General features: G+C 35.2%; 2 protein-coding genes across 3 annotated transcripts; both read left to right on the top strand.

The window, feature by feature from the left end:
* Nucleotides 1-15,457: 15,457 nt before the first annotated feature.
* On the top strand, nucleotides 15,458-22,923 carry LOC111901682 (phosphoglucomutase, chloroplastic). 2 transcript variants are annotated; one of them, XM_023897565.3, is made up of 22 exons: nucleotides 15,461-15,894; nucleotides 15,980-16,045; nucleotides 16,134-16,178; nucleotides 16,278-16,370; nucleotides 16,462-16,514; nucleotides 16,782-16,833; nucleotides 16,915-16,983; nucleotides 17,110-17,178; nucleotides 18,308-18,430; nucleotides 18,502-18,554; nucleotides 18,663-18,741; nucleotides 19,442-19,506; nucleotides 19,596-19,663; nucleotides 20,191-20,309; nucleotides 20,401-20,475; nucleotides 20,564-20,679; nucleotides 20,998-21,139; nucleotides 21,241-21,322; nucleotides 22,192-22,238; nucleotides 22,317-22,394; nucleotides 22,487-22,592; nucleotides 22,670-22,923. In XM_023897565.3, exons 1-22 carry the CDS (start codon nucleotides 15,673-15,675, stop codon nucleotides 22,735-22,737), a joined length of 1,890 nt encoding a protein of 629 aa, XP_023753333.1. In that variant the 5' UTR covers nucleotides 15,461-15,672; the 3' UTR covers nucleotides 22,738-22,923. The 2 variants fall into 2 exon arrangements, with proteins under 2 accessions (XP_042754546.1, XP_023753333.1); XM_042898612.2 differs by lacking the exons at nucleotides 22,487-22,592; nucleotides 22,670-22,923 and having other exon boundaries at nucleotides 15,458-15,894; nucleotides 22,309-22,394.
* A 22,994-nt stretch (nucleotides 22,924-45,917) lies between these two features.
* Nucleotides 45,918-48,013, top strand: LOC128129329 (uncharacterized). Its single transcript, XM_052767928.1, has 2 exons — nucleotides 45,918-46,945; nucleotides 47,251-48,013. The coding sequence occupies exons 1-2, from the start codon at nucleotides 45,997-45,999 to the stop codon at nucleotides 47,286-47,288; spliced, it is 987 nt and encodes a 328-aa protein (XP_052623888.1). The 5' UTR covers nucleotides 45,918-45,996; the 3' UTR covers nucleotides 47,289-48,013.
* Nucleotides 48,014-72,089: the final 24,076 nt, after the last annotated feature.

Here is a 72,089-nt window from a genome sequence, read left to right as displayed (position 1 = left end):
TATATAAACTTAGGAATGATAAGTAAATGGGACTAATTTGTAAGTTTAACTTATAAATAAGAGTGTTAGAAGCAAAATAGAAGGCTGCTAGGAGTTTACAGCTACCCCCAAGAGTTCACGGCTCAAGAAGATCTTGGTGTTCTTGGGTTTACGGCTCAATGTTCTTGATGAAATGAAGGAGATTAAAGGGTTTACGACCCAAGGATCTGGATGAATGAAGAACACTTGAAGATCCAAGCAAGATCCTAAGAAGATTCAAAGGATTGAAGGATGATAGTTGAGAGAGAAAAGGTGTTTACGGTTGGTGTTCTTGAGTGGGAAGGGTTTGTTTTCGGCTGGAAATGAAGAAGTGAGGAGGAGTTCACGGTCTAGCCCCTATATAGCGGTCAAAATTGATGGCACACCTTCGTTGGTTACCACACCGAGTGGATAAGACCGAGGTTTGAGGCTGCAAACCGTTTGCAGTCCGAGGGTTTACCTCTGAAGCAAGGGTTTGCGGTTTGGACAAGGTTCTCAGTTCCAAGTGTTTTCCTCCTTAAACACACAACACCTTTGAATACAAGGTTTATACACCTATAACCCATTAATCTAACTATATTAAGATAATCAAAGAAATAAGTTTGACCTTTATTTGATATGTTTGACTTTCGTTGACTAAGATTGACTTTTACAAGACTAAAATTACGGGTTGGCATAGTGTTTAACTTATCAGATCATAAGGTGTGACCTTACAATCTCCCCATATCTGATGATGTCAAAACTAATCTTCTTCAGTGGAGTCATCAAAAGAACCATTGTAGAATTTATCAACTTCTTTCAAGATTTTAGGCTTTACCCACATGAATTCATCAATTTTGAGTTCTTCAAATCTTTTTCTAAGATCAAGAGAAATCAACACATGATATCCTCTTTCAATTTCTATATGACTAAGTCCTTCCATGCGAAGATGAAATAAATGCTCAGTGGGTGCAGCAAGAAGATCATCAGTGCGTTGAAAACATATGTGATTTTGACTATCAAGATAAAAATACCATGATCTAGTGGAATGAACATGTGCTGAATAGGTTCAACACTCACTAGTATTTCGTTGTTGATGTAACGAGTGCTATATAGAAGAAGAAACTTATTTTTCTTGGACCTTCTGGGAGCGTCTGTTCTTCCTGAACTGGATGGTCTAGATGGACCAGTTGATGGCACAAGATTCAACTTCTTGACTTTGTTAAGCAAATGCTGAATTGCTAATTTCACCTCTTGAGCATGAATACCTTTATGTGTGTCAATAATTTCCTGAATTTTTATCCACTCGCTGTAGCCAAATTTGAAAAGCTCACAAGTGATTATAACTTTAATATATTCATACTCAGTCTTCTTTCTGACTAAGTGAAGCTTCAATGTCACGTTCCTTGGTTTAGTGCACCTTACCCTGACGATAGGGTCATTTTTGATCTATGAGCCAAAACATCTCCAAACTTCTTTATGTTGATCTTGTCATTCAGCTCTGAAATCTTGTGTTGTTTGTCTACATTATTGTTGAACAACTGAATATTCTTGTTTTGAACATTGGTGCTTTGAACATCAACACTTTCATCAGCGGAAGCAAGAGCATGAGAAAATTTAATGGACATAAGTTCTCCCTTTCTAGATTGAATAGCGACATTATTCTTTATCATAATTTCTCTAACTTCCTCAACAATTATATCCCATTCTTCAGCTAAAACATTCAGATCAACAATGAGCTTACTTTTCTTGGAAAGAGGGGGTGCTGAAGGATCACTAGCAGCAGAAGAGCTTCTAGCTTCAGCTTTATGGGCTCCCCACCTGAGAAGGAAGCCTTCCTTTTTCAAGGATTAAGCTAATAATCATTAAGCTCTATGTCACTATTAGTTCCCTGAGGAATTTCCCCCTTAAAGTATGAAACAGGGTAAACTACACTCAAAGGTACATCATGAGTAGCAACTTGTGGCATAAATCCCAGATCAAGAAACCCTTCATAGTCATCAGTCTCTAAGATAGGTTGATCATTTGTCGCATCCTCATCTGGGATGTTGCTCTCTTGTTTAGCCACAAGATTGTCTTTTTGACCCTTCCTGATTCAGACATTTTAGGCTGGGATGGAGTTGATGCGATCACCATCATTTGTTGATCAGGACTTTCTTGACTATTCTTCCCTTTTTGGCAACATCAAATTGGGGAGGAGATCCAGTAGATGGCGAAGGAGTAAGAGGAGGAGGATAAGATGGTGAAGGAGGTGGTGGATGAGGATTTGGTGATGGAGGTGGAGGTGTAGGAGGATTATCATCCGGAGAATTTGGTGGAGTGTCATCAATAACTATATTATCATCATCATCCAAGGTTATAATGTGTTTCATATCAGCCACATCCTTTTCTACTTTAGTCAGACTTTCTCCAAAGACTGAGTTAACTACATTAGTTGAGAGGACATAGTAGTTCGAAAGGATTCCACATCAATAGTAACCCTAGATTGACCATATCAAATGGTTCCGATGATGATTTGAGTACTAAAATCAACAGAGCATGAATATTAGAACTCACATACTTGTTTAGGGTAGAATGGCTCTGGGAAATCATAGAAAAGTATATCAAAGAGGGAAACTCTTGACATTGCTGACAAAATCTTCAATTCTCGAGTTCATGAACTGTTTTAGGATAACATCAGAGAATGGCACATTGTTTGCTTGAATAACAATAGGGGAATCATGGTTATGAGGACCTTTGATGACATTGACGTTAGGAGCAAACTCGTACAGAGGCTTTGACATGATGAGAGCTTTGAGGAAGGCAATGATTGATATATTCTTTTTCGACAAAAAGTCATTTTCTTGAATGAATTGCAAAGTAACCTATGAGAGAGAATTCTCCAAATTTATAAGAAATCTCTTTACCCTTGCATAATCATTAGTTAAGAAAAGACCACCGTAAAAATATCATGCTTCAAGATAATGATTCAAGTCTTGATAGTCATCCAAAAGTTACCATTAAGATAAGGAAGTTACATCAGTGAGACCTAACATCAACAACAATAATCATCAACGGAACCAATCAGCGTATCAGAGTTCCAACTTGTAATCCAGTAAGTTTGTGATGCCTTCTGATAGTATAGGTTTGAACTACCATTCGCCAACATAGTATTGCAAGATTTCATCAGTGTGTGGTTTCATACGCTGACTCATTAATCACTTTTATTAGAAGAAAAGGGAAAGAGTGGTATGATGCGTGTAATACATTCTGATATGAAATGTACCTATCGGAAAAGAGTGTCGAAGTTTTATCAGTATATGGCTAATATAATGAATCATTAACTTCTTAATAGAAGAACTGTTGGGAAAGAATGGGTACGCGTGAGTAATACATCATGGACAATGATATACCCATCGACACAATTTTTCAAATTCCCATCAGCTCGTGGCTTCATATGCTGGGTCATAAAATTCTCAAGAAGAATATATGGAGAGAATGGATTGACGCGTGTGATAAGTTGTGATATTTTAGCTTAACCATCAACATAGATTTTTCAAGCTCTTATCAGTGTATGGTATATTACGCTGAATCATAAAGCTTTAAAGAAGAATGTAAGGGCAAGAGGGGGTTGGTGTGTGTGATAGCCTATAGTACATAGACTAACCATCGACACAATGTTTCAAACTTTTATCAGCGTGTGATATATCACAGTGAATCGTAAAGTTTTTTAAGAATAAATTAAGGAAAGAATGGATTGTTTTAGTCACACTGTGGTGGAATCAACATGAATCATAAACGGTGTTAACTAATCAACAAGAAGTGGTTTAACTTTTGTATCATAGAGTCAAGTTGCAGTATAGAATATTAAATTTCACCATCAATTCATTTAATATGATACAAGACAAAATAATAAATAATATAAGAATACAACAAAAAGATTTAGTGAAACAAGGGAATATTCTAAAGGCGATATTTATGCAGCTTTTTCAGAAACATGATAAAACTTCATCCATCAAATCTTTTGAATTGAAAGGCCATAAATAACTTCCATTTTCCAAGATATCTACCCCTCAACACTGTCTTTAAAAGACTAAGCAAACAAGATCAAATATAAAAAGTTTAAACACGATTCATAGAGTCACCAACACAAAACTCGAAGGTTCCACTCCTTGTGATATGTGATAGAATAAAAGGGACCACTATCTTGTTGAAGAGGTCTTTGGATTTTAGAGGGAAAGTAATGTTGTCGTGATAACTTCTATTGAATTTAGACGTGCTATGTTACCTATCTTCACTTCATCCCATTTCAACAAAGATAGACTTTGTAAGAAGGAAGAGATATGTGCCCAAAAGAACAAATTTTGGCACAATTATCTACAATCTGGCCTCATCAATAAGATGCTTCATGTCAATCAGCGTGAGCATCAACGTCAGGGAGTGAATAATTGGTGTTGAAGAAAAGATGTAGAGCTAGCTTTAATCAGCTTTACTCTGAAGATGTTGCATCGAAGGGATGATACGTTGATCCTTTTCAAAGGAACAAATCAGTTCAGGTCACTATCGAGAGATAAGAACATGCATAAGCAATGTTAGTCATATAATGTACAATGTATACTTCTTTGGTAAAATAAAAGTTAAAAAGAATTTTTGGAGCAAAATGTCATAGCAAATTAAAATTTTAGCGACTTATGTTTAGAAGTCTTAAGGTAGTGAAGCAAAAAGTTAAAAACAAAAGTAGCATTGTCTTAACACATAAAATCAAAGCATATAAATGTTGTTGTCCCTGAGCGCAGTGAGCATAATTTTATTCTTGGAGTCAAGAACCTTTCCTTCATGGCAATCAAAAAGAACCTTAGAAACAACGTTACAAAGTTGACTAATGGAGATAAGATTGCTTTTTAGACCCTTGAGATAGAACACCTCCTTTAGCTTGAATGCCTTACACTCAAATGTTCCAACGCCCATGAAAACTTATTCATTGTTGTCCCCAAAAACCACAGTAGGACCATCTTTCTCTACAAAATCTGTTAAGAGGGACTTGAGGCCGATCATGTGTTTAGAGCATCCCAATGTCAAGAAACCAAGTATGTTCTAGATTTTGAATCAATCCTTGGACAACTTGAGAGGTATCAACATCACAGATGTTGAGATTACCATTATTGGAATCATTGATAAGAGCCATAAGACCCTTAACAGTCATCCCCTCATCTTCAGATGTCTCCTCTTCTTCCACCAACTATTCACGATCCTCTTGTTTTGCAATGAAAGCTTTTGGAAGAGAGACATTCTCATTCTTCATATGAGCCAACAACTTCTTGTACAACACTTCATAGTTCTTTGGACTTTGAGCTTCTTTCTTCTCTTTGTAGTCCTTGGAAAAATGGTCAGGGCTTCTATAGTTAAAACATTTACCTGATTTTCTTTTCTATGAAGTGGATCTCCTTGCTGAACTGCCTCCCATAAACTAAGTTCTTCTAACCCCATTTGATTTGCTTCCTTCATAACGTTTGACAATAAGCGCAGTGCTAGAAACAAGTTCATCAATGATTTTTTCACCACTCTCTTCACCTTGATCAGAGTCATCTGATTCACTAATGAGCTTCATTGCTTCCTTTCAAGAAACCAATTCTACATACTTTTCCTTGTTTGAGTCCTTCATGATATCTTTACGAAGAGCGTTGGTCTCTTCGTAATTTCACAGATTTCCAAACAAGGAGTTCAGATCCATGTCATTGATCTTCTTGCTATTCTTAAGGACATCAACATGATGTTCCCAGTTTTTCTCAAGAGAGTCTGGGAACTTCTTAACCAACTAAGAAGAATGCTTAACAGTTCCCATCCTACGTATATCATTTACCAAACAGTTAAACCTATTAAAGGTTTGGGTTAGTGACTCACCTTTTTGAGCGAAGAAATGCTCATATCTTCTATTGAGGTTGTTGATGGTAGAGGCTTGAACTACTACAGTTCCTTCATAAGCCAGTGTCAGCGTATCCATCATCTTTTGATCTGAATCACAATTCTGTTCAAGATGATACATGTGATAGGAAGAGAGTTTCCTATCGCCGCTCTAGCTTTTACATTGACACTAATTAGTTTATTGTCATCGCCGTCATTACTAGTCTTTGGTTTTTGCTTCAAATGACTAACGAGAGCATTGGTGACCATAGGTTGATACGTAGGAATATGAGGACCTTTTTCAATAATTTTAAGCATCTCATAGTCCATGGTTTCAAGAACAACCATGGCCTTAGTGTTCCACATAGCGAAGTTGTGCTCATCGAAGGGAGGAATGTTGTTAAGACCAAAGGATTTGGGATTGTAGGAAGTCGACATGATTACTTAAGTGTAATAAAAACTGCTCTAATACCAATTAAAATTTTTTATCGATCGGATACACTTCAAGTATAATAAACAAGAATGAATTAACTAAGTAAATAAAGAACATGAAATAAAGAAGACGGGGTATTCACCAAATTGTCTTTCACCAAGAAATGGTTTGTTTTCACCAAGAAAACGGGTTGTCACAAAGAAGGTCACCAAGACGTTCACATTAGGGTTTTACCCTAATGTTGAATATAAAATTGTACTAGTATATCCATTCAATCAAGGGATTGTATCTAATCTATACTAAGAACTGATCCTTACACCAAGACATCATATTTGCTATCTATTATATATATATATATATATATATATATATATATATATATATATATATATATATATATAAAATTACCTAATATACATATATTACACTATATTACTATCTATATGTTGATGCTGATAAGACTCGAGACGTTGGCGTTGGCGGTCATCGCATAGATTGTTTGACTCATCAGATCATAAGGTGTGACCTTACATTGTTGCTATTAAGGTGTATGACATTGATCTTTTATATGATGTATGTAACCTATTAATTGTTAATTTTTTTCCGCATTGTACAGTTTTGCTTCCTATAAAACCCATCAGAATATACATATTCAACATATGTATTCATATATCAATACACTTATTCATATATATATATATATATATATATATATATATATATATATATATATATATATATATATATATATATATAGAGAGAGAGAGAGAGAGAGATAACAATCTTGAGAGGAGGAGAGCATGAGTGTGAGAGGGAGAGCAAAATAGAAATATAGAGACCGAGACTGAGAGTGAGTGAGTGAGTGATACACACGCAAATAGAGAGAGAGATAGAGAGAGAGAGGAAAATAGTACCTTGAGGAAATTGATAGCAAGAGAGCGAGAGAAAGAGATCATGAGAGAGCATGAGCGAGAAACCGAGAGAAAGAGAGATTGCAAGAGAGGGGGAGAGCAAAAAAATAAGTGAGAGTGAGAGGGAGAACGTGAGAGAGCGAGCGCTAAAGTGAGAGTGAGTTAGCGAGAGATATAAAGAGAGGAAAAAAAGTATTTACAGGAAAATGATAGTGAGAGAGCGAGAGCAATAGAGTGGGGACTAGAAATTGACAAAGCTAGAAACTTTATGCATTATTTAAGTATATTCTAGGTTTAATTTGGTTAATTACAAAGATATTTGGTACTTAATTAGTATAAAATCTATTTTGTAGCCAAAGAATGACATTCTCAAGAAGAGAGACTAGAGATGTACAAAGTTGGAAACTTGGTGGGTGGAGCTCGCATAAAGGGGAAAAGAGAATAAGAAACTTGCATGAAGGAAGAAGCCACATCATAGAAGTCATAGGTCCAAGACGCAGACAATCAGAAGCTTCCAGGGAATCTGCGAAGACTTGGAAGACACACATGAAAATTATCTCCCATGGCGTGGATGTTTGTTTTCCACGACGTGGCGACCGATCTAAGGAAACTATATATTATATATTTTAGGTCGGAAATGAGAGAGTGCTTCAGTTTTATTTAGAGAGCCATGACTAATATCTTCTGAGAAACCCTTAGGAGGCAAAGATTCGATTGGTGATCAAGCATTAAAAGAAATCTACACAAAGAACATAAAAAATCATTCAGTTGCTAGTTTTTGACATGTCCACTCTAGTTTACTTTGTTTTCGATTGTGTTTCTAAGTTGATTATGGGCTAATACCCCCTTTACTTTCGTTTAGACTAGATGAACCCAAATACTATGAGTTAATTTCTACTTTATGGATTTATGAGTTGGTTTTAACTTGTGTTTGATAGATCATTATCATAGTATGTTAAAGCTCTTAACTTTTCTGCTTTCCCTTCAAGTTTTGTGTGGTTTTATGTGTGACAACCCGAAATTTATTCTGTCACGATATTCCATTTCCGTTAGTAAAACCGTTCGTATTTCAATTTTTCCGTTAACTTTCGATTTAAATTAATTAAAGTGGGACTTTTATAATGATCTTGTGAGTATCCAAACCCGTTAGAGACACATGAAAACATCCCAAATCATTATTTAGAAAATTTATAGTTTCGACCAAGTCGGGTTACAACAACTTAATCGGGTGCGACCAAAAGCCTCGTCTAACGTTGGTATCGGGTAGATTTCCACCGGGCCATAAACTCAACCCCTATATAAGGGATTGAGTGACCACATTTATAGTGTGAGAGGGAGAGCAAAATAGAAATATAGAGACCGAGACTGAGAGTGAGTGAGTGAGTGATACACACGCAAATAGAGAGAGAGATAGAGAGAGAGAGGAAAATAGTACCTTGAGGAAATTGATAGCAAGAGAGCGAGAGAAAGAGATCATGAGAGAGCATGAGCGAGAAACCGAGAGAAAGAGAGATTGCAAGAGAGGGGGAGAGCAAAAAAATAAGTGAGAGTGAGAGGGAGAACGTGAGAGAGCGAGCGCTAAAGTGAGAGTGAGTTAGCGAGAGATATAAAGAGAGGAAAAAAAGTATTTACAGGAAAATGATAGTGAGAGAGCGAGAGCAATAGAGTGGGGACTAGAAATTGACAAAGCTAGAAACTTTATGCATTATTTAAGTATATTCTAGGTTTAATTTGGTTAATTACAAAGATATTTGGTACTTAATTAGTATAAAATCTATTTTGTAGCCAAAGAATGACATTCTCAAGAAGAGAGACTAGAGATGTACAAAGTTGGAAACTTGGTGGGTGGAGCTCGCATAAAGGGGAAAAGAGAATAAGAAACTTGCATGAAGGAAGAAGCCACATCATAGAAGTCATAGGTCCAAGACGCAGACAATCAGAAGCTTCCAGGGAATCTGCGAAGACTTGGAAGACACACATGAAAATTATCTCCCATGGCGTGGATGTTTGTTTTCCACGACGTGGCGACCGATCTAAGGAAACTATATATTATATATTTTAGGTCGGAAATGAGAGAGTGCTTCAGTTTTATTTAGAGAGCCATGACTAATATCTTCTGAGAAACCCTTAGGAGGCAAAGATTCGATTGGTGATCAAGCATTAAAAGAAATCTACACAAAGAACATAAAAAATCATTCAGTTGCTAGTTTTTGACATGTCCACTCTAGTTTACTTTGTTTTCGATTGTGTTTCTAAGTTGATTATGGGCTAATACCCCCTTTACTTTCGTTTAGACTAGATGAACCCAAATACTATGAGTTAATTTCTACTTTATGGATTTATGAGTTGGTTTTAACTTGTGTTTGATAGATCATTATCATAGTATGTTAAAGCTCTTAACTTTTCTGCTTTCCCTTCAAGTTTTGTGTGGTTTTATGTGTGACAACCCGAAATTTATTCTGTCACGATATTCCATTTCCGTTAGTAAAACCGTTCGTATTTCAATTTTTCCGTTAACTTTCGATTTAAATTAATTAAAGTGGGACTTTTATAATGATCTTGTGAGTATCCAAACCCGTTAGAGACACATGAAAACATCCCAAATCATTATTTAGAAAATTTATAGTTTCGACCAAGTCGGGTTACAACAACTTAATCGGGTGCGACCAAAAGCCTCGTCTAACGTTGGTATCGGGTAGATTTCCACCGGGCCATAAACTCAACCCCTATATAAGGGATTGAGTGACCACATTTTGAAGCTTTTTCACTCTCTTAAAACACTTTCTCTCACTACTCTCTCTCTAAAACTCGACTTTGATCCAAAATAATCCATTTCAAGCTCCAATTTGGTAAGAAATCCATCCTAGCTCATAGTATAGCATGTTTGGCTTTCAAATTCGTGTTTAAATCATGAAATAGGACCAAGAACTTGTGTTTACTGTCTAGAGACCCTCCCAAAACCGTGAACTCCTTTAAATGGGGTTTTGAAGCCCCAAAACCCTTCCAAACCACTTCTAGTGCTTAGTTATGACCTTTGGACTTGCAAGAATGGACTTAGAGCACCAAAATCCTACCATTTAGGGGGTAAACTTGAGTTTACAGTCCAAGAACATGCTTGGACCGTAAACCCTCATTCATAGACCTTAAACACCTTTTAAGGTGTTAGATTGCCCCTTAAACACCTCCAAAAGCTTCCATGAGCTTCCATGAGTGCATAGAACCTTATATTCCTTCATAAGATGCACCAAAACACACACAAATGATTCACACTTGAGTTTATGGCCCAAGAACATTCTTGGACCGTAAACACCCCTTCTTAGACCATAAACTCCTCCAATGGGTGTTAAAGTGCCCTTAACACCTTGTATGGCTTAGAAATGGATCTAGAACTTAGCATGCTTAACCTTCAACCACTAAATCACATGATTCATGGATAAACATGAGTTTACTACCGAAAAATCATGTGTTTAAGGTAGTAAACTCACCAAGAACACCTTCATAGACCGTAAACTCCTTTTCCAAGGTCAATTGAAGTCCCGATCACTTCCTAAGCCATGGAATCAACCCTAGAACCTTCCTTTGTGCATTGTAAGACCACTTAGCACCCAAGAACCCACCACCCATGAGTTTACAGCCGTAAACTCATGGGGATATGGTCATTAGGCCGTAAACTCCTCAAAGAGTTTACTCTTGAAGAGCAAACTCCATAATTAAGCCCTACACACCCTTAGATGCTACCCGGGTCACTCCAAACACTTGAATTGAAGTGTTTTCGCATCTAGAAGTGTTTATTATTATTTAATTAATAGGTCAAAGTCTAATTAGATACAATTTATGTATCTCTTCATATTACATAAGAACCTCGCATGTTTTCAATCCCCGAACTGACAATTAGCATCCAACCGGCACATCTCTCGTCTGGTGAGTTCATACCCCTACGCTTTTTCCGTGTTTTTTTCAATGTTTTCAGGGGGGATACAAGCAAATTATAAATGTTTTCAAAACTTAAAATTGATGTAATTCTATAAATATCTGACTAACTTTTAGATATCTTTACCCCTTATGTATTATGCGGAGCATAAGGGATGTTTTACTGAATATAACTAAGTATATTTCAATTACAGTAAAGGAAACAATCAAACCAATCAAATTATTATGGGAATAATTTGGGATCTTTAGTTCTTGTTTTACGGACACAGATTTTATGCAAAGTTAATAGATAAACTATGTCTGATTTAGTTTATCTCTATTTAATTTAGAGTATTATGCCAGATAATTTCATTGTATTAAACTGTTTTTACTGTATTATGTTTCGAAACGATTAGTATGTTTGATAACGAACAAGGACACCGTGAATAATTTAATACTATCTTGTGAGATTATCTTCATTAAACCCTTCGGGTCATCAGTAAATCCTCCCCGGAAGTGTAATCAGAGTCACCTGGAGGGAGAGCGTGGAATTTGTGAATAGATCTATTCGGGACTGACAATCCCACACCTAAACTGCTAGCTACAGTTAGGCGGGCACGCCTGGGGTGACAAATTCTGGATATCGTCCGACGCCTGAAGAACGTCAAGGAGGTCTCGTTGTCATATTAACATGGTTACCCGACTCACAATACGTATTAATATAGTCTATTCACGGATTTTTATATCTAGTGTGGGATAGAATTCCCATGGTTTTCAATCTATAGTTTTACTAGATGGTATTCCCAGTGGTTTTGAATCTATATCTTCTCTTAATCTATAGTTTTACTGGATGGTATTCCTAGTGGTTTTGAATCTATATCTTCTCTTAATCTATAGTTCTACTGGATGGTATTCCCAGTGGTTTTACATCTATAGTTTTATATATTAAAACTACCTACTGTTGTACTGGATGGTATTCCCAATGGATTTTCAATATATAGTCTTACGTATTAAATTATCTACTGTTGTATCGAACGGAAATTCAGAACTTTAACTAAACTATCTTTATAAGAAAATATGAGATTTTCTTGGATAACAACCTTTCAGAAAACCAAAGGAAAACATGATCTTTTTATATAAACAAACAACTTATGAACTCACCAGCTTTATGCTGATTTTTAAACTGCTTGTATTCTCAGGTTCTCCTTAGACAGGTATCCCGCGTTCTTTTGTAGAAGATGGAGCGTATGGAAGTCTCGTCATATTTTGATTAACTTATGTAACTACAAAACTTGTATTACTTTACTTTCAAACAAATGTAATGAATCTATGTAATGTAATGTTTTGTATTTACTATGCTTACTATGTACATTGGTTACGATACTTCATGACGTCCTCTGCCCCGGAACGTTTCCGCCTTCGGTTTCGGGGTGTGACAATATGATTTATTTGATTACATGAACTTTTACCAAGTTATTTATGACATATAATTGCTAGATCTAGAGATAGAACATTATCTTATAGTAAGGTGGTAAACTTAATTGCTATAATTATGCAAGAGAAGCATTGTTGATACAAAACATGTGTTTATGTTGCTTGTCTTGATCATAGATGGGTAGTTTTTAGATCTTATCATTTATAGTCCAATAAATATATAACAATCAATTTGGTGTTCTTAAATTGCTTGACCATTGTAATTAAAGTTCATAAATTGGTCTATGTTAGGTAATCGGATCATGATAGCTAGTAAATTATAATTGGTAACCAACAAAATAAATCCATTATCTTGAAATTAACCATAAGAAAAAGGGGGATTTGAAGCTAAACGAAAGTGTCTTTTATTCTTGATTAAACATTATTTTCTAGTTGTTTGCTTTTGTTTGAAGTAGTTAATTGTCATAATTTAAGTTTTTTCTGAACTTGCAAAATCAGATAAAACCCCCAATATTCGACCCCTTACTTACTCTACTATACTCCTACATGACTAGGTACACTGTCTATTGTGTTTTGGTTGGTAAAATTTGTTAGGGTTATAAATTTAAAGCTTAGTGAGTTTAAAATACATCAATAACCTTTTTGTTGCCCTAACTTGGTTCCAGACGACTATGTGGCGATTTTATGAAGATTTTGAGTAAAGAACGAATATTCAAAGAACATGATTGAGTCCGTTAATCTTTTTAGTAAGATTAATCATTAAGTATTTATTTTTATCTTTTGTAATAAGTTTTTAGCCATGTCAGGCTAAAAACCCTAGATTTTAGTTTCGTAACTACTCGACTTTTCGTGCAAATAATCATTAGGCTTGATTTTTGATTGTGAATCATGTCTAGTTTGATCAGTTTTGTGTTTAAATGAATGTTTGATTTGATTTAGTTTTTGTTGGGCACTCGAATTATTAATAGATCATCTAACTGGTTGTTAGGATCCGTAATTGTCTTAGTCAATCAGTAATAAGTAATGAATATTAGATTGGTTCAGTGTAAGGATTTAAATCTAATATAAACCAACTGAACAAATTTTTATGTTTCCAAGGCTATGAGAAGTATTGAACTTTATTGGGAATTTTACACTATTATTAATGCTGCTTTTATAGATTAATTAAGAGCTTGTTTGATTAATTTAGTAAAAAGTAAGGTTTAATTGAAAGAGTGCGTTTTGATTGAATAATTTGGTAAAAGAAGATTGTTAGAGCTTATTAATGATTTTTAGTACCAGTTAGAATAGTGTACAATTCAACCAATCAAGTTGAATGTTATTTGCATGATTAGGAGAGTCACCACAAAACTGAAATTCTTTTAATGAATCGATTTTTCATAAGTTATTAGTTACATCTTATAATTTCTCGTTTAATATTAATTTGAATCATCACCCCTCTCATTTAATTTACTGTCAGACTAGTGCGTGCCTTACGCAAGAAGGCATAGACCTTAGGGCGTGTCCTTGTGGATTCAATCCTGCTTTCATGCACTACCCCTTAGGGAAATTAAGTAATATTTTTATACGTATTTATTATTTGTTAGGCGCTTGCAACAACGTCTTAACAATCATCAAGAAAGCCAGAACTACAACAAACAGGGATTGTGTAAGTGTAACACCTCATTTTCACTTTTCGAGATAAAAAGATATAAACCATTGTTTATAAAAATGAAAGTGAAAATACATTGCGTTTTATCCAAAATGATCAATATGAAAGTTATAGTAGTCGTCAAAACGAATGTGTGGATACAAATAATGTTGAAAACATAGTTTGTATGAGAAAGTTACGATTTTTTGAAGTTTTGACGAATTCCAGAAGTGCTGGGTGCCTATCAAAAGCGTGGGGTGCCTTTAAAGGTCCAACGCGCCTCATTTAATGCACATGTCATCTGCATTTGAGGTTGCATACACGAAAACTGAGGCTTGCGTGCAAGCAAGAAGACCAGACTCGTCAGAGGGCTCGACGTACCCTATCAAAAAGCAAAATGCGCTTTTCCATATTCCAACCTATAAATAAAGGCTCAAGACTCTTCCATTCCTTTCCCATTCTCTTTCGAAAAGAGTTTCTCTGTCTCTCTCTCCCCCCCCCCCTCTCTCTCTCCCTCGAGTATTTCTTTCCTTCGTGATCCGACTTCTCGTTTTGTAGTATCGTTAGCGAAGCTCTGGAGGTTTCGAAAGGATATAAGAAAGAAAGTGTCAAAGTTCTGCTCGTGGATATTTGGATTTCGTCAATCGTGTAAGTTACACTTTCGCTTAAGTATAACTTGATATGAAATATACCCATTGTCGTTATTATAAACATGTTTATTAGATTAATCATTAATCCTAATTATTATACTGATTGATCTACTTACGGGTGCGGTGTCTAAGATAGACACGTTCGCCTGATTGTTGAAATTTAGAAAATTATATACCGAAATGATCATGCCTTCCGAGTGTCTTGACTGACTAATCCTTATTTGATAGTCATTCAGTGTTATTATGATTAGTGAAGAATCTAACTTTTTTGTTATTAGATTTCCTTAGTTGCTGATTAGCTACAACATTATAGGTCGTTTCATGTTTGGAGCGGCTACTCATTTATTTTTGCTTAATTGATGTAATAAAAAAAACTATAAAATTAAATAATAAGAAGCAAGTTTGTTTTTATAAAAAATTCAAAATAAATTAAAACAAACTCGCTGCAAAATAAAAAATTTGAACCTCTCTTAATCCAAACTTTTTTTTAGACTAAAATATAACAATTTTCAGTTATACAAAACATAATCCCGAGTATTTCTGCAAAAGTTTAACACAAGCATGCTACTCACGTGAAGAAAGAAAGGGTCCAAACTCCAAAGTTCCAATCCGTGATCTCGCCATCTCGGCGCCAGCAAAAAGCAACCCTGCCTATCACGCAACGACACATAACACCAAGTGGACACTCGATAAGCCTTTCGTCGAACATGTGGCAGGCATTAGATTTTCAAATCCCAACTCTCCCGTCGCCGTCGATCTCCGCCACTCCCTCCATTTCTCTCCACCATTTCCTCCACACTCCACACTCCTCCAAAGCTTACAGGAGCAATGGCGATGTCCGCCGGACTAGGAACCTCCTTTTGTTCTCTTCCGTCACTCCACCGACTCACCACCGCTACCACCAATGCCGCCTCTTTCTCTTTTCTCAAATTATCTTCTCCGTCGTCCTCACTACTCTTCTCCGCTAGACTCCCTCCAACCAATCGACATGAATATTCCGTAATAAAAGCCTCTTCTTCTACAACATTCACCGAGTCTCACGATCTGAAGGTATGATAATTCGCTATGTAAGTATATGTGGCATTTAATTCAGGCGTACTCTATGTCTTTTTTTCTTCAATTTTTTGATCAACAGGTTAATACAATTACTACGAAGCCGATCGAAGGCCAGAAAACTGGAACCAGTGGTCTTCGGAAGAAGGTCGAATTCTTTTCCGCTTTGATCTTAATAGTTCTGTTGATTAGTTCATTTTCGACATGGACTGACGTTTAATTTTGAATTTGATAAGGTTAAAGTGTTTATGCAAGAGAATTACCTTGCAAACTGGATTCAGGTATGAATTTACTCGGTCTAAAGTTGTGAATTGATCTATGTGTTAGGGTTTTTCCAGACTTAGTTTGTAATGTATATTCGATTATATGTTTCCATTTAGGCATTGTTCAATTCTTTGCCACCTGAGGATTATAAGAATGCTCTGCTAGTATTAGGAGGCGATGGTCGTTATTTCAACAAAGAAGCTGCACAAGTAAGTTCTTTTTTCACAGTTTATATACTTCATGAACTGCATTGTGGCTGCCTTTTGAATTTTCTAAACAATGAATGGATTCTAAATGCAGTTGATTATTAAAATTGCTGCTGGGAATGGAGTTGGTAAAATATTGGTTGGCAAGTGAGTCTTTTGATACTTCAATCTTTTATTATATTATCACAAGAGTTGAAAATTTCAACTGGAAAACTTCTACTTGCAACATTTGGAAGACTTTATTTCTTATATGTGTTAGTAGCATTAACTATGCATGTCTAAACATATGTGTAATTGCATCTTTAAAATGTTTCAATTCATTACAGTTACAATGTAATCATTTTGTCATATACCTTTGTATTTTTTCAATTATCATTGCTGGATCATGACCTTATAATAATCCTGTCATTCAAGGGAAGGTATTTTGTCAACACCTGCTGTATCTGCTATCATAAGGAAGAGAAAGGCAAGTGTCCATTCATATCTTCACCCGTAAAATGGGAACTCATTGAAGAACACCATCATAATATGCCATTTCATTTTGCAGGCAAATGGTGGTTTTATAATGAGTGCAAGCCATAATCCTGGTGGGCCTGAGTATGACTGGGGCATCAAGGTGAACATATAGTTCTTTACATCATGGGCTTCTGTAATTTTTCTCATCACTATTGAAATCCATGGTTTAATCCATATATTTTGTTGAAGATAATTGATGTTTAAATTTGTTGTTGTTTTTTCACAGTTCAATTACAGCAGTGGGCAGCCTGCTCCTGAGTCCATAACTGACATGATATATGGAAACACACTTTCTGTATGTTCTCTCTTCTCTTTATCTGTATCTTCATTTGTGCATACTATACAATTGCTCCTTGTTTATGATTTGTATATCTGAACACATTAGTATTCTTGGCACTGACATTCTTCTCAACATTAAATTTCTTAGGGTTGATGAGACTGATTGTTCTTAACTGTTAATCTTGCTGCTCTTATGGCTTTGCTAGAAATAATACTTGGTTTTTTTGAAGAGTTTTGTAAAGTACACAGGAGAATAGCTAAAGTTGTAATCATATTGATCTTTACTTTATATGTTCATAGTTTGTTGATGTATTCAACTATAGGAACATGTCATATATATATATATATATATATATATATATATATATTCTTAAATAGTGACAAAAAGGAGGAATCAACCTTATCAAAATCAGTAGCAAGTAGCAACTACCTTTACTATGAGCAAAGTACTAACTTTATATTGATAAAAAAGAGGAAACTGCAACTTTTTACTGGGCAACACAGTGTGGAACTTTTTGCATTTCTCATTGGTGAGTATGGATGTAATTAATTATGAACTATAAGAACAATCGTATTAGTTTAGAAGTGTGTTTTCACAAACATTTTTTCATCAATAAGAGCAAAATAGTTTTTGGTCCCAAAAAGTTTTCTCTTCCAATTTTGGTCCTTATTTGAGGTTCTTGTAACGTTTTTGGTCCATGTTCCAAGATCCAAGTAAAATGACTGATTACAGCTGGTTCTTTCTTGCAATTTTGGTCCCAAAATTATAGTCCTTTTAGTTGGAGGAGGGACCAAAAACGTTACGAAAACCTCAAATAAGGACGAAAATTGCAAAAAAAGAAAACATTTTCTGACCAAAATAGAAAAATCAGCTATATTTAGGGACTAAAAATGTGGTTTTTTGCCAGCATGTAGTTTAAAGTTTGTACATGATTTTAGACTATAAGTTTTTCATTTTTGGTTTCATATTCATTGACTTATTTATAGTCCCCCATTGCGATGACTTTTTTTAGTTTAAAAAAATTACGATAAATTAACTCTTGCTTTTTAACTTTTAACTATATTAGTCCCTCAAGAAATCACTTCTCTTATATTTCTCCAACTATTTATTTATTTATTATTTTAAAATTTCACAATTCCTGCAGATATCTGAAATAAAGTTGGCAGATATTCCAGATGTTGATCTTTCAAGTGTTGGAGTTACAAAATATGGCAACTTTAGTGTTGAAATAGTAGACCCTGTTTCTGATTATTTGGAACTAATGGAGGTAAAAGATAATAATAATAAATATTTAATATATTAAATTTGGTAAATCATTTATTTGTCTTTTCAATTCAGGATGTCTTCGATTTTTCACTGATCAAAAGTCTTGTTTCACGATCAGACTTCAGGTATAAACACACACAGTGTTCATGAATCATGATTCATGATTACCAATTTATTAATATAGTTTATTTATTTATTTATTTATTCATATCTATAAACCTTGCTTTTGTCAGGTTGACATTTGATGCAATGCATGCAGTTACAGGTGCTTATGCAAAGCCAATTTTTGTAGATAAACTGGGAGCTACTTTGGTATGTTTATCATCAATCAATGTGTAATAAATAATAAAAGTCCATAAAAGTCCTTATGTTTTGGCCTCATAATTGATAAATACCTATTTTATAAAAGTTTTTAAGGTATATATGTGTATAATAACGTATTTTACGTAAGTGTATTTCACACATTTTCACATAACTATGCTTTTATAAATAGGTATTTAAAATAAAATAATATTTTTATAAAAAATGTTTTAAAAAGAGGTGTTTATATAAGTATTTTACCTATAAAAACGTTTTTCTTTAAAAATTATATAGAAAAAAAAGGTTTTTATGTGAGAAATATGTTTTTTTTTTTTTTTTTTTTTTTTTTTTTTTTTTTTTTTTATAATGATTCTATACAACAAACAAAACATATTTGAATTTTTAAAAAAAAAAAAAATGTAAAAAACTAAATTTAGGATGAAATCGAAACAAAATTTTGAAATCTGATCCAAAAGTGTAAATTCTGGGCCAAAAATGTAGTTTTTAAAAGTGGGATGACCTGTAGGCTGGGTAAAAGGTTCAATTTGAATACAGTTCTCGGTTTTTGGGACTTAATTGAATAAAAAAAACATATAAGGACTAAATTGATTATAAGAACAAAACATAAGGACTTTTATAGAGTTTTCCCTATTTCTTGCATAGAATATAGATAACTTGCTACTCAAGTAACTACTTTATAATTTTTTTTCAGGATTCAATTTGTAATGGAGTGCCTCTAGAAGATTTCGGGCATGGGCACCCTGATCCAAATCTAACGTAAGAATTCACAGATTATAATCTGTTTTATTTATTTATTTTGAATTTTGAATATGAAGAATTGTTAAATGTCTTTATTTTTATAAAAGGTATGCGGAGGACTTGGTCAAGATTATGTATAGTGACAATGGACCTGATTTTGGAGCTGCAAGTGATGGTTGACAGATGATTTTTCTATTTTTATGTTATTTTTTTTTTAAATTTTCCTTGTGGTTTTTGAAAGGTTTAATCACAAAAAATGACTAAAATGGGAGGTGTGAGTTAACAAAATGACCACATTTTGAATATTTATTCGAAAATAACCACCCACTTTGCAAAATTCCTTTTTCTGCATATGAATGTTCCCCACTACAAAAATCTTGATTCCTTTTTTTTTTCTTCCAAATGATGTCATTTTTTCTTAAAATGACATCACCCATTTTGCACTACAAATAGCTTCACTTTTTTTTTTCTTTTTATTTTTTTTTTATTTTGAAATGACATAATGCAAAAATAAAGTAATTTCATGAAGTTGATTTTGCGAAATGGGTGGTTATATTGTGATATTTGTTCAAAAGGTCTCTCATTTTGGTTATTCTTTTGTGATTTATTTTTACCAATTTTTAAATATGATAAACCTTATATTCCCAACATTTTCTTCAAAAACTAAATCCTTAAAATTTATAAATCCAATGATTTTTCCAGGAGATGGTGATAGAAACATGATTCTTGGTAGACAGTTCTTCGTGACCCCTTCAGATTCCGTCGCTATTATTGCAGCCAATGCACAAGCATCCATTCCATATTTTCAAACTGGCCCAAAGGTCTAATTTTTTAATTTTATTTTTTTATAAAAAGTTATTCAACTATTTTATTTACATAAAAAAACCGACTTCAGCTTTGTAATTTTTATAGGGTTTAGCACGCTCTATGCCAACAAGTGGTGCTCTTGATCGAGTGGCTGAGAAACTTAATCTCCCTTTCTTCGAGGTTATAAATTATAAATTATAATCTTTTTGTATTTTAAGCTCTTGAAATTTTTTTATTTTTTATAAAAGCTTGAAAAGTTTTGTTCCAGGTTCCAACTGGTTGGAAATTTTTTGGGAACTTAATGGATGCTGGAACTTTGTCAATTTGTGGGGAAGAAAGTTTTGGAACAGGATCCGATCACATACGTGAGAAAGATGGTATATGGTATGTAAATTGACCATTTTGCCCTTGGACTGAAGCTGAAAAAACACTACAATACCATAGAGACCAAATTTAGTTTCCAGTCTTTGTCCATGGGCAAAACGGTAATTTTTGAAAAAAAAAATTAGCTAGGTAGTTAGATTTAATGATCCAGGGACCAAAATTGTTATGAAACATCCAAATAAGGAGCAAAACAAAAGAAAATCTAAACTCAGGGACCAAAATTGTTATGAAACATCCAAATAAGGAGAAAAGAAAAGAAAATCTAAACTCAGGGACCAAAGTTGTATATATTGTAAAGTTGTTTTGGGATGACTTCAGGGCTGTGTTAGCTTGGCTTTCTATAATAGCATACAGAAACAAAAGCAAGAAAGAAGGAGAAAAATTAGTCTCTGTTTCCGACATTGTAAAGGAACATTGGGCCACTTATGGAAGGAACTACTTCTCTAGATATGATTATGAAGTAATCACCTTTTAATTATAAATAAATAAATTCACTATTATTTAATTAGTTAAATTTATTTTTACTTTACTGATATTTTAATGTTCACTGGTGGGCCCCAGGAATGCGAATCTGAAGGAGCCAATGAAATGATCAATCATCTTAGAGATTTGATTTCTAAAAGCAAACAAGGAGACAAGTATGGTGAGTTACAGTGTCAGTAACTCAGTATCAGCTCAATAATTTATAAAAAGTTTAGAGTAAATTACACAAATGGTCCCTGTACTTTCTGTTTTTTTACATTGAAATCTGGACCAAAGTCACAGGACCAGAATCGACATAAAACCTTGAAATAAGGACTAAAGTTGAAAAAAGTTTCAGTTTTGGACTAAACATTGTGAAAATCAGAAAGTAAAGGACCATCATTGCAATTTACTAAAAATGAGTGAGTAAATTACAAAAATGGTCCCTGTGCTTTCTGTTTTTTTTATATTGAAGTTAGGACCAAAGTCCCGGGACCAGAATTGACATAAAACCATGAAATAAGGACTAAAGTTGAAAAAAGTTTAAGATTTGGACTAAACATGGTGATAATCAGAAATTAAAGGGTCCATCATTGCAATTTACTAAAAACGAGTGAGTAAATTACAAAAAATGGTCCCTGTACTTTCTGATTTTTACTGTGTTAAGTCCAATTTCTATTCTGATTCTTATTTCAAGGTTTTATATTGATATTTGGTCCACCTTGATGTAAGGACAAAAGTCATAAGGACTAAAACTGAAAAAGTTTCATTTTGGAACTAAACAGGCAAATATCAGGAAGTAGACGAACCTCTTTCGTAATTTACTCAACAATTTATGGAAAAGACCAAATTACATTTTTAATCCCCGAGTAAAGCTGATTTATTTATTTTCTCAAAACGTTAATTCTTGGACCAAAACTGAAAAAACCATTACACCACAGGGACGAAATCTGTAATTTATTTTTTTCTTCTTTTCTCACTTAATTTTTGAATTCATACTTTTATTTACTGCAACGCAATATTATAAATTAAAAAAAAAAACGATTGCAGGAGATTATACACTTGAACTTGCTGATGACTTCACTTATACAGACCCTGTAAGTTTTATTTATTAACTTTCTTAAATTTAATTAAAAATAAAAAAGTTACTGAAAAAGGTTTTGAAAGTTTACTAGGTAGATGGGAGTATAGCTTCAAAGCAAGGCATCCGATTTGTCTTCACAGATGGGTCAAGAATCATATTTCGTTTATCGGTACACATACACATTTATTTAATTTATTTTTAAATAAATCGATCGATTAATTTCGATAGAATAAAAATAATTTTTTTTAATAAAAATTACAGGGAACCGGTTCAGCAGGTGCGACTGTGAGAATCTACATAGAACAGTTCGAACCTGATGTCTCAAAACATGACTTGGATGCTCAGGTGGCATTGAAACCATTGATAGGTTGGTTTTTGTTTTATTATTAATATTAATTTATTTAGTTCAAAAAAAAAAAAAAAATTATTTTGTTGTCTTGTCAGATCTGGCATTGACTGTGTCAAAGCTAAAGGAGTTCACTGGAAGGGAAAAGCCTACAGTGATTACATAAGTTGTCTAGTGAGTTGCACTATGAAAGGTGATTTTCCCACTTTTTCATTCATGATTATTATTGTATTTATGCCACATGAGTTGGATGCCCAGTAAGATCTACAGAAGTAGACAATAAAGATTCAAAGTAAAAGATTAAACAGTTGTAGGTGTAAGGTGTTAGCTTCACATAATTTTCATTCATTCATCTAGTCACGTGCATAGCTGTTTCAATTTTTTTTTTTTTTTTTTTTTGTAAAATCTAAATATGTCGAATTAATTATAAATCAATAATATAGTTTTTATCACAAAATTCAAACTAAATAACAATGATAATTAGGGGGTGTGTATCATTGATTTTAAAATAACATAAATAATCAAAAAAATATGATCATTAATCATTAAATTTGCAAACACACAATATTGGATGTTAAGTAATCAATTAAGGGTTTATTGTATTCTGTGATAGCACGTGTGCAATTACGTCGAGGGTCATTAAAGCCAGAAACAATCCAAAACAAAAGAAAGGTTAAAATTGACAAATTGTAACATAAAAAGTTGTATTATAAAGTGGCAGATAATGAACCTATAAGTTATAAGCACTCCATGTATAAAAGTATTAGTGACGTATCTATGTATGGAGTACAGTCCAATATCATGATTAAGTGGCCCAGAATCGACACATCTGAAAAAAAAACCCATAAAAAAACATATTTACAAGATAATGATAAAAAATTATTTGAGTAAATTACACGATTCGTCTTTTGTTCAAATGTTAAATTGTTTGTTTAGTTTCTATTTTCAAAAATTATCTCGGACTGTCCCTGTAAATGTTTGTTTCTCACTCGGACGGTCGCTTGGTTCGGACGGTCACTGACGAACATAAAATGACTATTTTACAATTTCTCTTTCTTTTTTGATAAATTTTTGATTTGTTTGTTAATAAAAATATAAAAGAAAAATAAAAAAAATAAAGAAAAACAAAAAAGGCCCACCACTACAAACACTTATCATCTACACTAACCACACTGACACCGTTCAATCATTCATCATAAATTTATCTTCATCAGTTCATTTTCTACCGTCGGACCACCGCGCAACACCATCGGACCACTGTCTCTTTTTTCTCAGAAACACCGTCGACTACCCTTTCTTCCCTCGTTCTTCTTCCCGGTTAGTCCTTAAGCCACTACCGTCGACCGCTAGGTCTATAGGAACACCAGGTGGAGCAGAGGAACACAAACACACCTTTTTTGTGTTTACCGATGCAATACAGATAAAGAGAGCAAGAGAGACAGAGATAGATCTGCCATCGCCACCTCACCATCGTCACTCCAAGTGGTGGTTGTCGGAGGTGGCTTCATTTTCTTTACCTAAATCCATCTTCACTAATGTACAACCCAACGTATCTGATGGTAACCCAACAGATCCAATGGAGATAGACGGTTAGTTCATGTGGTTTTAACAAACCCGTTACCGGTAAGATCCAAACCCTAGCCGACAGAGTTGGCGGTGTAAATATGACGAAACCCTAGCGTATAAAGGCTTGGATGCGACGATTACTTTGCAGATGAGGCGGTGTTTAGTGATGATATAGGTGAAGGAGGTTGAAGGTAGTATCGTCGATGTTCTGGGGTGAAGGAGGCAGGAAAGGAAGGTCGGAGACGTCGTTGGTTGGCTAGGGTTTTGGATTCCTGTCGGGAATGGGTGAGAAAGAGGGAGACAACGACAGATGGTGCCTTTATTGGTTGCGAAACAACGGGGATGTGGTAGTGGTGGAGCACCGACGGTGATGCAGGTGGGTGGTGGGGTGGTGGTTTATGAAAGAAAAGAAGAAGAAACATATAAGAGGGTGGGGCCCAATTATTTAATGACTTCTTTAAAATTATAATTAATAATAATAACAATCTAAAAAAAAATAAAAAAAAAATAAAAGAATAAGGTCAAAATAGACATTTTATGTATGGTAAACGATTTAAGGGGCGAAACGTGCAATTTTTAACGATATAAGAGACCGTCCGAGTTAATTTTTGAAAATAGAGACTAAACGAACAATTTGACACTTGGACGAGGGACGAATCGTGTAGTTTACTCAAATTATTTTTTCTTTTAATTTAGATGAAATACAAACTATAATGAATATTATGATTTTCTCTTAAATTGACAAAATGTGTGTTTGACAAAAATAGCTATTAGTTAGTAGCGGGTAACTAGTAGCTGAAAGTTGTAATTTTTATTTTGTTATATGAATGTTTGACGAAATGTACTGTAAGCTTTTGAAATATGTAAAATTACATAAAAGGACAAACGGAACTTTGGAACGTTTTGTTTAGACTAAAAGCTAAATGTTTGTATTGTTAGACGAAATTTTTTGTTTAAACTAGAGCGTTTGTCAAAAGCTAGAAGTTCGTAAACGCTTCCAAACGCTCCATGCCAAACATGTCCTAACTAACCGAGAAAGAGCGAAATACACTAACAGACTGACTTAACTAATTAACAATACCTTAAATTAATATCTTGATTTGTTTGATATATATATTTTTTCTATTAAATTAAGCAACAATGAGGTATATACAAATATATGATAAAATTAAACTCACATAACTTGAGTAAATGAGTACCCTTGGAATTAATGTTTGAGAAAGATAAATAAAAATATATATAACCTGCCCAACGAAACCAAGCACATAAAAAAGAATTAAAATATAGAAAAAACAGAATCATATCCAAAAGTTTACTATCTATCTCTTCCATCATGAAATTATGAGGATGTGGTACGAGCTCGTTGTAGGGGTGTTATGCCTGCCACATCATCCAAAACGTTGCACCAGCTACACCATCTCCTTTCTCGTTAAGGGGGTGTTATGGGGCTTCCGGTCATAACAACGACGAGATGAAATAGAAAATCCAATGGGCTATTCGTTTTTTGTACCATCGGGGTTTGAAGAAATATAAAAAAAAATAATTAATTAATTTTTTACCTATAAATACATAATATCTACCATTTTCAATCCACACGATTCCCCTATTTCTTTATATTTTCTATAATTTCAAAACTTTTTAAAAAAAGACTATAGATCCTTTCTTCGTTTGACGATGATAGTGACGATATATTCATCCCTACCATGTATCAGTATTGCACCAACGAGCTACGATAGCAGACCCAACCCCTCTACTAACAAGACGTGTGATGTTAAATAGAAATCGCGAGGAAGGACACACATGTCTATATCACGATTACTATGTGTATATCGCGATACTTTGCGAATAATTGTGTATACGGGTTGAAAGAGTTCAAAAGATGATTTCATCTGAGTAGGAATGTGTTCCTACAGATCGCCAATGCCTTGGAAAGCCGGTATCGTTTCTGTAATTTTAATACATCTTTACTATATTTTTATACAAAATAAATACAAATTTACTACACTTTTAATACTAATGTATTATATTTTTAAAACATAATTAATATATGTTATACATTTTTCCAGTTGAGATATGATGCTAGAGATAGTCGATGATTCACAACGTTACACAAATGTGTTGCAGCCATTCATTTGATGACTATGGGGGAGTCACCTAGCACCATGGACGATTATATGAGAATGCCCGAAAGAACTGTAAGGGAAAGTTTGTATAGATTGTGAAAAGGTGTTGTTGAAATATTGTATATTTGCGGAAACCTTCGTTGCATGACAACAAGAACTTTATGTAACACATGAAGAAATGCATGGTTTTCCAGGTATGTTTGGAAGCATTGATTGCACACACTGGAAATGGAAAAATTGTCCAGTAGCATGGAAATGATAGTATGCAAGTGGTCATCATGGATCGTCTTTGTTGGTTTTAGAGGTTATTGCTTCCCAAGATTTATGAACTTGACATGCATTTTTCGGGGTTGTGGGTTCCAACAACGACGTCAACTTTCTTGATCAATCTCCAATATTCGACGATCTTTTGTCAGGAAAGGCCCCAGATGCTACTTTCACAGTGAATGAAAATGAATATAAATTTGGGTATTACCTTATGGATGGAATATATCTTGCGTATTCCACAATCGTGAAGGCATTCTGACACCCGATTGAAGAAAAAGATAAATTATTCAAGAGAAGACAAGAAGGAACACGTAAGGATATGAAACGTGCTTTTGGAGATCTAAATGCGAAGTGACACATAGTTGAACATGCGGCACGGACATTGGACCTAGAAACTCTACGATATATCATGCATACATGTATCATTATGCATACCATGGTAGTACAAGATAAAGGATGAAATATTGCACACTATATCCCAACAGAGTCCAGACACGTTCAATTTTAACGAGGAACAATAAAATATTTGCATAGAGTCGTTGTCATTCAACACACAAATAAACATAGACAAATTCGAGAGGAGTTGACGGATTATATCTTTGACGGTAACGATGATGAATAACGTTGTTTAGGAAAAATAAAGTATGTATTTTTTTGTCTTGTAATGTATTTTTTTAAAATTTTTAATAAATTTAGATGTTATGTGTAATTTAAATGCTATGTTATTTTTATTTTTAAAATATTATGTTTTATTTAAGATATATTTGTTTTAATATAAAAACTCGAAAAAAAACAGTGATATGGAAATTAGTGGATGTTATAACATGCTCTTAACATAGTGACAATTTCCTCACTTGGTGTTATAACACCATGAGTGATGTGGCGTGTGAGGTGGCACCAAAATGGTGTTATAACATGTTGCCCATACCCAATGCTCTAATGGATCATATAAAAACATTGCAAATAATGAGTAAATTATTACCACTCATATTACAAATAATAGGTTGTATGAAAATCTTATTGAGTAAAAAAAATCTTTAGAATGAATTGTACTTTGTATTAATGAAATACAAGTTCTAGTTATTTTTTCCAAGAAATACATGCTTTAGTTTAGGTTTTCTTTATCAATCCAGCTAGCTATATCACCTCTCTAAACATAGAACCAAACAACCCAACAATCAATGATACATCCAAAAACATTCATACAGGTAAAAGATTCAAGGGCTTCAAATAACATAAAGTAAACCACATAACATTAAAGGTGATTAAAACACAATAAAGTTAAACATATGGTTAACAATTTAAGAGCCTATTGAATAATATGGTTCCAAAAACCTGTGAGGCACCAATATGTCCATCAAATATAACATCAAATTATACATTGAAGAATGAGTTATTATTAAGCTTTTCATTTCATTGTTGGTGCCATGGTGTACATTATGTCGACCCTTATCCAAATTGCTAATTTTAGAAAACATATGTTGGTTAAACACATAACCCAAAGCTTATGTAGGGAAATTCCCACCCAAATTTTGCTTAATTAGTTGGAAACTACTTAAAACTTCTAGAAGAGCGACAAATAGAAAGCAAATGATTTGGTAATCTTGAATTAGAAGGTAGAATTTAAGAGAAGATGCTATGTGGCAAAGTATTGGTGTAGTAAAGAGCCATGTGACATGTATACGATTCATTTCCTAGAACAAATAGATTGTCCAATATGATATACAAAAAAGAAAGTAGGTTGTTATAAAAAAACATAGAGTGCCTTGCTATAAAAAGTGAGAATTTGAAAGTATGATGGTATAAAAAGAAAAAAAGTGAAAAGTATGTTTTATTCCTAGTTACATCCCTCCACACAATCCACGAGTGTCGTCATCAACATATTCCCAACCAGCAACTTCATTTGTTTTCATGTTTATTTTTATTTATTATTGTTTACAAATAGAAGTATACATTGTTTTCGATTGACATTTTTGGTGATACGTTATAAGAGATGCAACATATTTTAAGATGGTTGAGCTTCCTAATAATTCGTAGTTGTAGACATAAATTAACATGATCATAATGAGGACTCATAATTGTAATCGTATACTTGGAAGTTTTGTATTTAATATTATAAACTTAACAATTTTTACACCATAAAATTTCCAAATCTCTTAGTTAATTTTTTTTAACGATAAAATTTTATATAAAACTTCTAGCAAGAAGCTAGAAGCAAAATAGAGCAAATAAAGTACATAAAAAAAACCAAATTACATGGCAACCAAAGGGAAAATACACTAAGATTCCCAGTTCAAATGAGATCCAAACCCTCTATTTTTAACCCACAAGAAAGCCAATGCTTTTAAGTCTTCAAGAACCTTTATCGGAGAGGAGTGAAATTTTTTAAAGACAAGATCATTCCTAGCTTTCAAAATTCCCCATAAAGTAGTTAAAAGGATGGCATGTGTGACCTTTTGGTGAGATGCACCTTGAAAATAAACATGTTTTATTGAGAGAAGATCTTCAATTAATGTGGCATGTGTCACATCTGTCACAACTAGCTTTTTAGCTAAGAAATTCTAGTCTCATGTAAACATCCTCTACCGTGATACTTGTAACCCTAATTTTTATAGTGTAGCCTATGCTCATTCAATGACAACAAACTTAATCAACATTCTTCAGTAAAGCTCAAAATCTTATACAATACATCTCTTATAGTTAATTATGGTTGAGAACCCTAAAATATTCCGATTCAAGTTTAATATGAACTAGGATTCTCTTATTGGGCCTAATGGACCAATAAACCTTCAACTTGACTATCTTGGGCCTAGAAACTCTAATTGGGCTCTAATTGAACCTAAACTTGTAAAACTTTAGCATTTTGGGCCATGTGGACCTAAAAGGGCTCTCTTATGCCTAATGGGCCTTACTGGGCCATAAATGATTCCATTAGCCCTAATGGGCCTTATTGGGCCATAAATGATTCCATTAGTCCTAATGGGCCGTAAAATACCTATTGGACTTCTATTGGGCCGTCAACCCCTCATAAGGGCCCAATGGGCCGAAAATAATTTTGGGCTTCATAAATTCGAGCAAAGCCAATAGTGGGCCCAAAATCATTTTATCCTTATCTCTTTTGAGCCTAATTCTCGGCCTATTATGCAATTAAACAAAAAAAGGAAGAAATGAGGAATTATGTGCATAATACACCTCATGTTTGCATGGTGGTCTTCCATGCAAAAATCACTTCAATCTCTCTCCTCCACTTAAAACTCTCCCCCTCCCACACAATGATTCATTCCAACTTCATCTTTACACTCCATTTCCTCTCAAATCTTCAAGAGTTTCTTCCATCTTTTACTCCAAAAATTTCGTGAGTATGCTACTATGTTCAAGAGTTCCTCATCAAAGATCCTAACTTGGTAAGTTACTTCATGATTAAGATGTTAAACTTCATCTTTATGCTAAGATCTTTCATCAAACATCATCCATCTCTTGTTCATGCCCCTAGAATCATATCATCTTTGAAGATCTCCTCAAGAAACAAGCTAGGCCGAAAAACAACATCATTTCCTCTTATCTCTTCATCAAAACCGACTTCCACACCTCAATGTGAGTTCGTACCCCCCATATTTTCGATTTTTACTTGGTTTTGGGGGAGAATACAAGTTTCTTTATGTAGATGTATGTGTATATGCATGAATATGTGTGTTTTTCATAACTTATTTGTTGATTATGTGCTATTTACTTCATAAATCTAAAAATATGATAAGAATATTAAGTTTATCACTTGGATCTACATGAAAACCTTGAGAAAAGTATGTGTTATCACATATAATACATGTAAACTTGTAGATCTGGGATTTATACACTTAAAATAGCAAAAATGAGTGTTGTGTTCAAAGATCTATAAACTAGACTCATAAATCAGCTCTTCACAGAAACGTTTTGGTCCAATCTCGGACTGTTTTGATCACCTTAATGATAATATTTTTCAAAACTGTTTTACATGAAAAAAGTTCAGGTTTATACCTTTAAAATGACTACTCTCACGTTTTCATACGATTTTTCCTACAATTTGTGGCGAATTTTACAAAACTGCCTATCAGATTTGAAATAATTTCGGACCAACCTGTGAAGGTGAACAATTTCACACTTGTTAGAGGCCATTAAAAATTATGAAAAAAATTGTGAACAAAGTAGACAAAATTTCCGAACTTCCAGAATTTACGGATCCAAATTTCGACTTACGATGATTTTTCTACAAATTTTCCAACAACTAGGTTAGAAAAGTCAAAAACCAGAAAAATGTGTATTTTCACAAAAATCAAGCCAAAAATGATATTTTTGACAAAAATGGGTTTAAAATGTTATTTTTACCACAAACTAGTCATAAACACTAGTTTTGAACAAAATGGGGACTAAAGTACTATTTTCACAAAAATTGGGCCTTAATTGTAAATTTTTGGCTTAATGGGCCAAGAACGTCATTTTTATAAAAAAGTTGGCCTTTTATGCTATTTTAGTGAATACTTGAACCAAAACCAACAATAAACTAACAAACGGATTAATTTTGATCATTTTCTAGGTTATTCGGCCTTAGTGGCCCATTTATATGTTTGATAAGTTTTGTATATTATTTGCGTGCTATTTGGGCCTATAAATACCTTACATGTGAAATGAGCCTTATTTGTCCTTTTACATATATTTTTGGCCCATGTTATACAATCTCATTCATATTAGGTTTTGAAATGACTCACATGTTTAGCAATGCCCTAGTGGCTCACTTATATGGTTCGTTGGGCCTGGAATGAGTTTTATACGTTTATCTTCGCGTAAATTCGATTAAGGATCTACTGAGTTTTTGTCGGTTGACACTTATTAAGTGTTCGATCGTAGCCTGTATTTATAATTAGTGTCTCTTGGAAGGAGAGTGGGGTTTTGTGTATAGATCTATACAGGGATGACACCCCATACCTGAGCTGTTCGCTACAGTTAGACTACATCGGTCTAGGGTGACTATAACCTTATTCTATTTTTCAGTCGGCGTTCACTAACGCCAAGACAGACGAAATTGTCATTATTTAGTATGGTTATGACGGCTCACTTAGAGGAATTAATGTCATGAAGTTTGTGGAAGACTATTTTTCTTTTATGTTGGATTACTCAGAAACTTACTCACACTGGTACCCCCACCTCAATGTTGGTACGACATCATTATCTATTTTCTTTTATGATTGGATTACTTGGAAACTTACTGACACTGGTACTCAGCCTTGGTGTTGGTAGGGCAACATTCACTATTCTTCTTTTACGGGCAACATCGGGTTGTCCGGGGATATTCTATTTACATTTTCTTCAATCACTCTTGATATTCTATTAAATAATAACACACATGCATTAATACAAGATCAGAAATAAACATACCAACCTATTTTAAGTTGTTAAATAATAAAGTTTATACAATATAATATTTATTACTTATATTTTCCTTTAATATTATTAGGTGTGCGACCCTATAGATTCATATTTGAAGAACAACATTATAATTTCTTTGTTCCCCTACACTAAGTCCAGTAGAGTTATCATACAATAATAGTTATCATTGACTATTAAGATATAACCTTATGATTTTTTTTGTGGGTGGAAATACAGATAACCAACATGTTGGTTAAATGTGGGAAGCAAAACGACCACATGACTAAAGTCAAGTACAACAAATTTTGGAAAAAGCTCAAGGTTATAGGAGAACAAATGTTATTCACCCAAAACTGAAAAAGGAGTCATGTGAAATTGTCAAACTGACCCATATGGTGTAATATGGAGGGTCATGCATTACCTAAGGTCTTTCCTTGTAGAGGGGTTGTAAGGTTTATAAAGCACAAACTTTAATGCATGTTATATTAGGCCATCTATTAGTTTGAAATGTTTGGTTAGACGAAATCTATAATACTTTTCAATAGTGGTATTTCAGGAAATTCCTGGGAGAAAAGTTTATCTAATGCCACTAATGGAGATACAACTCAACAATGACACTAAGTTGATTGAAGAGACTAAAGAGATCGTGGATAAGAAGACTAATAAATTGAAAAAAAGATGATTGTGTTATAAAATAAGACAAAACTTGTTAAGAATCAGAACAGATCTGATACCATTTGCCAAACTCTAATACAACTTGTTAGGAAGTAAAGCGGATAGAACACGAAACCAAAAGCACACAAAGATATAGAATTTACATAGTTTGGCCAAAGAGACTTACATCTATAGGAAGGAGGAAAGTATTATTTATTTATGAGTTCTCAAATAGCGGTTACATGTATAATTTCACACAAAGTATCCTACTCACTAGAACTCAAGATGTAGAAAATATGGCTAATATATATATATATATATATATATATATATATATATATATATATATATATATATATATATATATATATATATATATATATATAGGAGAGAGTTCAATTCAATTGAGAAAAAAAAGGTTGACAATGGGGGAATCATTCTCAGCCACTCATTTATTTTTGCCGCAAAAGCCTCCATCGTCCCAGCGGAAATGGGAAAAGAATAGACATGTGTTTTCCAACAAAACATATTTCCTTAAACTATGCTAATCATTACCTTAATATATACAAAAACATAGTCTTTTTCGTTTTTTTTAATTTTTAAGAAGCTAATTTTATCGAAAAATTATTTTAAATATACCAAAATTCATGATTTTTTATTCTCTACAAATAGACATCCATATTGATATAGTTTTAAAATAAAATAAAAAATTTATTTTTTTTATATTTTCAGCTATCGTTATTCATACGTGAATAAAAATGAATCAAATTTTTTCTACAGTACATTCGTTATTCACTTATGAATAAAAACTATGATTAATTTTTTTTTTACATTTTAAGTATCATTCATATATGAATATAGCATATACTAAACATAATATATTCATATTTAAATATTAGACGATTCATTCACTTGTGAATATTACATAGTATATTCACTTGTGAATATTAGATGATATATTCACTTATGAATATTAGATAATATTTTCATATATGAATATTACATAGTATTACATGGTATATCACATGTGAATAATACATAGTATATTCACTTGTGAATATTAGATGATATATTCACCTATGAATATTACACAGTATATTCACATATGAATATTACAATGTGTTTTCACAAATATATATAATTTTTATATGTTATTCACATATGAATAACATCTAGACTTGCATATTCGTTTTTTTGTTTTAATAATCATATCTTGATTCAAGCGAGAAAACATATTCATATATGAATATAACGTGGTAATTTAGTTTATGCATTTCATCAAATAGTTGGAGTGCATACAAGTTAACTATTTTAAAAATGTTAAAAACATTAAGTTATCAATTCCAAATCATCATATACTTCCGATTTCAACTTCAGATGCGACACCTATGTCTGATCGATTTCTCATTTTGATTTTGCTTTCCGAAAATCAGATTGGGAACCTGTGAGTATCGATTCTGAGTCCTTCAATGTCGACCGTGACTGTGAGTCAAGAACTCCGATTCCAATTTCATGAACAACGAAGAAATTCCGATTCCAACTGATTTCGTTTGCGAATCTAAGAAATTCCAGTTCCAAACTTTAACAAATCGATGAAATTGATGAATTTGGGTTGCGAATTTGTCTTGAACGACGAACCTCCCATCTACGAATATTGATGATTGATTAACACTGGATGACATTGATGATGGTTTAGTTGAAGAAATTTGGATGATTGTTGAAGGTTGGAGGAGAAGTTTTGAGGATGAACGAACTGTTATCGAAATCTCTATAGTTACGTATTTGACATTGAAGGTTATTAACATATTTACAAGTTTGTCACCGTGTCTTTTTATGCTTATATAAATGAGTGGCTGGGAATGATTCCCCCATTCTCAACCTTTTTTATTTTCTCAATTGAACCCACCTCTCTCTCTCTCTCTATATATATATATATATATATATATATATATATATATATATATATATATATATATATATATATATATATATATATATATATATATATATATATAAGAACTTGAAATTTAGATAGAGTTGACTTTTAGTCAAATATTGACTAAAAGGGAAAAATGGTCATTTATGAGAATTAGAAGGTTTATGAAGTTGTGACTTCATTAAAATGGCCAAGATATGTCTAAGTAAATTAGGATTAGATGAGAAAGTTAAAGAGAAGAAATGTATGAGAAATGACTTAACAGAGTTTTATAGTATGTTCCTACCTTCGCGTGTATATAAAGATCATAGAAAACAGGTTAGAAACAAAGAAGTTATGAGTGTTAGAAGGTTGTAAGAAAGTTTGTCCCCAAAGATGGAATGGAATCAGAAATGCACTTTGTTGATCTCCAGTTACCATGACACGATAAATAGATCGCCACGACATAGTGAATTAAGAGGGCTGCCAATGACCGATGTCAAATGGTCACTATGTCATGGTGAGGACCCATCATGGCGTGGTCACACAATCAGAACACATGTTTTAAACCTGTTAGAGCCTCATTTCGAACCAAAAACACCCTAAATTGGAGGAGCTACAAAGAGGCAATTTTGAGGCTAAGAAAGGGGTTAGATAAGCTAGAGAAGGAGCATGAAAATTATTAACATCCTTATACTCTTGAGGTAAAGATTTCCCCTTTGATTTAGCTTTGAGCTTTTAATGGTGAAATTGCTAGATTAGTTAGAATGGTTTAATTAATCAACCTATAGCTTATCTATGATGTTATTGAAAGATCTAATATGCTCAAGAGTCATATTAGAATGATATTGCTAATTAACACATGATACTAAGGGTCACACTAACAACAAATGGATACAATTGATTATTTATTAGAAATTCATTTTAATAAATAATCATAAACTCTCATAATGAATTGGAAAAATATTTATTTCATGAAAATAATTATTTTACAATAAAAAGTAACAAATTATTTCATATGTTATGAATTAATAAGTCAAGTACATTATTTTGGACTAGAAAGACTCTTTTTTTTTTTTTTTTTTTTTTTTTTTTTTTTTTTTTTTTGCTAAAAGTTAAATTTTATATCATATAAAGAGTTATAAGAATTTTATAAACTTTTCTCTCTTTTTATACAAAAAAGGGTGAGCTAGTTTCTAGGAAACAATACATGGTCTTTTGAATATGATAAGGGAAAGTAAGCATGGCTTAAAAGGCATGAGAGACATAGGATTTAGGGTATGAAGTGCTTAAAGTGTTAAGAACTCTTGGGTAATGATTTAGCTTTATGAAGGCTTTCATACTTCATTTTTTGGTAGAAAAACCATAGCTTCTCCTCGCTCCCTCATTCATTGTTCTTCCAAAGTGTTGGAAGAAGGTACTTGCTCTCTTTAAGTCAAATTTTGGTTTTGGCTTAGAGCTTAAGAGTTGTGACTAGCATTTCTTCAAGTTGGTTCATTGTTGGCATCTCGAAGGTTCCACATTCTTCATCAACTTCCTAGCCTCTCATTGAGGATCCAAAGACAACAAAGGTTGTTTATTCTTTTACTATTCTATGGTTGGTGTTTTCTTTCCATTACTTGTAAGAGGATACTTGATGGGTTGTAATTTGTTATTAAGTTCAAAATGTTTAAGACTTCTGCTGCAAATATTATGAGTTTTTGAGAAACTAATTTTGAACAAAACCACACAGTTATTAAGAGTGTTTAGAAGCTTTGAAAAATCTTTGTATGTGATAACAAAGGTGAAATCTATATATGTGAAGTTAGGGTTTGAAACCATAACTAGTGGTAATGTTGAATTGATGCATTAGAGATTAAAGTGTAATGAATTAGATAGTATGGGATGCCTATTTGATTGTTTGGATTGACTTTAGAAGTTGAAAATGAAATGTTAAACTATGATCCATTAAGTATTCATTTTGACCAAGAGATTCATTAATTTATTAATAGCCTAAGACAAGTATTCAGGGGCTTGTATATGTGTATGAATAGGCCTAAGAACATAGAAAGTTGATCCAACCGCATCAATAAGAAAAGTGGTAGTCATTCCTCACTAACTAACAAGGTGAGTTATAACTCTCACTCTCACTCTTACTCACTTACTCATTCACTCACTCACTCGCTCGCTCTCTCTCTCTCTCTCTCTGTTGTTATATATATATATATATATATATGTTTGTATGCTTATGGGATATACGTTTAAAGTCATATATCTGAGCACACATGCATGTGTATATGTATGCATATATATATATATATATATATATATATATATATATATATATATATATATATATATAGTATGTATGAGGTATATGTTTAGTAACATGTATTATAGCATGCATGTATATCTAAAGTGTGTATGGTTATATGACAAATGTATTTGTTAAATACTTAAGAGGTGTAGAAAGATATAAAATATGATTATATGTATTATAATCATACAAAAGATTATGTAAGCAGGTGTAGATGCTAATGGTATTATGAGTAATACTTGCCAAATGTAGATAAGAACAGAATAGGATTATATGTATTACAATCACATATATGAATGCATGTTTGTATATATGCCTAACCATTATTTGTATTGTCTAGAATAGCTATATGTTAATAGCCAAAGTTAAGGATTAAGTAGTAGATGTGTAATAGAAGATCTCTTGATGAGATAAAGATATAGAATTTCCATGTGACAGTGTGTTGGAAAGTGTGTCCAAGGTCATTACTATTGGTAATATTTCTAATAATAACAGGGTCCTTTTGGGTTTCCCTCAAGGCCCAAATTCAGTAGAATAAATAAAGGAGAAATTGGTTTATTAATTATTATGGTTAATAATTAATTAGAAACTAACTGGAAATATATTTTGAGAATTAATTAATAGTTTAATTAATCAAAGGTTGAATATTCATTAATTGATAGTTGGTTAATCAGGAATGTTTCAGAACCCTTATTGAATTAAGGTTGGATGAAATCACTCCATCCCACATAGGAAAAGGAGTGAATTTATTGTTAGGCTACCATCCCACACAGAAAGGAGTACAAAACGTAGGAAGGGATCTAACACTATAAATAAGGCCTTAGGGATTTCATTATTCCTTGTACCTTGGCTTGAAGTTTCGCCAACTCTTCTTCCTCCTCCCATAGGGACGATTTCTAACCCTATTTGGGTTTGTGAAATTGACCCTTCCCGTTGTTATTTTTATTCCACTCTTTGGTGTCATTGGGTGTGATACCATTAGAGGGATTCTGGTTTGGGTCCCCTTATTCAAGCAATTTCGTGGAGGATCAAGATCTCAAGCATGTAGATCAAGGGCTACATAAGAGATATGTTTTTCTTCTTTATTCTCTTATGTTTTCTAAGGTAGATGTAATTAGCATGAAACCATAGATCCATATTATGCATGTACACTTAGGTATATGGTTGTTTTATTTTTTCTGCTACCTAGTTTAGAGTGTATTTGATGCGTAGAAAATCCAACAGTGGTATCAAATCCGTTGGTTCATGATTACATTCACCCTAGATCCATAGTTTCTATAAAAACTTGTTTAAACTTGAATGAAGGAAGAATGATTGAAAAATTCGTAATTGATAAAACCTATAAGTACAGCTCAAGACGTGAGAGCTTGCTGCTGACGACATGAGCCCCCCGAATTTAGGGTTCCTTAATTTTTCATTTTTCAAATTTGAAGGTTTGTTAAATATGGATAAATGCCAAATTTAAATTGCTTTAAATCTGGAAAACTTGATAAATATTATTTAAATATGATTATTTGAATATGAATATTTATTTATTATTTAAATAGTGAATTTAAATATTTAATATTATTTATAATAGAGATTTATAAATTTGAATATTAACCCCTTATGATTTATTAATTGTTACATTGCGTCCTTGCAATTAATTAGAAGTAATAATAGACACCTAAATTTATAAGAAAGTTACAACATGTGTCCTCACATGTTTAAATTGACATTATCAGTCTTACCATGACTAGGCTCACCTATTCCGATGTAGGGGTTTAAGGAGGTCTCTTTGATTCCTAATGATGTCGGTTTTTAATATGCTTTGTGCTTACCACCCTAACCGCCCTATTGCATTTTGAGAATGAAGTTACCGAAAGGGTTTGATAGTGATAATGCTGAATCTAAAAGTATTCTAAATACAAGTATAAAACAAAATCCCGTTTTATTAATAGAATGCGAGCCTCATATTACCCATGAAAATCACACATTTTTTTATATTCTGTTGGTGGAGCCCGTGTGGTTAACCGACCCATCAATCTAGAGTATAGTTGAGAATGATATGGAACTCGCAAATCTCAAGCTTAACTTAAGCTGGGGAGCATGCGATTTTACATGGTTAATTCACAATCTATTTGTTGTGAATCTTATGTTGTCCATAAAAGTTGCACATTCTCTTTATAACTTGTTGATAGATCTCGCGTGGTTAACCGACACGTCAATTTGAGAGTATAGGTAGAGAATGATGTGGAACTTGCGAATCTCAAGCATAACTAGAGCCGGGGACCACATATATATATTTTGTATGGACGATTCACCATCTGTTCAGTGATCTGCAGCGACCCCATCATTAAATTTGAGATGCAGATAATCCGAGATTAACATGCCATTGATAGTCAATGAATCTCATCTAGGAATTTCGTGGTGATTGAAATTGGCAAAGGGCTTTGCCTACCTAAATAACTTTATGGTGTGTTTACGGCATCCCTTTACACATCATGAAGCCAAATATGGATCCTATCCTTCTTAAATAATTTTGTTTAGGGTGATTATTTTCTAAGGATTAGTAAAACGAACTATAATGAAAATTGATATTGAATGATGTCTATAACCTTATCCACTAATATCTACAGCTATAAAACCTTTAAATGGATTAGCTATGAGGATATCAATATTGTCAAACTTATAGTTTAGGAATAGTTCTCTTAAACAAAAAGAAAGATCATGCCTTTAATAAAGCTCTTCTTGAGGTTACTTCAAACATTACATTCTAAACTGTTAGAAAGAGCAATTATCAAATGTACGTTTTAAACTGACATATTGAAGTAAAATGTAATTTCCTTAAGTGAGGAGTTGACTAGGGTTAGTTAACTAGCTGACATGTCCATATAATCAGTTCATTATAATTTTGATATGAACAACTTGGAATGACCATGAAGGAGTTGTGTAGCATGTTGAGGTTTCCTTTGGAGCTAACATGGCCAATCATAGAAACTCAAACTTGAAAACATTCCTATATGTTTACTATCATGAATAGAAGTGTCAAGAAGAAAAAACCCAATTGCCCATGTGTAAAAAGGTGATTAGTGTTGGTATACCTAATCTAAGCCTAAATACCATGGACAAAGGAAGGCTTAATCTAAGACATGTTTTGATAGCAATTCGTTTCCATAACAAGAAAGGACTAAGAAAGCATACATGCCCTATATATATATATATATATATATATATATATTTGAAGTTAAAGGACTAAGACATGAAGAAAGTAATTTGATCATGGATTATGAGCACATGCTACTATCCATAGGGTCAAAAGAAAATTAGTTCTCTTATGTTTGGCGTTCAATCATATATATAAATTCATAATATCATTGAAAATTATTTCAAATCCTTTGAGTATTTTTACTAAGGATTAAGTACTGAAATTTTCAAGAATGTACAGTGACTTAAATGGAGTAAGAAGACTAAAACATGGAGAATATAATTTGATCGTGAATATCGATCCCTTGCTACTATTCATAGGATCAAAAGACAACTCTTTTCACAAATGTTTAGTCTGTGGTCTTATAGTTGAAATTGTTTATACTATGATTCATGAGATAGTTTTGACATATTTTAATGTGGATCATTCTAACATGTTAAAAGAAAGTCATGGAATCTATGAAACTAGTATAGTAGCAATAGTTCAAAGTTGATTCGAATACTTGAATAAGGTGTATTATTGTGGTGCAAATATATGTTGAAATTAGTTTACCTAATGGATCGTTCAGATTGACCACAATACATACTGATTCAAACACATTCAAAAGGTTTGGGTGAAAAGTATTTGTGGAATCATAGTATTGGATACATAAATGAGAAGAGAATTACCAAGTATCAAGTTGGACCAGATTTAGGATATCATTTGACCTCGAGTCTCATGATAAATGCAAATCTTTTTTTATCAAGATAGATGATGAATATATCATTGGGTCATGTGAATATCCGTTGGAATTAGTTTGCACTAATGGGCCATTCAGATTAACCACAATACATGGTAAGACCAACTTCATATGAACATGAGTCTGGAACCTTTCAGGTATTTAGAGCTCTCATAAAATGAAGTTAAGAATTAACTGGGCAATAGGATGAGACACTTATAGTGAGAATCTCAGTCCGAACTTTATCGATCATCTAAGGAATTGTGAAAGAGTCTTACAAGCTATCTCCACTAGAACACTGCCACCAGGAAGTGTTAGTTGGATAGAGACACAAATCATTAATTGATTTTGTATTGGATGAGTCACACTATTCTTACTAACAATTCATGGATTGTACCATGAATAGTGTTATGAGAAGTCCCTTGGTCTTGTACCAACTATAGAGGTTCTTGAAACACTATATGCTATGTGAAGCGAGTTTCACACTTCGCTTGCACATATGAAAGTTTACGATTATGAGGATTACGATCGTCGTGAAGTGCTCAATAATCTGGAACTTCAAATGGAGATGTTTTATCTTGTTGGAGAACCCATCAAACATTTTGGATAATTGTTTAATAATCATTCTGAGAAAAAAAAATGTATGTTACTCGAAGGGCAGTCTTCCAAGAGAGGGAGTTGATTTTCAAAAAGGCTATACCTCTCCAAATCATTTTATCTCAATTGCTACTTCCTTTGGTCCAAATTTTCCTTAGTATTTAGGGTAATTTGGTTAGTTCAAATGTCCCTAGGAGACCGACGTCTAGTAGTTATCAACCCGAAATTCCGCCAGCGCAATTTCTGGACTTTTGTCTAGGGAATCTCTGTAAGTTAAATTACACTCTATTTTATTGTAATTTGTATTTAAATTCATAGTACTTACGAGAGAGGTCAATATAATGGTCATGTTGACTTGGTTGTTGGATTTCAAAAAGGCTATACGCCGAAATGGTCCTGCCTCCCAACTGTCTATCATGGGCGATCCTTATTTGATAGGACTATTGGTATTCATTGGAATGATTTATAGGTCTAGACTATTTCTAGTCACGTAGGAAATTATACTAAGACTTAGTAATAGTTATACTAGGTTACATCAAAGGAAAAGTCTGTTGCTAGAAGCAAAGCCTTGTCCAAGTTTTGAGGCATCACTTTAACAAGTGAGTGCATAGTACTTTCAACTTACACATAGATATAAAGTATCTAGATGATTAAACGTTATGTGTACCTATTATCTGAATTACTTGGTATCTATGTTAGATGAATTATATGATTTTATTTGTTTTAAAAGTATATATATTTTCATAAAATATAGTGGGTAGTGATAGGTGATGAAAATGATGAGGGGACTTGATGAAATGATGATCTGGTCGTCTAGCGGAGTATATATGATAACTATAGACTATTCTAGATAGTCAAGTGGAACACTAGTAGGCTCGCAACCTGTATTTATTTTTGAACTATGTGTTCACCAGATGTACTCCATCCCCCCTGGTTGCCTTATTGACAAATATCGTGAAGGAATCCCCAAAGTCGTATTGTCTACCCCGATGCTTACAGTGATCTTTATGATAGATCCCTTAAGACTAGTATTTAGGGTCATAACGTGAGGATAAAGGGAATGGGTAATCGGGTTGAATTGTTTTATGAAAAGAATATAATTAAAGAATTTAATTATTATGGGTTGAAACCCTATGTACTCACTATACTTTCCCAAGTCTAACCCACTCAGTTTCTTGTATTACAGATAATGGCACGAGAACACATATGTGATGATGAGATGATATATTTATTGATTATAGGCCAGTAGAATACTAGATGTTTGTAAGACCTATATTATTTCTGTTTATCGTTATATACTGTATTGACGATGACATCCCAACGTTTAAAATATAGGGTTTAGGTCATTTTTGGTCACTTAACTTTTGGTTTTTTTCTCATTTGGTCACTTAACTATTTTTAAGTTTTAAAAGGTCATCAAACTTTTGATTTTGTACTCATTTAGTCACTTAACTTTTGATTTGGTCACATTTAGTCACCCAACTTTTAGATTTGTGTTCATTTAGTCACCTAACTTTTAAAATTGTGCTCATTTAGTCATTAAACTTTAAAAAAAAATTTAAAAGTTTAGTGACTAAATGAACACAATTTTAAAAGTTTGGTGACTAAATGTTACCAAAACAAAAGTTAAGTGACTAAATGAGCACGAAGCCAAAAGTTTGATGACCTTTTAAAACTTAAATAGAGTTAAGTGACTAAATGAGCACAAAACCAAAAGTTAAGTGACCAAAAATGACTTAAACCCTAAAATATAAATATAATACATTTCTTCGGAAATGTTTTGATTATTATCATATTTTTTTGGGAACAAATTCCACTATAATATTCTTTAAAAAAAACTCTGATTTGAAATAAGCATCAATAAATCGATCTTTCCTGGTCAGTAAATTGGGGATGTCACATCATCCGAGAAACCTTCATCAGATTTGATTTTTTTAGTTTTTGTAATAAAAGAAACTGAAAAAAGAAATTATCTAGCACAAAATCGTTATTATAAAAAAGTTAAAACCAAATTGGATCAAACTCACAACAAAATAAAAAGTTTGGATTTTTAATGTTAGTACAAATCTTTTTGGACCAAAATAACAATTTTCAACTAAATACAAGAATGCATTTTTGTGTTATAACATACAGGAACATAATTGTGTCTATTGATTTTACTTTTGAGTTTTAGAGGTTACCTCAAATTGGTCCAAGAGAATAAACGTGATACGTTGAGGTTGACTACACCGGAAGAAGCATCACTCACCGGCGTCTTGGGTATTTGTTAATTATGCGATCTCACTATTCTCCATATATCTTTTATTTCTTATCCTATTCGACACTTTCTTTCCATTTCTGATATAAAAACCTAATTTTGGCATTTGTGTTGATCACAAGTCGAATTAGAACTACCATATACTACTAACTCTTATTTATTTCTACTAAAATCCTTGGAAATTATATTGGGCCGAAATAATCAAATAATAAGAAGCGCTTATTATTATTATAAAGTCCGGTAGGATAACATATAACTTAGCTGTCAGTTAGTGTATATTTGACTTGCTCTAGTGTCCGTCTGACAAATGTCATTTTATGTTTGTTTATTAGTTTCTTTGTAGGTTTGAATGACATACATCACAATGTTGATCTTTTTCTGGATCTTTCTTTGGGTTATATCTCATGATCAGTTCTCTTTAGAGTTAAACCAATCATGCATTGAAGACGAAGTTTGTTTTCATCCAGTTGTAGGTCCCCATGGTGTGTGTGGATGACAAGTGTACAAGATGATAAAACCACCATCATCAGTTCCAGTTCTACTTTGCAAAACAAATTAAACTCCACTCTGACAGAAACCTAAGTGGTGTCTTGGTAGTATGCACTAGACACAAGTCTTTAATTCACATGCTTTGTTATTTGGCACTTTTGCAATAATTAAATCATTGCATAATAATTTAGATAAATCACTTTACTCCTGAAATTGGAGCATATATTTTATTTTCACAAGTCAAGGTTGAGTAACTTACTTAAATTATCCAGTATATATATATATATATATATATATATATATATATATATATATATATATATATATATATATATATATATATATATATATATTATCTTATCCATATACATGATTATTATAAGTGATAAGCGAAAGAAAGTCATATATACTCTACCCCAATGAATATTTGATGTTTTAGCCACTTTCGAGACAGGATACAGAATACAAGCTGAAAATGTCAAAAGTACACAAAACAATATGAAATAATTTGTTTTGAAGTGCCTAAATATCTCTTCAGGTGATCAACAGGTCTTATAGTACTGAACTTTCTGGAATAGTCGATTTCCAACAGAAAATCCAAAACCCATATCAATGGGGATTTGTTTGTTCCCCATATCTACTATAACTTTGTCTTAGAAGACCCACCAAAATATAATGATGTATATATGTGACCAAAGTAAGGTATCTTTTTGTGGATAAGAAGGCAATAAACTGTGTTTGTCCCTAATGTGACACACTCATCCCCTCCTTAACTAGAGTTGTATATTGAGATCCGAATTTGCTGGGTCTTCAGTTCCATATGATAATGATGTTCGAGGGAACTGTAATGTCCCACTTTATATCTGCATAACATTATGACATGTGACCACTCCACCATCATGTTAGTGATGGACCTTCACGTCTCCTCCTTCGTCCCCACATAACCCTGTCTAGCTTGTACTAAATCACATGGATGGAGTTTATAAATAATTTGTTGTTTGAATTATTTATGTGGACATTTGCTTTTGAGACATGACATCTTTTAGCCTTAAACCACTTCGTGCGCAAAACTTCAACTCAATGTTTTATCATTTCTTACTGTTAACTGTAGTCAACTACTGGTTTTTTGAGCTATAAGATTTTGTCTTATGCAGATGAAAAGTTGCCATAGAATATAAAGAGAAGAAGCACACTTAACCTATACCCGAAACATATAACATGTTTCTAGTTATTTTTTGAGCTTTAATTAAATACGTATATTTAATTCTCTGGATTTTGCATGGTAGAGTATATTATTAATTTATTTGCACTAGATTTAGTATTTTTTTTTTTTTTTTTTTTTTCAGGTTATCGTGTAAGTTGTCTTGTTGCCCATGAAGACCTTTTAGCGCAAACAGAGTGTTTGCTGTATCAAAATTGCAATAAAGGCGAATCAACTTTGTGTCAGGTCTTATCTTGTCACTGTTTTGAGATAATGCACGGAACTCATGGGTTTTCTATTTCTAGTTGAATATGGTTAGTGGAGAGTTTCTTTATCGGACTTGTTTTTGTCTAATATTGCATGGTACAATATGTCGTATTGACCATTAGTCTGTCATTGCTCTCCGTGAATTAGAGTTCAACGGTGGAGGTTTTTCTCAAATATATCAGTAGAGATATACACTTATTTGTGTTGACATATTGTACCTTCAATTTACAGGTCTATATTTTGTGGTCAAGAGTCTTTTTTAGATAATAATTAGTTTTGTGGTTATCTTGTATGGTGTATATCCGATAGTTAGTTTTGAAGGTAGATAATTATCCTGTATTGTATACCCTATATATGTACTTATTGGTTATGTGAATAATAAAAAAAAAAAAGCCCTTCATACGTATTCTGAGTCTATATGGTATCAGAGCATACCGTTTGAAACCCACATCAAAAACAAATCGAAGCACGAATAACCTCGAATCGCAATGACTGATAAGGATACCACCGCTCCTCAAGAACCTCGTCTCATCGTCCAAGATGCTCCTTTTCCGACGGGGATCATTCTGGACGAAACCAATTATCAGTTGTGGTCCCAACTGATGGAGATGAGGATTGGCGCTCGAAACAAACTTGGGTTCTTGACGGGAACCTCCAAGAAACCTGAATCCGGCGAGAAACAGATCGAAACCTGGCTAATGGATAATAATCGAGTCAAGAGTTGGCTCATCGATTCCATGAGTCCAACCTTGATCTCGACGTTTATCCGGTTGAAGACGGCAAAAGAAATCTGGGACGCCGTGGCGAAAACCTTCTACGATGGAACGGATGAAACGCAGTTGTTCGAGTTAAATCGGAGATCGTTCAGCACGAAGCAAAATGGACGGCCACTCGCAGCATACTATAACGAATTGGTTGGAATTTTTCAGGAGATTGATACCCGACTAATGGGTCATGAAGATGAAGTTGATAAGATCGTATCCTTGAAAAAAATCTTGGGACGACTCCGAGTGCACATCTTCCTCGCGGGATTGGACGCTGAATTCAATCAAGCGAGGGGAGAGATCTTGCGTAAGGACCCTCCAATGGACCTAGAAGCTTGCTATGCTTTCGTTCGCAAAGATCAGCAACAACGATCTACAATGGAGGACGTGAAACGCGAGACCGACAGTGTCGTGAACTTGGCTACTCGGAGTCGCACCGTGAAGGAGAAAGAAAAGGAGAAGAGTTCCAACAATAAGAAGAATAATTTTGTGTGTACCCACTGTGGTGAAGAGGGACACTCAAAACAAAGGTGCTATGAACTAGTTGGGTACCCCGAATGGTGGGACTTCTCAAAGAGGCCACGAAGGAAGGTGGGACAGACATCCATGGCTACAACAAAAGGTGATGATGGGACTCCGGTTGCGGCACATACCGAGTCATTTAGTGATCACGGTAAGCCTACTATATCCCGATTTTTTAGTCATGAATGGGTCATTGATTCCGGCGCTACGGATCACATGACAAACGATCCTTCTATATTGGAAATTAAAACCCAACCAACACAAAGTTTAATTAAAACGGCAAACGGAGGATCGGCTGACGTAATTTCCGAAGGTTCAGCAAAAATTTCGGAATCAATGAATCTTGAATCAATCCTTGTTGTCCCATCCTTATCTTCAAGTTTGTTATCTGTTAGCCAAGTTATTGACCAACTCAATTGTTATGTCTCGTTTTGGCCGAATAAATGTTTCTTTCAGGATATCGCGACAGATCAGATTCTTGGCTATGGTACTAGGAGGGGCAGGTTGTACTATCTCGAAGAAGAAAGATTAGCGGAGGCGTATAACGTAGAAGGAAGAAACGAGTTAGCGTGGTTATGGCACCGTAGATTAGGACATTTGTCGTTTGGGTATTTAAAAAGATTAAAACCTGAATTATTTTTGAATAATAAAACATTTGATTCTAGTTGTGATATTTGTGAATTGGCTAAGCATCATAGAGTCTCATATCTTCCCAGTGAAAACAAAACAACAATTCCATTCATGAAGATCCACTCGGATGTTTGGGGTCCGGCTAAAATTGCAACCCCAAGTGGGTATCGTTATTTTGTAACTTTTATCGATGAATTCTCACGTATGATTTGGGTGTCGTTATTGAAAAACAAGAGTGAAGTACCGCATGTGTTCAAGGAACTATATCAGATAATTAAATCTCAATTTAAATGTGAGATCAAAGTGCTCCAATCCGATAATGGAGGTGAGTATGTTAATCAGGAAATGGAGGCATTTTGTAAGGCAAACTCCATTCGACATCAAACATCATGCGCCAATACTCCTCAACAAAATGGGCTCGCGGAAAGACGGAATAAACAAATACTCGAGATTGTAAGAGCATCTCTTTTCGACATGAAGGTACCCCGTCAATATTGGGGAGAAGCTGTGCGGAGTGCGGCATACCTAATGAATCGGACTCCTTCCAGAGTCCTCAATTTCAAAACACCTTTACAAGTAGTACACGAAAAACTGGAATTAATCATCGGACCCAATCTCGAACCAAGAGTATTCGGGTGTTCGGCCTATGTGCATAGTAATGATGGAAAATTGGAACCACGGGCCAAAAAATGCATGTTCATTGGATATGCTGATTACAAGAAGGGGTACAGATGTGTTGATCCGAAAAGTGGGAAGGTTTATGTTACTCGTGATGTTAGCTTCCATGAAAAAATTCCATATTTTACACCTGAATATTTCCCTCAGGGGGAGAAATCTAATGAGGGAAATATACAGCCCAATGAGTTGGGTCCATCCGGAAATGCGATTTATGAAGATGGACTAAGCGAGAATGGGCCGAACGACATAGGTAATGGCGGATCCGATTCAGGGGGAGATGGGCAAAACGGTAGTGAAGCCCAAACAGATAGTACACCAACAGATAGTACAACGAGCCCGATACCAAGCGAGTCTGATCCAAGCGAGCCTGTTAACGAGCCTCATCCAAGCGAGTCTGATCCAAACACGTCGCAAGGTATGTTTTTTAATGAGAACTCTAACGTGTATGGTGAAGTTGTGGGTGAACAGGAGCATGAGACACCTGCGTCTAGGTATCCAGTTAGACGTAATAGAGGGGTACCACGTAAACAATATCAACCGGATCTAACATCGAAGTCTCGATATCCGATCAATAACTTTGTCTCGACGGCCAAGCTAGCCGACACTCAACGTTGCATGGTGGAAGAGTTATCATCCGTGGTGATTCCGAAAAACATACAAGACGCAATGAAACACCCTGAATGGAGAAAAGCGGTGTCTGAAGAGGTTGACGCTCTCAAAAGAAATCAAACGTGGGAAGAGGTGTTACTCCCAACTGGAAAGAAAACCGTAGGGTGTAGATGGGTGTTCACTGTGAAGCTCGATTCAAATGGAAAGGTGGCTCGGTACAAAGCAAGGTTAGTTGCAAAGGGTTACACGCAAAAGTTCGGTATTGATTATGAAGATACCTTTGCACCAGTGGCTAAAATTAATACTATTAGAGTCCTTGTGTCAATTGCGGCAAATCAAGACTGGCCACTTAAGCAGTTCGACGTGAAAAATGCTTTCCTCAATGGTTATCTAGAAGAGGAAGTGTTTATGGATCCTCCTCCTGGAATGAATTATGGCGGCAAGGTGTGTAAATTGAACAAAGCACTATATGGGCTGAAGCAATCCCCTAGGGCGTGGTTCGGAAGATTTTCAAAGTTCATGAGAAAGATCGGGTATAAACAATCAGACGCAGATCACACTTTGTTTGTGAAGAGTTACGGTGATAAGGTCACAGCCCTAATCGTGTATGTGGATGATATGGTTGTTACGGGCAACGATCCAGACGAGATTAACACACTACAAGGTTTGTTGAGTCGCGAGTTTGAATTGAAGGATCTCGGGGACTTACGGTATTTCTTGGGAATTGAAGTTGCTAGATCTAAGCATGGGATAGTAATGTGTCAACGAAAGTATGTTTTAGACCTTCTTGCAGAAACGGGAATGTTGGAGTGTCAACCGATTGATACTCCTATAGAAGTGAATCATAAGCTTACAGAATCGACAGGTCAAGTTCCAACCAATAGAGAGAGGTATCAAAAAATTGGTCGGAAAATTAATCTATCTTGCACATACACGACCGGATATTGCATATGCGGTTAGCATTGTAAGCCGTTTTATGCATGCTCCTAGTGAGAGTCACATGAAGGCTGTTTTCCGGATTCTACGTTATTTGAAGTCGTCGCCGGGTAAGGGTTTGTTCTTTGGCAGAAATGGAAGCGTAGAAGTTAAAGGGTATACGGATTCTGATTGGGCAGGAGACAAGTCTGACGGTAAGTCCACGTCAGGTTATTTTGTATTTGTTGGTGGTAATCTTGTAACGTGGCGTAGTAAGAAACAGAAGTTTGTGTCGCGCTCGAGTGCGGAGGCAGAGTTTCGAGGTATGGTTCACGGTGTATGCGAGTTACTTTGGGTCAAACGGGTGTTAAAAGATCTGGGCATAAATGTGAAGGGTACTATGGAGTTATTTTGTGATAATCAAGCGGCTGTGAAGATAGCGAGTAATCCAGTTCAACACGATCGGACTAAACATGTTGAATTGGACCGGCATTTCATTAAAGATCATCTTGAGAAAAAGACGATTAGTTTACCGTATGTGAATTCGAATGAGCAGTTAGCTGACATGTTAACCAAGGCTGTGTGTGTGCGAATATTCAACGACTCTTTGGACAAGCTTCGAATGATCGATATACATTCATCAGCTTGAGGGGGAGTGTGGTCAAGAGTCTTTTTTAGATAATAATTAGTTTTGTGGTTATCTTGTATGGTGTATATCCGATAGTTAGTTTTGAAGGTAGATAATTATCCTGTATTGTATACCCTATATATGTACTTATTGGTTATGTGAATAATAAAAAAAAAAAAGCCCTTCATACGTATTCTGAGTCTATATATTTGTCTAAATACCTGTATGTCTTGGCTTTGTTAGGCACTGTGTTCAGTGTCCTGTGGATCATATAATCAGTGTATTGGGCGAGCTACTGCCTGCTTCTAAATTCTATGCACGTAGTTTTATATATAAGTTTCCTATGGTCAGTCACATGTGTGAAATAGTAGTAAGATAAAATATATTAAAGTGGGTATCACAAATAATTTAGAGTGGACAACAAACAATATTGTTCCTATGATTCAAGTTCGGAAGAGTGATCACAAAAATCAAGTCCGTCTTCATCATCATCTTATCTTCAAACTCTTGAAATGATTCCCCCTCCTCTTGAGTCCCTTCTACATTTGTATTGGTATAAGACTCCAGAAAGTCTTCATTTGTGATTAGGCGCATGCTGTTTAACCTTGGGGTTCTAAACGGACCAACAAATTTTGACGCCTTTTACCTTTACTATACTTAATGTTATAAACCTCATCTTTTATCGGGGTTGGACCAACAATAATAAATTAAAAAGTTTATAAATGACGGAGTTAATTTGTTTTTTTTTTTTTTTATTATTTATATGTTTTTTTTGAATATATTTAGGATATTAAGATAAATTTTCTAGTATTTTTAGATATAAATTCTTTAATAAGATTTTCATAAACAATTTCTTTTACTAAATGTTTTTCAATTTAAAAAATAATTAATCAATTTAATCTTTTTGTGATATTCTAGATCTTAAACAATTTTTTAATAATTTTAATTTAGAAAGTTTCTTAGAGGCAATAGTTAGAGAAATAGTTAACATAATCATATCTCTACAAAAATCACAACCTGTGCTGACGATACTTTTTAACCCTATGTTGACGGCATTTTGTCAGCTTAGAGTCGTCGACATAGCATTGTCTCCATAGGTGGAAATCGTTGTAGGATAGACGACGTCGAGATAGGTGCGTACCTCATATGCCGACGACATGTCGTCGACACAAGTTCCGACGACATGTCGTCGACATATGTCAAAATCATTATTATAGTTAAGACCTATATCAATGACATGTCGTCGGGATAGCCATTGACTTTTATTTTTTTAGTTTTTATAGATTCCGTAAATTTATCATTCCTATTATTTTTTAACAAATTAAGATATTTTGTTGCATATATCTATAATATATAGATATTCAATAAATATTATAAACACACATTATTCAAATTCAAGTCTAATATTACATACCAAATTGAGATGCAATAACTAGCATTGTTCAAAATAACACAAAATCAATCATCATCATTATCATCATCATATTCTTCTTCTTTTGTCCTTTGGTCTTTTGGGTTTGTTGAGAGGTACTTCCTTGTGTATTGGGATTGAATAGAAAGTCAGGAATTGGTGGTGGTTTGAAGATAAAAATACATGCCGCAAACGAGTCATTTTATTATTGCATTTGTTGGGTTAATGCAATGAGTTGGGAATCACTCGTATTTTTGGATCGAGATTGAGAAGATTTGGAACTAGACTAATGTTGGTGGTAGGTTTCCTTCACACTCCACCATAATGTCCATGTCTCATCCCGAAGGCACGACTAAGACATTTTTTCTCAATTACTATTTTGCCATTCCTGACCTCTGTTTTTGTTTTCTCATACTCTTTTTGAATCTTCTTCTAAAATAAAGAAAACAGAAAACATACAATAATTAAAACAAACAACTAAATTTAGAGACTAAAACAATAATAATAATATACCTTAAAAAATATAAATAATAATAATAACATATTTAAACAAGATATTAATTTTGTTTATCAATTACACAATCTTCTTGTGCTCGACTTTTACACCAACAAGTGCCTTATTTGAAACGCATCTGTCTCCAACTCTCAATATGTTTCGGTAGTATTCCTTGTTGTTTCTATAATAAGCCAAAAGATATAAATATATTTATATAAGTGTTGATAACAATTTTTATATAATACAAATATATTTATTACCTCTAAATGGCATATCTGAGCATATGACCTACAACCATGAACACTTGTATGCGGAAGTTTCATCCAATTAACTTTATTTTTTTTTCCGACATACATCTATATCCTCGGGTCAAAAACAAAAAATCAATCATGTTATTCAACGACTATGTCATGCAGTTTCCACATTTGCATATCCAACGACTGTGTCAAAATGAGTTTTCGCATCATGCTTGTGATCTCTATACACTCTCTGCATGTCGGCTTTGATACGCGTTCGAACGGGTTCCCACAAATCTGTACCCCAATACCTATCAAGATCAAAATTGGCCTGCAAAAAAACATATTTGATTGTAAAAGAAATATTTATTTAATAAGTAAAAATTCAATACATATATAAAATATTGTATGCTTACTTCTAAATCATGATATATAGAGTGTGTGTATGCTATCGAAACACGACGCCAATATGGAAAATGCAACGGTACATTTGATCCCACCTTATTTGAGATCAATCTAACAAACATTTGGCCGTTATCCCTATGAATCGATAGGTCCTACTAGAGGTATGAAGGTCAACGACTAAAGGCTTTCTACTGTTATCTTTATATGTGTCATACAAATTTAAGTTCCTACCATGGCCACGCACATCCATACTCTTCGAGTTTGCTACATTCACACATAGAATTAGAAATTTAGAAATTCAGAACTTTATAAATATATTAAATTCTTCAAAATTTCATGTAATTTACAAGATTCACAACCCGATGGTTAACTAGGTGCGCCCCTATATGGAGGTATGTCCCCACCGTCTCATCCATGTACCCTCACGACATGTTCTGCCATCTGTTTAAAAATTATTATACACTGAAAATGTAAAATAAACACACTTTAAACAAAACTTATACGAGACATTTGAAAATTTAACAAATATTATAAGAAATCAACATATATGATAACTGTAGTATACTGTCAATCAGACTCATCACTAGAACACTACACAAGTACACAATCATCATTGTTTTCATAGTTTTCGTGTTTGTTTCTTCATTAAATGAAGAGTACATATCATCACTAGTTTATAACCCGTGGGAACCACAGTTACAAAATTAAAATTGGTATATAAATCATAAAAATTAAGAAAATTAAGTTGTTAAAATATACATATATTATTAAAAAATAAGGAATTATAAAAGAAAAATTAACAAAGTCTTAATAACAATAATAATAAAAACATGTTATGAGAAATAATATTTTACAAACAATTTACAATTTCTAAAAACTTCTTTATAAACAACATTATAAGTTTTATTTGTAAATCTACCACCATTATCTAAAATTAACAATTTTAATTATTTTCTAATTTGAACTCTAAATAGGGCAACATACAATTGACCATATGTATAAACCGGATCTTTCAAAAACAAACCAAACTTAGATAGAGATTGTCCTTGGGTCTTGTTAATTGCCATTGTAAAACAAAAAGTATTGAAATCGTTCCAGGTGTTGTAAAACAAAAAGTATGGAAGGTAATGTTGATATAAAAGGTATTCAGTACATATTAAAATTAGCTTATCATTACCGTATTTTAGATTTTTGAATGATAAATTATGTTGATTTGGTCAAGGTTGTTTATTAATTTTGATATATCTTTAATTTCTTTGACAATTTGCTAATTTTCAGGAATTTAAGGGATTTGATATGCATACACATGGTAAATAAGCGGGAAAATATGTTTCTGAACTTATGAAGTTTTTTTTCATACGAAAAAAAATTCTCGTAATTAAAAAACTTATAAAATTCTTAAAAATAAGAAAATAAAAAATAATAATAATAAAGCATGAATATTTTAATACATATGCAAATCTAATATATCTCTCGTGATGTTGAAAAATCTCAAAATCTACTAACATTAATATTTCTTGACTTTCTTGAAAATGTAAACATAATAAGTATAACAAAATTGGGTAAATATCTCTTACTCAGGGAATAGGTGCGTTGGGTAATATTGACATATTTTGTTGCCATATAAGAATTTATGAGTATTTATGAGGATGAGTTGTAAAATGAAATTCAAATTGGAGAACCAAAACAATGACACGTGACGTATTATTGATTTAATAGCTTGACACATAAAGAATGAGATTAACCCTATTCATTTATTAGATAGGGAGATTGTCATCGTCATCATTTGATGAAATTGTCATCGTTTATATTAGGAGCAACATTCCTCCTAGAAGCCACACTTGATTCACCAACTTCACTTAAAGTCGTATGTATATGCAAGGTGCCTAAGTCGACCACCAAGGTAAAATTAGTTGAAAAAGTGTCATTCATGACATTTATATCACTAACAACACCGATACTTGGATGATCCCAAAATTTTTGATGATAAACCTGTTCCATAACTCCTTAATTATTGTTTTGAGTAGGATCTTAGAGATAAAACACTTATTTAGCTTGTGTGGCTAAGGTGTATTGCTGGTCATCATATCATGTGTAACATCCCAAAAATCAAAGAAAAATTTTCATTTTTTAAAACCATTCTAAAAATCCATAAGTATTCAAAATTAAAGTTCTCAAAAGTCGTTGTCATAAATCAGAGTATCCCAAATCATAAAAACACATAAAATACAGAGATGATGTGCACGATCAAGCCTTTGTCTTTCCCTGGCCCTCTGAGGTACCTGAAACCATAAACATCAAACTATAAGCAAAAGCTTGGTGTTCCCCTCAAATACCAATAGAACATATACAATCATGCATGATGGGTCCACAATCATCGGACTAGATTACCCTCGGGTCCACAGTCATTGGACTGGATTTCCCTTGGCCCACAGTCATCAGACTAGATTGCCTCGGCCCAATCAGTCATCAGACTGGAATGCCCCGGTCTGTTGGCTTACACATATAGCTGTGAAGCCTCAACCCAACCTCACTATATCGACATATGCAACAGATAAAACACATAACAACTAACAAATAATTATGCAGATCTATATCACTAACAACACCGATACTTGGATGATCCCAAAGTTTTCGATGATAAACCTATTCCTTAACTCCCTAATTATTGTTTTGAGTAGGATCTTGGAGATAAAACACTTATTTAGCTTTTGTGGCTACGATGTATTGTTGATCGTCATATCAAGTGTAACATCCCAAAAATCAAAGAAAAATTTTCTTTTTTTAAAACCATTCTAAAAATCCATAAGTATTAAAAATAAAAGTTCTCAAAAGTCATTGTCATAAATCAGAGTATCCCAAATCATAAAAACACATAAAACACAGAGATGATGTGCACGATCAAGCCTTCGCCTTTCCCTGGCCCTCTGAAGTACCTGAAACTATAAACATCAAACTATAAGCCAAAGCTTGGTGAGTTCCCCCAAAATACCCCACACAACAAAACATATACAATCATGCATGATGGGTCCACAATCATCAGACTGGATTACCCTCGGGTCCACAATCATCAGACTGGATTTCCCTTGGCCCACAGTTATCGAACTGGATTGCCTCAGTCCAATCAGTCATCAGACTGGAATGCCCCGGTCTGTTGGCTTACACACATAGCTGTGAAGCCTCAAACCAAACCGCACTATATTGACATATGCAACAGATAAAACACATAACAACTAACAAATAATTATGCAGATCTATATCACTAACAACACCGATACTTGGATGATCACGAAGTTTTCGATGATAAACCTGTTTCGTAACTCCCTAATTATTGTTCTGAGTAGGATCTTGGAGATAAAACACTTATTTAGCTTGTGTGGCTAAGATGTATTGCTGATAGTCATATTATGTGTAACATCCCAAAAATCAAAGAAAAATTTTCATTTTTTAAAACCATTATAAAAATCCATAAGTATTAAAAATAAAAGTTCTCAAAAGTCGTTGTCATACATCAGAGTATCCCAAATCATAAAAACACATAAAATACAGAGATGATGTGCACGATCAAGCCTTCGCCTTTCCCTGGCCCTCTGGAGTACTTGAAACCATAAACATCAAACTATAAGCCAAAGCTTGGTGAGTTCCCCCAAAATACCCCACACAACAGAACATATACAATCATGCATGATGGGTCCACAATCATCGGACTGGATTATCCTCGGGTCCACAGTTATCAGACTGGATTTCCCTTGGCCCACAGTTATCAGACTGGATTGTCTAGGCCCAATCATTCATCGGGCTGGAATGCCCCGGTCTGTTGGCTTACACACATAGCTATGAAGCCTCAACCCAAACCACACTATATCGACATATGTAACAGATTAAACACATAATAACTAACCAAATAATTATGCAGATCTAACACATCACCACGAAATAGTAATATCCTATATACTAGGATACATAACCTAGTGGGTCGACATTGGTGCTTTTGACCCACAGTACTACGAGGAAAACTCACCTCATAGTCTAAAAAGATAGTTGGACAAATTGCCGCTCCAAATATTTCTTATACAGGTCACCTATACAATTTAACAGGGACTCAAGCTTCAATTTACTACTCAAAATACCCCAAAGGACCTGCAATCAAACTTGGTTAAAGTCAATGGTGAATGGTCAATATCAAAGTCAACTCCATCTGGTACCACTCCATGGTCAGTGAAACAATAGGTAAATAATTAACATAAGACAATAATTTTACTTTTAAATGATACTCCTTTATTTATTCATCAAATGTTAATTACAATTTATCTATTACACGTTTCGAAGCTATCTAATCTAAAACAATATAGTCCTTCAGCCCAATCCTCCTAGCGTGCTGCAAGTGTTTAACTCTACTCAATCCCCTCATAAGGGGATCTGCTGGGTTATCCTACGACGATACCCTCTTTACTACGAGGAGTCCATCTTGTACCTTATGTCTAATAAAGTGATATTTCCTGTCGATATGTCGAGATCTACGATGATCCCTCGACTCCTTCATTATCACAGAAAATTTCCATGGGCTCCTTTATGGCTGGTACAACTCCAAGGTCTCCGATGAAGTTCTTCAACCATATCGCCTCCTTTGACGCTTCGCTCGCCGCTATGTACTCTGATTCTCACGTTAAATTAGCTACGATCTCTTACGTGGAACTTTTCCAAGTCACTGCTCCTCCATTTAGGCTAAAGACCCAGCCCGATTGAGAGCGGTAGTTGTCCCGGTCGGTCTGAAAACTGGCGTCACTATACCCTCACACCCTTAAGTCATCACTCCCACCGAGGACAAGAAACCATTCCTTGGTCCTCCGAAGGTACTTAAGAATATTCTAGACTGCGATCCAATGTGCTCTGCCAGGGTTCCCTTGACATCCGCTGACCATGCTCAAAGCGAAGGCCACATCAGGGCGAGTACAAGTCATAGCATACATGATCGAGCCAACTGCGGAAGCGTAAGGTACTCGACTCATCTCTGCTATCGCGACTTTGGTATTATGGCTTTAAGTCTTAATCAATTTGGCATTACTTTGAATCAGTAACTCCCCTTTCTTGGAATTCTCCATACTAAAACCTCTTAGTACCTTGTCCAAGTAAGTATTTTGACTAAGTCCTATTAGTATTTTACTCCTGTTTCTCACTATCCTTATTCCCAGAATATAGGTAGCCTCTCTAAGGTCCTTCATAGCAAAACACTTCCCAAGCCAGGACTTAACATCTCGCAAGGTTGGAATGATGTTTCCTTTGAGTAGTATATCATCAACATACAATACGAGGTAGCTAACTATACTCATACTTGCTTTGATATATACACATGACTCATCCTCACTTTGCAAGAAACCAAACTCGTTGACTTTCTGATCGAAATAAAGATTCCATCTACGAGATGCTTATTTTAATTCATAAATGGATTTCTCAAGCTTACACACTCTATTAGGATGGTTCGCATCGACAAAACCCTCTGGCTGACTCATGAAAGCGTCCTCAGCCAACTTACCATTAAGGAATGCAGTTTTGACATCTATCTGTCATATTTCATAATCATGAAATGCATCTATGGCTAGCATAACCCTAATAGACTTTATCTTCGCAACTGGTGAGAAGGTCTCATCATAGTCAACTATGGGAGTTTGAGTAAAGCCCTTCGCAACCAATCACACTTTATAAGTGTGTACCTTCCCATCCATGTCAATCTTCTTCTTGAAGATCCATTTGCACCCGACCGTCTTACAACCTGACACACTGTCAACCAAATTCCAAACTTGGTAGTCATACATGGACTAAATCTCACTGTCCATCGCCTCTTTCCATTTCGCAGACTCTGGGCCTGCCATGACTTCCTTGTAGCTGTTAGGTTCATCCAAATTTACTAGTGTACTATCACTAATAAACATATCACCCTCACTTTCTATATGAAAAACATACAACACAGGTGGGACAGTAAGTCTACTGGAATGTCTAAGAGGTAAGGACTCGTCAATCGGTTCAACAGGAGTTTCCTCCTCAGGTTGAGCGCTAGTGTTTGAGGTTCTGTCAACGTTCGATTCTTGAAGCTCTTCAAGATCGATTTGCCTCCCACTGTCCCCTTGGCTTATGAGTTCTCGCTCTTAGAAATCCCTTCTCCTCGCAACGAAGACAACATTGTCACTCGGTCTATAGAAGAGATATCCAAAGGACTTCTACGGATAGCCGATGAAAATACACCGCTCACTACGACGTTCGAGCTTGTTGTGAGTCTCTCGTCTTACGAAAGCCTCGCAACCCCAAACCTTGATATGTGCCAATGTGGGAGCTTTCCCTGTCCACATCCCGTGAGGTGTTTTGGCAACCTTCTTGGTAGGGACTAGGTTACGGATATAGGTGGCAGTCTCTAAGGCATACCCCCAGAATGAGATAGGTAACGAAGCACGACTCATAATGGAACAAACCATGTCCAACAAGGTTCGATTATGCCTCTCCGCTACACCATTCAACTGTGGTGTCCTAGGTGGCGTCAATTGCAAAACGATTCTGCATTCCTTGAGGTAGTCGTGGAATTCAAGACTATGGTACTCTCTACCTTGATCGGATCGAAACATCTTGATTTTCCTGCCCAGCTGATTCTCCACTTCCTGCTTAAACTCTTTGAACTTTTCAAAGGTTTCTGACTTGTGCTTGATTGAGTAGATATACCCATATATGCTATAATCATCGGTGAAAGTCACATAGAAGTGACTTGCATCCCTTGTGGTGGATCTAAAGGGCCCATACACATCGGTGTGTGTGAGATCTAATAAACCCTCACCCCTTTCACAAGTACCGGTGAAGGGTGACTTCGTCATTTTTCCAAGTAAACAAGACTCGCACACGTCATCATCCCTAAGGTCGTATGACTCCAACACTCCATCCTTTTGGAGTTGGGCTATGCGTTTCTTGTTGACATGTCCAAGACGAAAATGCCACAAGCATGCTTTGTCAAAACTGTTGGAAGAGTCGATGTGCAACACATCATTTCCTAAGTTGTCAACAACCATCACATTTTCATATATTCCATTACAAGGTAATGCTTTAAAATAGAAAACACCATTAAGAAAAGCATTAATAGAACCTTTTTAATTATCAAACGAAAATCTAAATCATTGTTTATACAAACCATGAAAAGAAATGATGTTTCTTGCCAGTTCTGGCGAATAGCAATAATTATTCAACTCTATTACTAACCCACTATTAAGCACTAAAGAGTAAACTCCAATCTTGGTGACAGGCGACGATATTATGTTCCCTATAATCAAGTTTATCTTCCCATGCTCCACATCCCTATTTCTTCTTAGGCCCTGCAAATCAGAACAAATGTGAAAACCACATCCTGTATCAAGAACCCAAAAAATAGCATGCGATGAGTTATTAGATTGAATAGTATAAATACCTGTGAAGGACAGCTTGATCTTCCCATCCTTGATATCTTGCAGATATTTCAGGCAACTTCATTTCCAATTCCCCTTCTCATGGCAGTAGTAGCACTATGCATCCTTTAGGTTGGAGGTGGGTGCAGCGGGACTAACCTTGGTTTCACTAGAAGAGGTACCATCATGGGATTTTCCCTTATGGTGACTCTTGGAAGGAGCCTTCCTCTTCTTACCCTTCCCCTGCCCAATAGCCAAGACGGGGGCAACTGTAGTGGGAGTTGATGGAACGGATTTGTCTTTGAGGTTTTGTAACGCCCATAGATCTGGGCTAGTCAATTTAGAGACGATAAGCATAAAAAAAGGAATTTTTGATGGAAGATTATTTAGAAGGATTAATCTTAACCAAGTTTTAGTATATGTCACAAGGTTTCTGTGCATATAAAGAACGCCAAAATCCGAGTTATAACGAAGAAGTTATGACCTGTCGAAGTTTCGCGACGGAACCGACACGACCTAGCGCGACCCAACGCGACGTAAATAGAAAATTTAAGGTATATAGATATCTATCCTTAGTGATCTAAATTAGAATTGAAGATCTCATCGATAGTAGTGCAACGACGGAAAGACGAACGAAAACAGAGTTCAGATGAAGGAGTTATGAATTTCGAACGGAGTTTTCCTGTCCCGGCCTACTAAAGATATGATATAAGTAATATATTTATAATATATTAAAAATAAAGTCAAAATTAGCCAATGGAGGCTAAACGAGAGTTGTAGAGCATAATCTCACCTTCGCATTGATATAAAGAACGTTGAAAACGGAGTTCGTATGCGAAAGTTATGAATTTCTGAAGTTTAGGGCGCGAAACCCCAAAACTGTCAGAGACCACGACGTGGCAAGCAGTGCCACGACGTGGCAAGGGCCAATTTTGCCCTATAAATAGATTTGAAGGGCCAGCCGTTTAGGGTTGCTATTTTCTCTTCTCTCTCTCTCTCTCTCTCTCCCATTTTACCTCAATTTACGTGCAAGAAATACCCCGAAGCCCCGTTATCATCCCGAGACCCGAAGCAAGTCCCGAAGATCCCGAAGAGCGTTATTCCTGCCGAAGCTCTGCCCACGAGGAGCCCGGTTTTTGTGAAGATCTTCCAGATCTACTGAAGAATACTACTTCTGCAAGTCGTAGTGCTGTCCGATCATCTTCTGATCAAGTGAGTGTATAGTCACTTTCATCTTACACATAGATATGAAGTATTTTATAAAATACATGTTATGTGTATATATATTGTTGTTCATATGTGTGAGTGTGTGGTTATTTTCTTCTAACATAAAGATATGAAGTATTTGCTATGAAATACATGTTATGTGTTTATATATTGTTGTTTATTTGAGATGAGTGTGGAATGGATGTTTTATATAGGTGTTAACTGAGTTAATATGTATATGTATTTTATATCTACAAATATGTTGGGTAGAACATGGGTAGATGAATTAGATGATGTATGATGATAATTAGGTGATGATAATTAGGTGATGAGAGATAGGTGATGATAGAAAGGTGATGATAATTAGGTGATGATAGATAAGTGATGATAAATAGGTGATGTGAGATGAGAGGAGATACCATAACCTTGACCGGCGATGTGGCAATTTGGCGATGTAGTCATCTACCAGAGTATAGATGGCGACCATGGACTATTCTATATGACCCCGTGGAAACACCAGCAAGCTCATAACCTGTAGGTGATGAATTACGAGTCCAGGCGATGTTGTGGCTACGCATTTATGCGATGATACTCTAACCCCTAGGTGATGAATTACGAGTCCAGGCGATGTTGTGGCTACGAATTCATGCGATGATAGTCTAACCCTTACTATGAATTATGAGTCCAGGCGATGTTGTGGCTGCGTATTCATGCGATGATACTCTAACCCTTACAATGAATTACGAGTCCAGGCGATGTTGTGGCTACGTATTCATGCGATGATCCTTAGGAAAAAGTCCTTAGGAAAAAACATATAAGGAAATGTGATGTAAGGAGATGAGAGGTAAATAGGATGTAGGAGATGACCCTTAGGATAATCCCTTAGGGAAGGTACTTAAGAGATAAACGAAGATAATGGTGATGGGTAATTGGGTTGATTGTTTGATGATTAAATATAATAATTATATTATTGTGGCTTGAAAACCCTTTATGCTCACCATGCTCCCAAGCCTGACCCACTCAGTTTAATTGTATCACAGGTATCGATACGAAGCAGCTTTGCACTGAGAGATTAAAGGAGATGTAAATCACTAGAGTAAATGAACGTATGTTCTGTTTATGCTTATGTGTCTGTATCGAAACATGACATCCCGAGGTTTTATTATTAAATGAAAATACATTCTTTTGGAGAAATGTTTTGATAAGTTATTATTATATCTTGTTTTGGGAACAAATTCCGCAATCGTTTTCTTTAAACAAATACTTTGATTTATAAAACAAAGCATAAACAAATCGGTCTTTTCTGGCCGTGAAATTTGGGATGTCACAGTTGGTATCAGAGCATTAGTTTAAGCGAACTAGGAATTTGTAGGAAATTTCTAGACTTAAACTTAGAATGCTAAGTAATGATCGTGAGGAGTGTGTCTAAAATATGTTAGGTAGTACACCTAAATAGACACAAGCACTAGTATATTTTAGGAAAGATGCCTAATGTGCTAAATGTTATATGTTTTCCATATATGATGTTATTTTTTTCGGATCTATGGTCTGTTGCCGACCGGATCTGGAAACCTTATGTGTTTAGGATTCTAAGCGTATGACTACGATATTAGAACTAGCATGTAAACGTTTCGGAGTGATAAGGATGATTTGATTTCTATCGTAATTAAGGATCTAAATTCACCGTATTCGGTGTATAGATCAAGAATGGCAAGAACAAGAAGCGGATTTGGAAACGTGAATGAAAACAGGAATCAACCACCTGTAATCGAGCAGATACCTATTGTAGCAGCAACACCTGAGCCAATGACAATGACTGGGGTACAATTGATGATTTAGACGATGTTGGATTATCAGATGGATGAAATGAGACGTCTGATTCAACAGAATCATGAAGAACTTTCAATTCAAGTTGAAGAGCCCGAAGTGAATGGAGGGCCGTCGGAAGGAGGTAACTTTAGTGGGACTGTTGGTCAAGCCAACCCACCAATTGTTAGGCAGAATAACCACGATGGAGGAAATGATGGCCTTGGATGCAAGTACAAAGATTTCTTGACTTGCAAACCATCGACCTTCACTGGAAAGGAAGATCTGATTGGAGTCATGGATTGGATCTCAGAGATGGAGCTAGCCTTCATGACGTATGGTTCCAGTGGCAAATTGCAAACCACTGTCACAGTACGTCAGTTCAGGGGTAGAGTTGTTCGATGGTGGAACACTCTGGGAAAGATCCTAAACCCTAATGAGCCACTAAAATTGACTTGGGCAGAGTTCTTGGTGCAATTCAAGCGCAAGTTCTGCTCGGCCCAAAATCTGCTAGAACTGGAGAACAAATTTCTGACATTGACAAAAGGCAGCATGTCATTTGATGAATACACCAATGCATTTACAGAAAAAATGTAATTTTCTTTGTGCATCGTCCCAGATGAGCTGAAAAAGGTAGACCGATACGCAAAGGGACTTCCATGGGAGTACGCAATGCCAATACGTCAGGCACCTACTCTGGAGGTAGCTATCTGGGCTGCCAAGTCTGTTGAGGACATGATCAGGGGAAGAACCGCCAACAAGGTTGAAGTTGGTGAGAAAAGAAAGTTTGAGGGATCCCCAAGATCCGACGAAAATAGAAAATTACCGAAGTCTAGTTTGAAGGAGTTTGAAGGAGGAAGAGATGAAACCAAGTGGTGTGAAAAGTACAAGAAGAAGCACTTCGGAAGATGTGATGGAGAAGTGACCCACCTGCTATAAGTGTGGTAGGACCGGTCACTATTCCAGAGATTGTACGTTCGACAATAGGAAGTGTTACGAATGTGGAGATGGTGGTCATATTTCGAAGAACTGCGCAAAGAAGGACAAAGCTGCAAAGAAAAACGCACCGCCACAGCCAAGGGCATTCCACATGATCCTCGACGAAGCGAATCAAGGATGAGGATTTTATATCCAAGGATCAAGTTATGAAGTAGCAGTGCGAATAATAACTTATGATGTAGCCTATTAGAGGCATAGTATAGGGTGAACTTGAACTTTTGTGTAATCGCTTCAAGATTTAATATAAACCCTGGTTTTGTTATCTGATGTGATTGTGTGATTTCGTATGGTGACTTGGCTGACTGAGGGACAATACTTGGGACGAGTATGAGTAGGTGTGAATAGTAGTAGAGATCTATACTACTGGAAGCATAGGACTCACGCTTGGATCAGGGAAAGTCGCAAGGTTACCAAGAAACTAGTAATTGATTCTATTTTATTCATGTATGTCATTACCATTGTTTCGGTAATGACTAGTAAGAGGGTTGTTATTCTGACCGTAGCGGTCATGACAAATTGAGTTCGACTGCAATGAGTTTGTTATGTGGTTCCGAGAACCGAGTTTTATGTAGCATCTGACTTAAGTCAGAAGATTGAAATCAATGCGATCGATAGCATCGCGCTCGTTGTTAAAGAAGTTAGTAGCTAGAAATGCTACATGCTAAAATGTGATTATATCACATTAGAATATGAAGGAAGGTATAATCCATTCTGGAATTTGACTCTAAGAGACTTGAGTCTAAGCGTTGCATCATACGATGAGAGGTCATTAGAACATGACCCATCGATCTGTTACAATAGATAAAGGAAAGTATTTATCCTAAGAAGAAGAAGGAGTCACAATAAGGATTTATTTTGTAACTCGAAGGTTACAATTGAAAGTACAACATAGTACGAAGAGCAGATGCAGGATTGAGCACTACCTACTATCGAGAAGTCCAAGAGTTAGATACTCTTTCGAGGAAATATATAACTTACAGTTATTACTTAGGATGGAGAGATAACATATGGAGTCAGTATACGAATCCTGTTTCGTTGATGATTCCGGGATGTAATCATCCTAAGGGGGAGATAATTGTAACGCCCGTAGATCCGGGCTAGTCAATTTAGAGACGATAAGCATCAAAAAATGACTTTTTGATGGAAGATTATTTAGAAGGATTAATCTTAACCAAGTTGTAGTATATGTCACAAGGTTTCCGTGCATATAAAGAACACCAAAATCCGAGTTATAACGAAGAAGTTATGACCTGTCGAAGTTTCGCGACAGAACAAACACGACCTAGCGCGACCCAACGCGACGTAAATAGTGAATATAAGGTAGATAGATATCTATCCTTAGTGATCTAAATTATAATTGAAGATCTCATCGATAGTAGTGCAACGACGGAAAGACGGACGAAAACGGTGTTCAGATGAAGGAGTTATGAATTTCGAACGGAGTTTTCCTGTCCCGGCCTACTAAAGATAATATATAAGTGATATATTTATAATATATTAAAAATAAAGTCAAAATTAGCCAATGGAGTCTAAACGAGAGTTGTATAGCATAATCTCACCTTCGCGTTGATATAAAGAACGTCGAAAACGGAGTTCGTATGCGAAAGTTATGAATTTCTTAAGTTCGGGGCGCGGAACCCCAAAACTGTCAGAGACCATGACGTAGAAAGCAGTGCCACGATGTGGCAAGTCCTCTGACACCTCCGGGAGTCCCCCAAATGCAACTTTCGATGACGCATGCACTGACGACCAAGCCCACGACGTGGAAAAAGGTTGCCACGACGTGGCAAGGGCCAATTTTGCCCTATAAATAGATTTGAAGGGCCAGCCGTTTAGGGTTGCTATTTTCTCTTCTCTCTCTCTCTCCCATTTTACCTCTATTTACGTGCAAGAAATACCCCGAAGCCCCGTTATCATCCCGAGACCCGAAGCAAGTCCCGAATATCCCGAGGAGCGTTATTCCCGAGCCGAAGCTCTGCCCGTGAAGAGGCTGGTTTTTGTGAAGATCTTCCAGATCTATTGAAGAATACTACTTCTGCAAGTCTTAGTGCTGTCCGATCATCTTCTGATCCAGTGAGTGTATAGTCACTTTCATGTTACACATAGATATGAAGTATTTTATAAAATACATGGTTATGTGTATATATATTGTTGTTTATATGTGTGAGTGTGTGGTTATTTTCTTCTAACATAAAGATATGAAGTATTTGCTATGAAATACATGTTATGTGTTTATATGTTGTTGTTTATTTGAGATGAGTGTGGAGTGGATGTTTTATATAGGTGTTAACTGAGTTAATATGTATATGCATTTTATATCTACAAATATGTTGGGTAGAACATGGGTAGATGAATTAGATGATGTGTGATGATAATTAGGTGATGAGAAATAGGTGATGATAATTAGGTGATGAGAGATAAGTGATGATAGAAAGGTGATGATTATTAGGTGATGATAGATAGGTGATGATAAATAGGTGATGTGAGATAAGAGGAGATACCATAACCTTGACCGGCGATGTGGCAATTTGGCGATGTAGTCATCTACCAGAGTATAGATGGCGACCATGGACTATTCTATATGACCCCGTGGAAACACCAGCAAGCTCATAACCTGTAGGTGATGAATTACGAGTCCAGGCGATGTTGTGGCTATGTATTCATGCGATGATACTCTAACCCCTAGGTGATGAATTACGAGTCCAGGCGATGCTGTTGCTATGTATTCGTGCGATGATAGTGTAACCCTTACTATGAATTACGAGTCCATGCGATGTTGTGGCTGCGTATTCATGCGATGATACTCTAACCCTTACATTGAATTACGAGTCCAGGCGATGTTGTGGCTACGTATTCATGCGATGATCCTTAGGAAAAAGTCCTTAGGAAAAAACATATAAGGAAATGTGATGTAAGGAGATGAGAGGTAAATAGGATGTAGGAGATGACCCTTAGGATAATCCCTTAGGGAAGGTACTTAAGAGATAAACGAAGATAATGAGGATGGGTAATTGTGTAACACCCAGATTCCCCGATATTATTTTTATTCTTTTAATTTTTGAATGATGTGAGGAGTCTCGGCGAGTTGGAGTCTATACGCACCGAGTAGGATCGCGGTTTTGCACGCGGGTTCGCGTCTGGACTCGGCGAGTCCAAAAGTGGACTCGGCGAGTCCGTGCTGTTTAATGAAACCCTAATTTCCAGGGTTTGAGACCTATTTAAAGGGGCTTATGGCCGTCATTTGTGGCCACCAACCCCAGAGAGAAACCCTAAAGAGATTTTGAGCGTTTTGGGAGAGAGAGGAGGCCATTGTTAACCTTTGAAGCTTTGTTTGGCAAGGCAAATGAGTTTCTAGACAAGAGGAGGCAAGGGAGGTGGACATCCTTCGAATTTCGAGCTCAGAGCATCATTTTGGAGGTATATTTTGGCTCCCTCATCTGTTATTAAGATGAACATGGGGGTTTAGGGTTTCTTGACCCTTTTGTTGGTTAGATTTGATGTCCATTTTGTCCCTATTTGTGATGAGGCTTGAAATGGGATCCATAGAGGTCCAAAGAAGCTTTATCCCTTAAGCTTTATGAGGATTCATGGGAGTTTTGACCAAGGGTTATGAGATATGTGGCTAAAACATCATATAGGAGCAAATAGTTGTTGTTTGAGCACCAAGGTTTGGACTTTACGTGATTATCATGCTTGGGGAGGCCAGATCTATGATTGTATGGAACAGATCTGACCTCAGAAGTGAGTTTGAGTTTATGCATGGCATGAACTCGCCGAGTCTGAAGAACAGACTCGATGAGTAGCATGAAGTTTGCTGGTAACCACTCAGCGAGTGGTCTTGTCGAGTTGAGGGGTCGACTCAGTGAGTCAGGGAGAGTCAGGGGGACTGAGTCAAGCCGGAACTCACCGAGTTGTTCTTGATCCTCGGCGAGTTGAGTCGTGGTGGCCCCGCGATTCATGCTAGGTGGAACTCGTCGAGTCGGGGAAGTACTCAGCGTGTCAAGAGAGGATCCAAGAGAGTCAGTGGACATGTATAGACTCGCCGAGTCGCCCTAGTGCACTCGCCGAGTTTGGTCAAAGTTGACCGTTGACCTTGTTGACCTTTAGGTTGAGTACAATTGTATTTATGAGTGTATTACTTTGTGTGATTAGGCGGAGGCTAGATCACATTTATTCCGAGACAGATATTTACCGAGACATCGAGGTGAGTCTTCTCACTATACATTACCTAGAGTGGTATATCGTGTAGACCAGAGGGTATTATGTGTTATGTATGAGATTATGTGCTATGTGCTATGTGTTATGTGTATGTTGTTATAGACTGGACCGAAGGGTCCTGTCACACCCCAAAACCGGAACGACGGAAACGTTTTGGGGTGGATGACGTCATGTCAAGTATCACAACACATGCATTATAGTAATCAAAGTACAACAAAACATTGCATTAATAGTAATAGTTTTACATGGTTACATTACAAAACACCAAAGTAATACAAGTAATACAGACAGATATATGTAAGTACAGCGAGGCACTAAGCCATCTTCATCAACTGCTCCGGGGATGTACCTGTCTAATGCTAACCTGAGAATACAAGTTATTTGAAAAGCGAGTATCAACATTTTTACAATGCTGGTGAGTTCATAAGTATTTAGTGTCATTTTGTCAAATAACTTTATGAAGTAGTAGTTAAGTGTTTACTGTGTATTAGAGTTCTTTCCAGAAAATCCTATATTTTCTTTAAATAAAGCAGCCTTCTACCAAGACTGGTCAGTGTTATGTGGTAAAAAGTAGTTTTCCCTAAATTGCTATCATTATCCAAATATTGAATTTGATTATTAAAGAAAGCAACGACATCAGGGAATAACATACGCCTCAGCATTGAGGACTGCTGACTAAGGCAAGGAATCATAGACTCTAGGAGGGTGTCGAACGAACGACACGCCTGGTTCAGTCTAACAAAAGAAGACACAAACCCCATAAGGTACCAAATGAAAGGTACAACTGGTAAGGTCTAAAACAGTGATTACAGACCGCAGACAGTATCAAATGATAGATACATCTTGCAAGGTCAAAACAGAGAATACAGACCGTAGACAGTATCAAATGAAAGATACATCTTGCAAGGTCAAAACAGAGAATACAGACCGCAGACAGTATCAAATGAAAGATATATCTTGCAAGGTCAAAACAGTGTGACTTTGAAAATGAGTTACCAGCATACAGTGTAAATTGCCGGTGAATACTGTTACCTTAAGGCCATGAATTATAAGGTAACCCGGGATACTCGTAACCATACTATCCGACACTAGAGTACCAGACGCCCTACAAGCGTCTATATAATGTGACATTTGTCACCCCTTGGCTTGGTGAGCCGTGGACTGTAGCTAGCAGTCAGGGTGCGGGGGTGTCAATCCCGTATAGATCTATACACACAATGTCCGCTCTCCCTACAGGAGACTCTGGTTACCAACTAGACGACGGAGAAGGCCGTGTCCCGAAGATGCATCCCAAATAGTGGGTAATGACTTCCAAACAGTGGGTAGTGGGTTTTTAATGTAAGTGCTGACCTAGAGGTAGAGACTCTTAACTGAATTGACTGAAGAAAACCCGTATGTCTATGCTTGTGTACATAATATATAACTAATGAATCAAACGACCTTCGGATGGAGATCCGATCACCAGAACACATCTCAACGAAGAAAAGGAAATAGGGCGGACAAGCCTTCCTAAGTCCTTCAATCATTATTTATATGCATCTATACAAGCACATACATACATCTAACTACGCTTGAGTGTGTATCAAGTGGAATCATATCGTGAAGTACAAGTGTACAGTGTGGAATAACCAACTTGTGAAGTATAAGTGTATAGTGAAATATCCGAGTCGTGAAGTATAAGCGTACAGTAGAACATCCGAGTCGTGAAGTATAAGCGTACAGAGTGGGATAATCGAATCATGAAGTATAAGCGTACTAAATGTAAGTGTATCACGAAGTGGAAATGATGATAACTGAAGTAAGAGCGTCTATCAAGTATAAGCGACTACAAGTATAAGCGATATAGAGACGAAATCCGGTATAAGCGCTTCAAGAAGTGAAGGCGTTACTAAGTAGGAGTATAAAATCAATATAAGCGAAGCAGCAGTAACTAACAAGTAAAAGTATACGTCGTGAAAGGGAGACTTTGATGAAAAACCTTTATACTCGGAGCAAAACACAATTTGTATTCTTTTGTAAAATATGTTTGAAAACCTTTGAAAATCTTTCATAAACCAGTTTAGAATAAATTTAAGTAAAACAGTATAAGTAAGAGTTTTGAAACAATTGAAAACCATTATAGTGTCCTACTCGGTAAAACAGTGTACAGTGGTAAAATCTTGTGCATGCGGGTTATCAATCACATGTGATTGATATGATAACTGGCATGTTTAACTTGTATTCCCTCCTATAAAACATGTAAAAACATTTAAAAGGTTCATTCAGGGGTATGAACTCACTTGGTGTAAGTAGGTCCGACGAAGGTGCCGTTTGGGCGTTCGGTGCCACGCAAGGACTCGAACACACACAATGACCTATTTAAAATATGATAACATACGTTCACATCAAATTAGTATATTAAATACCAATTAAACAAGTATACGCACTCAAAGGAACGGAAAACACTTTAGATAAGTGTTTGGGTGTCCCGGGTAGCGTATAAAGGTGCGTATGGCTTAGGAATGGAGTTTACTCTCCGAGAGTAAACCCCTTTATATGATGTTTACGGCCCAGGGACTACTCACCATGAGTTTACGGCCGTAAACTCATGGTGATGGGTTCTAGGGTGTTTTAAGGCTTCTACTTGCTCATGGAATTATTCTAAGTCCAAAACCATAAGGTGTGAATGAGTTTAAAGCATGAAATGGCCCCTTTGAGGAGTTTACGGCCATAAGCAAGGGAGATTACGGCCGTAAGCTCCTATACCCTCTTTCTTTTGGTGTTTTAAGGGCTTAAGTGGTAGTGGGTAATTTCCTAAGCATTTTTCCAAGTCAAATGGAGAGTTTAGGGCACCAAATAACCCCTTTATGGCAGTTTACGGCCCAGGTACCCTTCCATGAGGGGTTTACGGCCGTAAACTCCTTATGGAGTTGTTTTAATTTCATTTAAGGTCCCTAGCTTGTTGTTAGTCGTTTCTAGAATTTAATCCAAGGCCATTGGTGTGTTTAAGGGCATTTTTAACACACAAAAATGAGTTTACTCCCCATGAAGAGGAGTTTACGGCCCAAGCATGTTCTTGGGCAGTAAACTCTTGTTTACTCTTCCAAATGCTAGTTCAAGGTGTTCTAAACCCGATTCCATAAGCCTACAAGTCATATCTAAGCCTTAGGGACAATTTGGAGGGGTTTTGGGGCTTAAAAACCCCATTAATTGGTGTTCACGGCCCAAGAGTGTTCTTGGGCTGTAAACTCATGATTATATCACTATGTTATGTTTTAAACTCGAATTTGTATGCTAGATAAGTTATACAACGAGTTTGGATAGTTTACCTACTCGTTTGGGGCTCGAAACGGACGATTTTTGGCTCGAATTTAAGTTGTAGAGAGAGAGAGAGGGGAGAGTGTAAAAAGTTTCCAATGGACTCCACTCACCCTTATATAGGGGTTGGAGTTGGGGCTCAGTGGGATTCTACCCGATACTGTCGTTATACGGGGCTTTTGGTCGCACCCGATTTAGTGGTCGTAATAATAAAAAACTAACTTTTTCTAAATTACTTTGGAAATGTAATTTAAGTGTTTTCATTTACCTTATTACGACTATAACGACATAAAAACATAAATAAATAAAACATTTATTTATTTAACGACCTCTTATTAACGGA

The sequence above is a fragment of the Lactuca sativa genome, chromosome 9 (assembly GCF_002870075.4).
Source record: "Lactuca sativa cultivar Salinas chromosome 9, Lsat_Salinas_v11, whole genome shotgun sequence".
Lineage (NCBI taxonomy): Eukaryota > Viridiplantae > Streptophyta > Magnoliopsida > Asterales > Asteraceae > Lactuca > Lactuca sativa.
This window is presented reverse-complemented; position numbering and strand designations above follow the sequence as displayed.

What these genes read in the sequence shown, in the direction of transcription:
- LOC111901682 (XM_023897565.3), top strand. Translation starts at nt 15,673, where the DNA reads ATGGCGATGTCCGCCGGACTAGGAACCTCCTTTTGTTCTCTTCCGTCA. An exon ending in AGTATGACTGGGGCATCAAG is followed by an intron (nt 16,984 to 17,109) that starts GTGAACATATAG and finishes GTTTTTTCACAG; the next exon opens with TTCAATTACAGCAGTGGGCA. An exon ending in ACTTCACTTATACAGACCCT is followed by an intron (nt 22,239 to 22,316) that starts GTAAGTTTTATT and finishes AAAGTTTACTAG; the next exon opens with GTAGATGGGAGTATAGCTTC.
- LOC128129329 (XM_052767928.1), top strand. Translation starts at nt 45,997, where the DNA reads ATGACTGATAAGGATACCACCGCTCCTCAAGAACCTCGTCTCATCGTC. An exon ending in CGAGTCATTTAGTGATCACG is followed by an intron (nt 46,946 to 47,250) that starts GTAAGCCTACTA and finishes TGTTTCTTTCAG; the next exon opens with GATATCGCGACAGATCAGAT.